The sequence below is a fragment of the Arachis hypogaea genome, chromosome 5 (genome assembly GCF_003086295.3).
Source record: "Arachis hypogaea cultivar Tifrunner chromosome 5, arahy.Tifrunner.gnm2.J5K5, whole genome shotgun sequence".
Classification (NCBI taxonomy): domain Eukaryota; kingdom Viridiplantae; phylum Streptophyta; class Magnoliopsida; order Fabales; family Fabaceae; genus Arachis; species Arachis hypogaea.
Genome location: NC_092040.1, coordinates 113,453,332 through 113,525,420, shown reverse-complemented (window position 1 = coordinate 113,525,420; position 72,089 = coordinate 113,453,332). Strand labels below are relative to the sequence as shown.

At 31.8% G+C, this 72,089-nt stretch overlaps 5 protein-coding genes and 1 long non-coding RNA gene across 7 annotated transcripts; 2 read left to right on the top strand and 4 right to left on the bottom strand.

The window, feature by feature from the left end:
• The first annotated feature begins 5,958 nt into the window (after nt 1-5,958).
• On the top strand, nt 5,959-10,275 carry LOC112802902 (uncharacterized). Its single transcript, XM_025846293.2, has 5 exons — nt 5,959-8,139; nt 8,875-8,947; nt 9,408-9,481; nt 9,580-9,706; nt 9,782-10,275. Exons 2-5 carry the CDS (start codon nt 8,945-8,947, stop codon nt 10,046-10,048), a joined length of 471 nt encoding a protein of 156 aa, XP_025702078.1. The 5' UTR covers nt 5,959-8,139; nt 8,875-8,944; the 3' UTR covers nt 10,049-10,275.
• A 2,207-nt stretch (nt 10,276-12,482) lies between these two features.
• LOC112802901 (uncharacterized) lies at nt 12,483-13,519 on the bottom strand. The gene is made up of 3 exons (XR_011882444.1): nt 13,329-13,519; nt 13,193-13,247; nt 12,483-12,856 (listed from the first exon to the last, which is right to left on the bottom strand). It is a non-coding gene; the product is annotated as an uncharacterized lncRNA (long non-coding RNA).
• Nucleotides 13,520-36,691: 23,172 nt separating this feature from the next.
• On the bottom strand, nt 36,692-38,317 carry LOC112802900 (large ribosomal subunit protein eL34). Its single transcript, XM_025846292.2, has 3 exons — nt 37,990-38,317; nt 37,044-37,153; nt 36,692-36,962 (listed from the first exon to the last, which is right to left on the bottom strand). Exons 1-3 carry the CDS (start codon nt 38,146-38,148, stop codon nt 36,869-36,871), a joined length of 363 nt encoding a protein of 120 aa, XP_025702077.1. The 5' UTR covers nt 38,149-38,317; the 3' UTR covers nt 36,692-36,868.
• A 7,601-nt stretch (nt 38,318-45,918) lies between these two features.
• On the top strand, nt 45,919-52,525 carry LOC112802899 (uncharacterized). Of its 2 annotated transcripts, none has more exons than XM_025846289.2 (6): nt 45,919-46,298; nt 46,711-46,937; nt 47,033-47,143; nt 47,368-47,526; nt 47,634-47,875; nt 51,866-52,525. In XM_025846289.2, exons 1-6 carry the CDS (start codon nt 46,024-46,026, stop codon nt 52,187-52,189), a joined length of 1,338 nt encoding a protein of 445 aa, XP_025702074.1. In that variant the 5' UTR covers nt 45,919-46,023; the 3' UTR covers nt 52,190-52,525. The 2 variants fall into 2 exon arrangements, with proteins under 2 accessions (XP_025702074.1, XP_025702075.1); XM_025846290.3 differs by having other exon boundaries at nt 45,944-46,298; nt 46,716-46,937.
• On the bottom strand, nt 47,588-51,173 carry LOC140184541 (F-box protein At2g17036-like). The gene is made up of 2 exons (XM_072236391.1): nt 50,188-51,173; nt 47,588-49,890 (listed from the first exon to the last, which is right to left on the bottom strand). The coding sequence occupies exon 2, from the start codon at nt 49,814-49,816 to the stop codon at nt 48,983-48,985; it is 834 nt and encodes a 277-aa protein (XP_072092492.1). The 5' UTR covers nt 49,817-49,890; nt 50,188-51,173; the 3' UTR covers nt 47,588-48,982.
• A 4,301-nt stretch (nt 52,526-56,826) lies between the features above and the next one.
• Nucleotides 56,827-59,457, bottom strand: LOC112802898 (scarecrow-like protein 8). The gene has a single exon (XM_025846288.3). The coding sequence runs from the start codon at nt 59,075-59,077 to the stop codon at nt 57,053-57,055; it is 2,025 nt and encodes a 674-aa protein (XP_025702073.1). The 5' UTR covers nt 59,078-59,457; the 3' UTR covers nt 56,827-57,052.
• Nucleotides 59,458-72,089: the final 12,632 nt, after the last annotated feature.

Below are 72,089 nucleotides of genomic sequence, written 5' to 3'. Positions count from 1 at the left end.
AACCTTTAAAATACTAAAATATTTTTTTATAATTAATTTTAAGAGATTAAAACATCTTTTTATAATAATGGATATTTAGCTACGTTAGAAATTATAATTTTTAAGTTTTAAAATGAGTAAAATACCTATGTAATTATTTTCACTCATATTTTTTTTATTGAATTATTGAAAGAACATTAGACCATAATAAGATTGTTTTAAAAAAGACAAAGATGGTTGAGACTCGATAATTCATACAAGTAAAAATTATTTGATGATTTTAAACTTTTACTACATAAAAGTTTTCATATAAAGTTACAGGCTTGATTTAGTAATTTTTTTAAAAAAGTATTTGTATTTTTAAAAAATATAAATGTTTTATTTTATATTTAATAAATATAAAAGATTATATACTTGTATTTGTAATTTTTATAAGATAAAATATTTAAATATAAATTATGTGTCACTACCTAAAAAGTGTTATTTAAATTATAAAGTTGTGCGCTATTAATAAATACATAAAAAGGACTATTTTAATTATAATTTACTTGTATAATGTACTTTTAATTTGCAATTGAATATACTTAAAAAAATTGAAAAAATGAAAGAAAATAGAAAATAAATTAGATATAATAAAAATTTATTATTTCTGTTAAAGCTGAAATGATCAATTTTACCCTAAAAAAAATCAAATAATGTAATTTGGTCACATGTGCAAATGAGCAAAAGAGCTTTTCCTCTGATGCAAAACATGGATTAACCGAGTATAATAGGGTGGAGCATAGAAACCTTCCATTTAAGTGATCTTCCTGGGGCAATAAGTTTGAGGTGTTTTTCTGAAATAAATAAAAAATAATTATTCCTAAAAACACGTTATTTTCAACTCTTCACGCACAACTAAGTATGATTTTTTTAAAATATTAACAGCATCAATAATAATCATTATTAACATTTTTAGAAATAATAAATCATATTTAATCAGATTTTTTTATTATAAATTATAAAAAATTATTATTTTTTAAAAAAATACGACTTATTTTAATAAATTTTTATGTACTCCTATGTACTCTAAAAACAATAATAATAATTATTATGGTTAACTTTTTAACTTTTTCTTTTCCATACTTAATTAAAAAATTACGAGTTCGAGTCTCTTATCTTTAGTAAAAAAAAATTTAATATTTATAAAGGTACCTAATAAAATTTGTCGAAAAATAAAACAAACTCTATACAAATACAAAAATTCAACGGTCAAGTGAACTTATCATAAAATAAAAACATATCTAAAAAATTAAAGTTTAAATAACGTATTTTTTAAATTTATTCAAAAAAATTCCATAAGTTTAAACTTTAAAGACGTAGTTTCTTTAATAGAACAAAGCGAAAGATCAATTAATATCTCTCCTTGGTAATTTCTTTGGTTTTTGGCGCGACCATAATTAATCTTTTTCTACGGTGTTTGGAAAGTCATCTCCCCAATGTCAATCAAAAGAAAATAAAATAATATCATACGCAGCCTGAACCTTCGATGACGCTAAACTAACACTGCAGCAATTAGTGGCGGCGATTAAGAATGCTTGCAGAAATTTGTATGTTTTTTTTAGTTATGTTCTTTTGGATCTTTAGAAAAGGGTATGCTACAGTTTTATTTTTTTTAAAAGAGAATCTAACACAACAAGTAAAGTGTAGAAAACAATACCATAAAAATACAATTAACTAAAGAAAAACAAATAAAACAAAAAAAAAAGTAACTATAATTTTTTTTATTATTTCTAATATTGTTATCAACAAGAGAAAAAATCTGCATTATTTTCTTCTTTATTATGGAATCTATACATTCTATCATTCTATATTTGTTTCTTAGAGGAGCAAAGTAAAGGAGTAGATAATGCAGATTTTTTCTGTACTCTATCTGTACTCTATCGGTTATATTCTGTACTCTATCTGTTAGTTGGACCCTTAAAATGTTAATGCTCACATAGCTTGACTTCAAGCATGTGAATTATACATAGATGGATATATTATACATACATACACACCTTCCATTATTTATCTTCCTAATTAGGGCTTCAATAATATTATATATTGACTATGAAAAAATAGTAAAACTATAAAAAAAATTAAATTATATAAATATATGTGATCATTATTTTAAATTGGATCAACTTGATATTTCTGTTCATGGCTTATTATTATTATTAATTAATTAAAAAACAAAAAATTTAAAATTAAATACTAAAAAATAATATCACCAAAAGAGAATAAAATAAGAAATACCAAAAGAGAGTAATGCTATATATGAAAAAAACAATAATAGTATCTATTAAAGGGAAATTTTACGTGTGAATTCCGTAAAATATCTACACATATAGATCTTGGGTGGTGTATTCCATTTTAAAATGTGTGGTAAGCAACAGATTATGATAGCTTTTGTTCGTAAACTCAAGAAGCTGACACCATTAATTATCTTGAAAAACTTAATTATACGTGACTAATGAAATGTTCTCTTTAATTTTTTTTGCTGTTGAGCCTTTACCAAAGTTTCTCTCCAAACATTTTATATTGAGCCATGATAATTTGTAAACCAATCTTCTATTTAGACATTTTGTCACTATTAACAAAATTTTCTTTAAAAAAATAATTAAAATTTATTTATAAAAGCTATATTTTTTATATTCTCGGCAGGAAAAATCAGTCAGATATCTTAAGGTCTAATAGAATATATCTTTGCAAAATAGACAAGAAAAAAAAAAGCCTTGGCCATTTGACGTAGAACAAAATCCTGTGCCCTTATAACTATTTAACATGGGTCTACTCTATTTCTTTTTTTATTAAAAAATAATAAATTAGTAATGATGGTTATTTGCTTATTTTACATATGTAATTTTTTATTTTAAATATTCATATTTTTATTTTTATTTACTATCTTTTTTTTGTAATAACAAATTTAAAATTAAATATTTTATTTCTACAAGATCAATAAAAAATAACAACGTTGCAATTTTTAAGTACCCATAATAGTGACTAATATTAATGTAATTTTAGAAAAAATAGAGTGATATTCTTTAGACAATAATTAGAATACAACAATTAGAAAATAAATATCATCATTTTTATTTTGATAAAGTAACTCATTTTTATAAATTAATGTAAATATATAATATAAAATATATATATATAAAGTGATATTGTCAAAAATAATAGTGACAATATCATTACTCTATTAGTTATTTTAAACGGAAAATTAAGAGTATTTTAAAAAATATATACTTCAAATTAATATTTAAACTCTATATCATGTTATACCATGATAAATTAGACAACTAATAAATCAGGTTCCTTTTTAGATATATCTTCTCTTTTGTGTTCAACAAATCATTTAGCCATCAATCCTCTTCTCCATCCCTGTATTTGAATTTCAGAGCTTAGAGCTTGAGCTTCAATGGCGCCAAAAAAGCAGAACGATTATAACACCAAGAAGGTGGGCTGTGCTCACTAGTGACCCCCGGTCCCCAACCTTCGTTCTCATTGTTGAAGAAGCCGTACGCTCGCCATTGTTCCCGCCCCTGGTCGTCTCAACGTCGCTTTCACCGTTCCATTAACAACATTTCAATGGTGGAATCATTTTAGAAGAACAAAATATTGAAGTAAGCCAATTCTCCTTTTAATTTCATGATTTTTGTAATGGTTTTCATATTGCATCGATGCACGCAATGATGATTATGAATTTCCGAAGTCGCTAAGCATTCTGATTCTGAAGGAACCAAATAAAGTTGTTACCAAATTCACTAGCTCTTAGGTTTAGGGTTTTTTCATTTTTGTTGAATGTTTCATACGAATTATGTCTTTGGAATGCAAACTAAAGTAACTGTACTAGATTCAGATTGGTTTTATTTTTCTGTTTCTTAGATCTTGTAGGTCCTTACTGAAGTATTAGAATATAAAAAAGGTTTATATTTTCCTATAGTTTATTTGTTAATGAATATCTATCATCTACTTGGTGCAATTTTTTATTCAGTTATAGTGATCATTCGAAAAAAAAAAGAATATAGATAGATAATAAAAATGTTAAATACTGTGAACAATGAAAATATTAAAAATAGTTTAATATTATTAAGAAATTGTTTTACATCTTTTCTAATTATAGATCTAATTTATTTTTATTATTTATAAGTATCGTTTGACTTTTCTTTGAATGATATATTTTTTTCTGTCAAAAAAAATTTGTTTCATATCAACTACGCGTAAATTATCTTTTTATAAATGTAAGAATCCAACACAATTATTAGCTGTTATCAAATAAACAAAAGTGGTGCATGTGAAAATTATTTATGGGATAAATTATTTTTTTCTAAAATTTGTTAAAAATTTTAAAAATATTTTTAAATTTTATTTTATTTTAATTTTGTCTTAAAATTTTTTTATTTGTATTAAATATATTTTTGATGGCTAATATTTTAAAAATTATTTAAAAATAATACAAAAAAATATTATTTGATGCAAATAACACAATTATTAATACAAAAAAACTAAAAATAGTTGTCATACGCTATTTTAATATTACTTTTAAATTTTTTAAAATATAACTGTCAAAAAATATATTTAATCATAAATTAAAAATTTTAAGAACAAAATTAAAATAAAATAAAATTTAAAATTATTTTAAAATTTTTAATAAATTTTAAAAATAAAAAATATACTTTACACGCCAAATGCTAGCTTGCTATTAATGGATAATGTTGCGTGATACTAAGTACTTGTATAAAGCACCTTCAAGGGAATATAATAAAATTTTTAAACATTTAAAACAATTTAATGCCAAAATTGTGTGTCTAGGTATTCAAAATTTCAATTATTGCTGTAATTTAGTTTCAAAGTTGAGAGTGAATAAGAAAGGTCAACAATGTATAGAATTAGTGCATTGCATTGTAACATGGATGATAGGATCACATACTGGTCTATATACATGAATGAACATATTTATTAATTAATAAATTCATGTTATAGTCTTATATAAATATAGTAGTATATAATGACTATTAAGTAGTGGAAGACTGGAAGTGGTGGAGATTTAGGTTTGAGTCTAGTTAGCAATCATAGTTTGGCTGGTTGCTTCTCTATGAAGTGGTTGTAATCACAGTTTTTAGAAATTTTGATTATTAACCATAATTGGTTGTATTCCATTATATGGTATTCTAGCTTATCACAATTTAAGTTCTACAATTTATTATTATTATTATTATTATTATTATTATTATTATTATTATTTTATTGGTCTTTATAAACTATAATTTTATTAAATTTTTAATTAGGTCTATATTCTTTTTTTTTAATTAAGTCTCTACACTGCTTTTAATTTTGTAATTAAGTTATTTTTATATAAAAAATATTAAAATTAACATAATATTTTTTTAAAAAAATATATGATCAAACATCTAATTAGATTCTTAGTTATTGGTATTTTTAATTGGTAGAAAAATATTTAGTAAACTAACAATTTTTACACTATGAATGACTTAATTATAAAATTAAAAATAGGAACATAATTGAAAGAAAAAAAATATAGACTTAATTATAAATTTGGTGAAACTATACAAAACAACCGAATATATATTATCTAAAAGAAAGAAAATTATCTAAAATGAATTTAAAAGAAAGAAAATTGTGTATATATTGTTTAATATTAAAGACTAAGAAGAGTAGATAAGAAATAACAATCCTAAAGAGAAACACATATTCTAGTGTTGTATTGAATCTAAAATACTGTAAAAATTTTCAGAGCTGTATGGCTATTTTATCAATAAAAAATGTAGATTGCTAACTCAATGAAGTTTTATGTCAATATAATTCAATTCACCACCTTTAGATTTTCTCTTTCAATTTCACCATACATATTATTGTCGAGTTTAAGAATAATGTTTTAGTATGCAACTCTTCAATTTTGTAGATTCACATCTCAACTATCGTACAACTCTAGCCTTTTTTTTTTTCTCCTGCAAATTTATATAAGATCTAATTTATATGTTTTATTAGTGTGAAAGTACATCATTTGAAGCATTAAATTTCTAAGCTAACACAGAAATCTGTTTTGCGCTTTACCCCCCTTAGATCACCAAAAAAAAACACAGAAATCTGTTTTACTTTTAATTTTATCTCTATTATTAGTTTTCGTGTATTAGAAACTGTAGGCACAATTTTAATTACTATTGATATCATGGTGTGTGACTAGATATGTTAATCGGTTAATCCTACTTGTTTGTGGTAAGAAAGTGAATAGAAGATTGTGCGTAAGAAAGTGAAAAAGAAGTTTTTTTTATATTTATTTTGGGTATGAAATAAAAATAATGTGTCTTCTTTAGCTGGTTCCCTTTTATCTTTATAGTTATTTTATTGTATTATAAATTAAAATTTTATTTTATTTTTAAAATACTAAAACCTCCAGGGTTATTTGAAAAATTAAAATATTTTTTAACACTAAACTTAAAAATACCAAAATATCTTTTATATAATAATTTTAAAATTATTAAAATATCCTTATATAAATAATTAATATTAGTTGATTTATTAGCAATTATGAATTTTAATTCAATATTAAAAAGATTTAAACACCCTATAGCTAATTTTTTAAAATACAAAAATAATTTTTTAATATTAATCTTAAAAAGTCTAAAATACCTATTTTTTTAAAAAAAAAATACTACACGTTCAAGTCTTTTTTTAACGTTTTAACAAAGTCCAATCAAATTGATCTAACTCACTGAAAATTATTTTCGTCACTCTCACTCACCCTCTCATCGTCACTCACCCAAATATTATTGTTTAATTTAGTTAAACTTAGTTAACAGACAAATTTAAATATGTAGCATTCTTTTATTTAGAATAAATCTTAATTAATTGTATTAAAAATTAAAAATTTTAAAACAACTAAAATATCTTTATACTTAATTTTTAAAATATCAAAACAATGTTTTAAGTTTAATTTTAAAAATACTAAAATACCATTATAGAATTATTCATATGGTTTACTCATATTAGAAATTCAAATTTGATTTTAATAACAATAAAATATCCTTTTAGTTTAATTTTGAAAAAAGCTAAAATATCTTTCATATTTAAATATGTTTAATTGTATTAGAAATTAATATTTAAATTTTATTATAACAAGTTTGAAGTTTTTCTAGAATTCGTTTTAAAAGACTACAAAACTTTTTTTAACATTTATTTTTAAAGGCAAAATTACCCTTGTATAATTAATTAAGATTGTATGATTGTATTAAAAATTAAAAATTTTAAATATAAAAAGATTAAAATATCCTTATATTTAACTTTTAAAAGTCTAAAATAAATTTTTAGAATTAATCTCAATTTTTAAAAAGACTAAAATACTTTTATAATTGATGTTCAAAAAACAAAATAGCCTTTGAAGGTTAACTAAAAAAACTAAAATACCATTGTACTATCGTAGGAGTAATTCATATTATTTGATTATATTAAAAACTAAAAATTTGAATATGATATAAAAAAAATAAAAATACTCTTGTAGTTCATCATATTTAGAGTACTAAAATACTCTTTTAATAAAAAAGATTAAACTTTTTCTTATAAAATTAATTAAAATTGTTTGATTATATTAAAATTAAAAATTTAATATACTATTAAAGAAACAAAAATACTCTTGTATTTAACCTTTAAAATACTAAAATAATTTTTTATAATTAATATTAAGAGACTAAAACCTTTTTTATAATAATGGCTATTTAGTTATACTCTATCTAAAAACTAAAATGTTAAAGATAAAAGTGAAAATATATAAGAGTACCTTTGACATAAATTTAAAAATATTAAAAATAAAATTGAATAAATTTAAAATATTTAAGATAAAATTAAATATTAAAATTATTTTTGAGAAAACATTAAAAATAAATGTTAAGAAAAAAATATTTTATCCAAAATTTTATGTTGTAAATGGATTAAAATTAAACTGCAAATTTCCTTGCCAAAGAAATAAAAAACTAAGGAAATTTTACATTGGGCCGGTCCATTAAGCCAAGCCCACTGTGAAGCAACTCTACCGTGTGGAGTTCATCTTCTTCTTCATCATCATCTTTCAGTAACAGAATCCCTAACTAGTTGCAGTCGAAGGCATCGTTTTTCTTCACGGTAACCGTCTATTCATCAAATTTTCCAAGTTTTTACTCTAATTTATTAACCATCAGAAAATCAATCAATTTATTGATTAGGTAGGTACTTTCGCAATATTTTCTGTTGTTCTGTAAATTGTGGGCAGCAATAAAAAACCTCTCGAATTTAATTTGTATAGCCATTTGGAAGCTCTAGTTAACTCTAATTTATATTCTAAGTTCGAGTGCTTTTCAGCGTTTTTAATTGACTTTTAATTTTTTTTCTCAAAATTGTTTTGTTCTTCGATTTTTTTTCCCCCGAGAGAAGGAAGGAACCCATTTTGCAAAATTGAAAATTTGACTATATAAAAAAAATTTCATTTAATTATATTTGGATTTCTCTTTGTAGCATGGATCATTAAGCTTATTATTATTATTGTTATTATTGTTATTCTTTTCTGTTAAAATGAGTGTTCCATTCAAAAGAGTAAGAAATAAATTCTTATCTGAAACAGAAGAAAAAGAGTTTGTTGATCTTTGGCTTCTTAATTACAGTAAAATCAATCATACATAGGATTCTGTTCTCTAAGAATTGCTATTGCAAATTTGCACTTGCACTGTAGAACGATGACTCTTTTGCTGGCAATAGACTAACTTTGAATGAACCGCATTCAAGTTGATTCTATCAAAGAATTTGTTAATATGTCAACCTTCAAGTTTTTGCTAAGACCTGTAGAATGAAGAGTTACATTTATATTGTATTGTTTATTTGCAGAGTGAAGGAGATTTGATGCTTTGGGGTTTTAGTTGATTAGAAGACGTTTCACTTGCACACTTTTGCAATCATGGTATGGTTTTAGCCTGAAATCTTAACTATCTCATGTTTCCTTGTTATTGAAATTAATTTTGTTTACCTAAAAGTTTTGTAATGCTGCTCTACATGTTCCACATTGTTCTTTGCTTTTTGATAGGATTATCCTTATCTAAGAAGCATTATGTTCACATGATTTGTATGTCAAAATGGAACTTCTATCAGATGTATATATGTAGATACTAAGAAGAAATTCTTTTAGAACGAAAATTGTATTACAAAGAGGAACAACAGTACCTCCGATTTTAAATGCCATAGGAAAAGAGCACATCATCTCATAAATACACTTTTGGACTAAATTCAAGTTTTGGAGTTCTTAGAGTTTACTTAACTAATACAATAGAAACTAAAATTTTTCGGATAATTTTCTGATTTTTTGTTTTTTAAATGATTGTGTTCTCATGTTCTGCACTTATTTTATGTATTGCTGATTGCAGGATCCAACTGGTTGCATTGATGATAAGTGTGAAAGTAGACTCTATATTGGTAACCTTGATCTTAGAATTACAGAGTAAGACTTATAATAACTCCTAGAAAGGCTTAATTGTGTTGTGCTACATTGAATCATGCGTATTCTAATACCATCTTTTTCTCTTTGATATTTACCAGAGCTGCTCTGCTCAGAATGTTTTCTCCCTTTGGAAAGATTGTTTCTGAGGACTTCTTGTGGCACACTCGTGGCCCGAAACGTGGGGAGCCACGGGGTTTCGCCTTTATCCAGTATAGCACAAATGAGGTACGTTGATTGCATACTTTAGTTACTTGCTTCTCAAGCAAGTCCCTGATTTCCATTGTTAAAGTGAGTATGCAGGAAGCGAAATTGGCCAAGGAGAAAATGCATGGGAGGTTAGCTTGTGGCCGGCCGTTGGTTGTTCGCCTTGCGGGTGAGAAGTACATGTTGGAAACAGCTGATAACCCTACGAAAGCAACTGGTGAAGGACACAAGTTGCATCTTACCAGAAGCGGCATGGGACAGACAAGTCGTAGTGCAAAAATAGCCGCAATAAAGAACAAATTGAAATCCTTAGAGGAGGGTTCTAGGACCAAGAAGCAAAAGCAAAATGATGATATCTCTTGAACCAACCAAGTATGGACTGTAGAATTTGATGGCATAAAATTGAAAGAGACGCACGTATTTGTGGCACCCATAAATTAGAATGTCATATATTTGACTTAGCTTTTTTTTTATTTATTTTTTTAATTTTAAAGACTGAGGTCTGAGGCAATTTGCTTTATCATATGACATTATATTAAGGAGGAACCTTCAAATTTAAAAGATGTACAAATATTAGTTTTACACTGCAATCATTGATTTTTTTAGTATCCACCTATGTATTACAATATAAAAAAATTACATGAAAATGAATTATAAAGTTGATAGAGTCTTCATAATTTACATGAAAATTAAACCCTACGTGACCTCACCAGGAATGGGAATATAATCTTGTTCTTTTGGTTTCTTTTGAGCAAAGTGCAGTAGGGTTTGGGTAAACTCTGAATCTCTGATGTTTATTTGAGTTAGGTTGGTGTGTGTGAGTGAAGCCATGGAAGTTTTGGACATTTTTACAAAGGCACCTGGGCTTAAAAATATTTCTTAAAAATATTTCTTAGAGAAGGAATGATATTTTATCTAGTGTTTCTAGCATTCATTTCACTCAACATTTCTTAAGATATTTAGGGGTGAATATTGACCATGATAAATTGGTTAGTTAGAAAGGATGCATGCTAAACAAAGTTAGGAGATTGTGTTTGGTAAAATCAGTTCTATCTTCAATTCCGATCTATCAAATGCAAACTTCCCTTCCTATGCTCATGACAAGGTTGACTCCATGATGCGTCAATTCTTGTGGAAAGGTAATGTGGATGGCAGAGGTCTTCCTTTAGTTAAGTTGAAGAAAATTGTGGCTCCCAAAAATCTAGGAGGACTTGCAGTTAGAGACTCGTAGTGTGTTAATATGACACTTATTGGCAAATTGGTTTAGCAAATGTTGAAGGATAATGAGCGGTTGTGGGTGAAACTTCTTTCTCATAAATATTTGAAGCAAAATAGGGATTGAGAATTGGCTAAACATGGTTCTTTTGTGTAGAAAAGTATCTCCAAAGTCTATATGTCCATCAAAGAGGGTCTTAGGTGGCATACAGGGAGTTTGCTTCGGTCCTTGTGGTATGATACTTGTAGTCCTTTAAGTATTCTTGTATATTTTCTCCCGTTTGTTCATGTCTCTAATTTATTGCTTAAGTTGGATGATGTTTACTATGATGGGACTTGAAATTTTAAAAATTTGTCCACCCTAATTTCTGAGGATATTAAATCCTTTTTTTGGAGGGAGGGGGGAGGGGGCTATTCCTCTTCTTGGAAGGAGTGTGAATAAATCGGATTGGATTTCAAAACCAACTGTTTGGAAGGGTTATACTACCAAAAACGGATACAATTGGCTTGCGTATATGAAATTTCAATGGAGAGGTGACGAGAATCGGAAGTGGCTATGGGAGCTTTTCATTCCGAAAAATGTCATATTTCTCTTTTGACTTGCATTGCATGATGCCATTCCCACTAATGTCTTTTGTCATAAAAGAGACTTAGAGGTGAATGACCTTTGTAACAAATGTGGTAATGAGCTGGAATCTGTGTTGCATTGTCTTCGGGATTGTTCAATTGTTCGTGATGTATGGAATTCTTTAGATCCTTCTATTGTTGAACTTGCTAATGTTTCTGACTTTCGATCCTGAATTACTAGTGTTATTAATGGTAAAGAAGAAGTAGTGGCTGCTGATATTTGGTGGATTTGGCGGAATAGATGTAATAATTTCTTCAACCCAAATGAACCATAGCCTAGGAAGAAAATCTCTTGCCTTGCGAGAGCCTTGGTGAATGAGTTGAAAAAGGGTGAAGAAAGATAGAAACTTTTGAAATTATGCAGTCCAGAATTTTTGGTGGCAGTCATCTCCCAGAATGTTCTTAAGATCAAATGTGATGCTAGTGTTTTCCGGGACTCTCTTGTAGTAGGCTTTGGATGTGTTATCCATGATCATTATAGCACTTGGGTGCTAGGTAACTCGGGGCATATGTCCTTTGATTTAGTTTTCAAGAATGAGTTATTGACAGTCTAGAATGGTCTTATAATTACGTGGGAAATTAATTGTGATTCTCTGATTTGTGAAACTGATTTTATGGAAATATATCTTTTGCTGAATAATATTATCAACTATGTTGCAAGTGATAATATGGATATTATAGAAAAGATTATGGAGTTGTTAAGTAAAAATTGAGAGGTGTCATTCACTTGAGTTAGAAAAGAAGTTAATGTTACTATAGATTCTTTGACTAAGATAGGGGTTAAAAGTGTTTATTCTCAATTGTTATGGATTCAGTCAAATGATGACCTCAATGTGGAAAGATTCTGCTGTGTAGTTTTTCAGGATTGTGTTCTGCTTTGTTTTAGTTTTTGTTAGAGACACAACAAAAAAAATTCCCGTTTTTGTTTTCCCTTGTGAATACAGCAAGTTTTGAGTTATATTAACAAAGTTTGATAGATCTTGTGTATTCATCTCGTCCTCTACACACGGAAACATTATACACACTGTAATCATTTGATATGTATTGATTTATTGTATACACTATACACACTGTAATCATTATACAAAGGTGCTGCACGCATTACACATATGAGGCCAATGCTTCCATTCCATCCCAACTAGTTATGCATCCCCATGCTCCTTGCAAGGAACATTAGTGCAGCAGAAGCTTCCCAACCATTGAAGCCGCGTTCCAAGACCATGATGTTGTTTATCCCGACATCTTCCTTACTCTCCTCAAGATAATTGACAAGCTTTCGAGCACAAGTTGGTCCCCGAACCTACAATACAGTATAGTTCATACCACTTTCTGGTATGGTATTATATAAAATGGGTATAGGAATTAGGAAGACAGAAATCTTATCCTCTGATATGGCAATTTAAGATATAACTAAGCATAGATAAAACTATGATCAATCTTTATAAAGCAAGTTATGCATATAAGAAAGCTGATCAATAAATCGCATTTGAAATTCTACAACAAGAAGACTAGAAGATCATCCTAATAAAGGAGAATCACAAATTCAGATGTGCTTTAACATCAGTCTTCTCTATAGTCTAATCTATCATCTCAGAACGACTTTTCCAGCATAACAGGGTTCTACAAGTGTATTATTATTGTAAATGAATAGTTTGATATCTGTACCGTGCAGTGTGGCACATAAGCGATTCTTCTAAGTACTCTGTACCTATCCCTGAAACTGGAATTGAAGTCTAAAATGTGAAGTAGTTAGGCGTAGATGAGGGTTGAAGAGAAGAGAAGAGAAGTCTTTGCCCTTAACCTGGTGGAGAAGAGGAAGAGATGTGGCCATCGCAGATCCTCTCCTCCTCCCTCACATCAACCAAGAGCAAGAAGCTGCGATCCAGTTATGTACGTTATGCTGCGTGCCATCTTCCCCTCTTTCTCTTGCTCTCCTATTCTCTTCTTTTCTCCCAAAAAAAGCTCAATAAGGGGTGAAATACAAAATAAGAGAGTTGATTGGCCTGAAAACATAATTACAAATAGATTTAATTATTTATTTTATTCGTCCATATCATTTTACTAAATTTTTAATTAGATTTTTATATTTTTTTTAATTAGATTCTTACACAATTTTTAATTTTATAATTAAGTCCTTCCTAACATAACAAATATTAGAATTAATTGAATATTTTTTCGCAAATTAAAAATATTGATAATTAAAAACTTAACTAGATCTTTGATCGCATGTATTTTGAAAAAAAAAATATTCTGTTAATTTTAACGTTTTTAATAAAAAAAGACCTAATTATAAAATTAAAAATAATATAGAAACTCAATTAAAAAATATATATAAGAATCTAATTAAAAATTTGATAAAACTATAAAGACAAAATAATTAAATCTTATAAATATCATTGTGGCTCAAACTGAAAAGCAGAATAAAATTTATAAAGCCAATTTTATGTTATTTTTTGTTTGATGTCTAACTTTTATCTAAATTACTTTTTATAATAATTTTAAAATATTTAAATTTTTTAAACTTTATACTTTTAAATTTAAAATTGATTATTTAACCTATTTTAACAATTAGGCAACATTTCTTAGATAACATAGCAAACACGGAGTTATAAACCGTGTCAAAATATGTCATACCGTACCAGGTTCATCGAAAACCTGACCGCTTTTCCGTCTCTAAGCCCCTCTCTAACAAAAAAAAATATATTTTTGTTCTAGAATATGTTGATGCCTGACCGAAAAAAAAAAAAAGAATATGTTGATGAGGTTTGGAGTCATGCCCCCAAACTCTTGCCAGAGGATCCTTATGAGAGGGCAGGGTTCGTGCTATAATGATCGAAAGGTACATAATTCTTATTATTGGTTTGCTCTCTCATATAAATATTATTTATGTATTTATGAGTAAGTTACATTTGTATCTATAAAAATTGAAAACGCTGATACATCTATCCACAAAAAAAAATTATCATTTGTATCTATAAAACATAAATTTTATATAACAAAATTATCCAAACACTACAAAATCACATAAAAATTCTAAATTACTCTTATTTTCATCTGCATCATCTTTTCTAATCCAAACACTAACTCCATCTTCTCTCTCCTTCCATTTTCTGAGCTCGTCACCGCCGGAGTCCGTCAACTCTGTCAACTCCTTTCTCTCTCTTTTTCTCTCTCTTTCTTTTTGTGTTTTGCTTCTCTCTTCCTTCTACTTCTTCGAATGGTTGCATCATGTAGGTTCAATGGTCTCTAAATTTGCAGATTGAAAAAGAGCGGGTGAAACTGCAGACTAGACAGGAGCTAGATCAGAGTTCTGTGTCAGCGTGAGATGGAGGGCTAGGTGAAACGGGTTGGGACAGCGGTAGCGATCAGGCAGCGGCGGCGGCTCTAGGGTTGCGAAAAGCGGCAAAAACAGAAGGCGACGGTGGTCCTAGGCTCACAGAGGTAGGTGAGGGGAAGAAGAAGAAAGAGAGAGGGAAAAGGTGGAGGATGAAAGAAAGGGAAAAAGGACGCGACGACAGCAAATGGAGGTTGGGTGGGACTTGACGATGCCAGCAACTGTTGAGTGCCGCGGCGGTGGTTACGCAAAGGAGCAGAGAAGGGAACACGGGTGAGAATTGAAGGGGCGAGAAAGAAGAAAAAGAGAGGAAATCGGGTGAGGGGCAACAATTTGGTGGTCGCCGGTGGTGGTGCGGTGGTCTGAGACAATTTGTTTTTTCTATTGTTGTTGTTGTTGCTTTATGTGAAGAAGATGATAATGGAGGTATAATGGTGGTAGTGGTGGTGATGGTAATGATGAAGAAAATGAGGTGGTGGTGCCTTTAAACTCAAAGTTTGGCTCAAGCGAGGACCAACAGAAAAAAAGAGAAGGAGGGGTGAACCATGCAGATGATGATAAGGGTAATTTGAGATTTTTAATAGATAATAAGTTAGAACCCAGGTGGCGGTTGCCCACCATGGATGGAGCTTCGCCTTCCCTTACCTCTGCGGGTTAGGTTTACGGTGATACTGTAAGTAAAAATAGAAATATCAGAATCCAAAAAGTATAATCAAGAGTAAATTGTCGTTCAAAGTAATTCTATTCAGGAATTGGAATTTGTTTTCATGATAATTACGTCGGAAGTAGTAGTAGAATTGATTAACTCAAAAAAGACATGATAGCACAAATTAAGAGTACGTGAATTATAAGCATTAGATTAGTTATATTATTGTCAAGAGTTGTTAGGATTAGCTGGGCACTCTTAACACTAAGTATAAATATTAGAATAATAATTCAGTTGTAACAAACCTTTTTTTATATTTTTTTATTGAGCTAAAAAAAATCGGTCAACACAACAAAAAAACGTCTCTTTCATTTTATTATTTTTGTTATGATAATTAGATGTACTCAATTGCATTTATGCATTTTATTATTTAATTTTTTATTATTTTATTATTTATTTTATAAAAAAATTATCCAAAATAGTTAAGTTCTTTTTTTAACTCTTTAATAAACAATTTATGACCTGAACATGATTTATCTTTAAGATGGCATTCTGAAATTATATTAAAAGCAAATAAACTAAAAAAACCTTTAATATTAAGCTAAATGTAAAACCTTTGCATCCGTAGCTTCCAATCCCCTGTTGAGTACTTAACAAGAATGTGACTGTTAATATATGAATATATAATCAAAATCAATATAGTCATATATGATTGTATTAATTTTGATTTTAAATATCTTTATTTTTCATTTAGATTTTGTATATTGTAATTTAGTTTTCATTAATGTAATTAAACATTGTTCTTGTTCAAAACATTACCGACAAAATGTGTTTAAATTAAATAAATAAGTATAAATAATTAGAATTTATTTTTATTTAATTAATATTAATTAATTTTTTATTATAAATTTGTTTAATCTTTATCTTTTTGAGGAATTAAGATTTAAATTATATTATAATTTAAAATTAAAAAATATAATTTAATATTTAAAATAAAACAATAATTTCAAAAGATTTGTTCTCTAATATAATTAAACTTTTCATAATAACATGTAGCCACGTATGTGTGGACTACAAGGTCAAAGAATTGCAACATCTTTTGATATTGGTTTGGTGTCATGATTCTGAAATATTTGTAGAGATGTCCAAATTCTAAGATTCAAATAATGAGAAAGTACGTCATCAAAATTTGAAGTTAGTTGCTTCTTAAATCCGTTATAACTTTGTTAGTTAATTCTTCATCTGGTGTTAGATTTTATTTTTATAATGTCAATCAAGTTTGCATATTATAATTTATTTATTTTAAAACGTCACCTCCAAAATTTCGTCTTACTTGAACCTATATCTAAAATCCATCATCTTAGTGACATAAAGTCCCCACTTCATTTCCTATTAGGATTCATTACAGTGATTCAGAAGAATCGGAGTCTCCAAGTAGTAGTAATGATGCTTTACAGGATATGGCATTAAAATCTATAGAGCTCAAACAAACACAAGATTCTTAAGTCAGGAATTTGAAAGAAAATAATAGAAGTATCACCATGCTGACTTATTTTATCATGATTGATGTTCATTTTTATTCATGGACCAAAAATTTAGTTAGATATACACATTGTACTTCCTAACAGTATCCAATTTTTTTATTATGAAATTATCTTTTTTAATACTATTTTTTAAGAAGAGTTTATAATTTAAGGTTACAATTTTATAATTTATAATTTAAAAATTATAATTTAAATTTTAAATAAAATAACTTTAAAACATTAATTGATATTAACTCAAAAAAAATTAGTTATGTAATTGAATTCTAATTAAAATATCATTAATATTTTTAACATATAAAGGAGTTTGCTATTAAGCATACTCCTTATATATTTTTATTAAAATTATTTTTATAAAATTTTAACTTTTTATGTATTTGTTATCATTAGAAAATATTTAAAAATATTATTTTTATTCAATTATTAGTGACAAAAATATTTTAGTATAAAACATTCATAAAATGTACTTTGTAAAACAAGTGAAAAATAAATACGTTTATATGTAATATTGTAAACTCTGTGGTCATATCTAAATATTATATAAAAATAAAGACAATATTGATACTCCATATTATCATATTATCTTTATAAAAAAAATTAGACAAAAATATATTCGGATTTGCATATATAGTACAAATGTACTCTTAAGTTTTTTAGTGAATTATTTGTATATACTAAAATAAAATTCTGTTATTAATTCTATTTTTTGTGTGGTATGAATAATTTTTTTAGCGATAACAGAAATTTGAGTGAAAATTTGGGTATACTTTTATCTATTTTTCTATCTTTATATAATAAATTAAGTTTTACTTTTAATATCAAATTGTTTTATGTTAATATAATATTATTTGTAAGTAAAAATTATATTTACTTTTAAACATAGACAGTTTAACAAAAGTATATTTTCACTAATATTGTGCAAATAAAAATGTGTCAGTATAATACATATTAGAAAAAATATTTACTATAATATATACAAATGAGAAAAAAGACAAAAAATACAATGGGATAGACTCAAGGACAATAACAAGAAAAAAAATTAACATTATTTAAATGTATTTAACAAGTATTCTAAAAATACCTACAATTAACTATTATGAGAAATTTATTTTTGAATTATACTTTGTAGATTTACTAAATATAAACACTAATTCAATAAAACAAAAAAAAATATTCAATGTCAATTTTAACAAAAGTAAATTAATAAAAATGTTTTAATAATAAACTAATATTCTACTTTGACATAGTTAAGATAGGACAAAAATATACCAAATTATAGTGATAATGGTCAAATAAGTTAAAATTAAAAAAAAGTCATATCAAAAAGTAAGTAAAATAGAGTTGTAGTCTAAGTAAAAGTTATTTTTGAAGTAGTATTATTTTTTCTTTTTACAAAAAGTCAGACAAATGTTAATTTTGATCCAGGGATAAAAGAGTTGTTTAACAATGTTTTGGGTAAAAAGTTTTAAATTATGAGATAAAAGATTAACATTTAACGAGTAAATTAAAATTAATTTGATAAATTTAACTAAATTATCATTTAACGATTAATAATGATCAGTTTTATATAAATAAATTTAGATATAGTATATATTATTATTTATTAAAATAAAAAATTATTTTAAATATTTAATATAATTAAAATAAAAAATTAAAAATAATTAAAAAATTAAATTATATTTTAATATTAATAAAATATTAAAATATTATTACAATTTATCTAAAAAATATTCAGTGTCTTATTACATATCTCATGTTGTATCTGTTCCAACTTACATATTCATATCAATATCTGTACATCATCATAGATAAAAAATAGTTTCCTTTATATATTCATTAACTAAGAGGCTTTAAAATAGTAAATAACTCAATAGAGGAGCGCGCACATTACATTAAAAAAACTCGCGCACATTACATTAAGAAAACTTGCTGGAGCCACTTGATGAGAAATCAATGGACACGGAAAATGCTGATAATGTTCAGATATCTCACTGCTTCTTAGCCATCAAATAAGCAAATTGTAAGATGAGGTTGGTCACGGCCAGGTTAGGAATAGAGCGGGATATTTGTCTTCACTGGATAATGAAAAATTAATAATAATTATATATAAATGAATATATTTTTATCATCCTTTTCTCATCTGAGTACAGAGTACGTTAAATCAATTGTGAATGATACAATTTAATAGTATTTCGACCTTGCTTTTAATAAATTGACTTTAATTAATTTGATTTATTATGTTTTTAATTAAATTGAATTTGACTAATCCGATTTATATATATAAATACTGTTACGTTGGGTAACCAGAGATTAATGGGCTGGACTCGATAGGTTAGCCTAATCGTCTGAGGAAGGAAGCCTTCGAGCGGATTCGCGCCTTTGTGGCCTCCGTCCGACTCGCAAGTGTGAGAGAATGGGGGGTGGTACTGCAAAGACACTCCAATGCCTAAGTCAGCAAGGGTGTGAGCAGGTCTAGAGAGTATTGAGACTTAGAGATACCTGAGGGGTGTCAATGTATTTATAGTGGTGAACCAATAACTACTGTTGGAGTAGTTCCACCTTTTAGGGTGGATAACCGTCCCTTTATCTTAGGGAGGTTACGATATAGCTCCTGGAAGTGGATTGAGAGATTTTAGGGGCAGTTATTATCTGCCAGCTAATCTCTGCTTCCGACTTCGTTAGAGCAAGTCGTGGGGAGCACCAACTTCTTAGAGGAAGGTCGGTATACTGTGAGGCTCAACCTTGTAGGTTGGGCCTGTCGTTTGGACCTGGACCTTAGCGTTGGGCCAATGTATGAACAGTGCCCTTACTCGAGCCCAATTTCTCTTAAGAGTTGGGGTCGAGTATTATAACACAGGACCGTAGTCGACCTGATGGGGAACCGACGTGATTTTTCAAAATCGACGTGTTTTTGAAAGCTTTCAACAGTCGCGTTTAATCAAACGTCGTGTCTCTTAGAGGTTTGAGTATTCATACGCGGGGGCGGTTACCTTGGTAACAGTGCAACTTCTTAAATGGTTGCGTCGTTTTACCTTTATGCTCCTAACGTGCTTATAAATACTTTTCCCTCTCTTTCCTTGTTTCGTTTCTAAAAACTTTCTCACTTACACACTCTGTTTCTAAAGGAAAGCTTTCTTTTTCTTCGATCAACTGCTGTAGCACCTTCGACCCTTCGAAAGTAAAGGTCAATTTTTCTTTCTTCTTCTTCTCTTTTATGACTGCTTTTATTTGCATGTTTTTTATTTGAGAGGAGTGTTGGTCGTAAACTTTAGTGATTCTGTTTTGTCAAGGATCTAACCCCAGGCCCCTTAGAGACCCTATTTTTTATCATTTTTTCTTTTTCTCATTGTAGGTTTCGGGATCCTTTTCTTTTTTAGAAAAAAGATGTCTTCTGTAGAATCTCTCGCTCGATGGGTAGATATTACTATTCTTGGGGAAGAACCCCTTGTGGATACTGACTATGTTACCGATCTTCGTACGCACCATAGGATTTGTGCTTCTGATGGGGATGAGTCGCGATATGAACTGATAGCCCTGGGTCCGGAAGACCGGGTTTATTTTGGAAGAGCTTCTGAGGAAGACCCTCATTTTATTTTTATGTATGAGAGTTTTTTCACCCGTTTGGGTGTTCTTCTTCCTTTTTCTGATTTTGAGATAGCCGTTTTATCTCATTGCCGGATAGCCCCTACCCAGCTTCACCCCAACTCTTGGGATTTTTTTAAAATTTATCAATTTATTAGCCATGCCCTGGATTTTTCGACTTCTTTGAGGATTTTATTTTTTCTTTTTCACATGACCAAGCCCTTTAGTGGGCAAAATAACAAACAGCAATGGGTTTCTTTCCGGGCCATACAAGGCTGAAGGGTTTTTACCCTTTTTGATGAATCATTTCATGACTTTAAAAACTTCTTTTTCAAAGTGCAAGCTGTAGAGGGTCACCACCCCTTTTTCTTGGATCAAAATTCTTCTCCTCACTTTTCCCTGTACTAGTTAGAGGCCTCTCCTTGTGAGAAATATAGTTTGGATGATTTGGATGAGGTGGAGGCGGCCATCGTTGGATTCCTCCGAGAAGTTTGGGGGAGAGCCCCTTATCTGGATACCAAGAAGTTCCTCCAAGGATCTCCGACCTTTGTGCAGGCCCAATTAGGTAGTGTCATATTGATTTGTTGGGTTTTCTGACTTTTCGAGTTGTTTTCTCCGATTTGTTTTATTGACTTTTTTACCTAATGGTTTTTGCAGAGATGGTGAAGAAGAATTCGAGGAAGTCTTACCAGAGGGTTCAGGAGGCCAAAGCGAGATCCCACGCCAGAGTCGATGGTGCCAGGGCAGCTGGTCCTTCCCCTCCCCCTTCTTCTCACAACTTGGGGACCCCTGCTCGACCTATTGTTATTTCTTCCTCGACTTCTTCTCTGCCGCCCCCTTCTTTCCGACCTTCTCCTAAGCCAGAAAAGAAGAAGCGCAAGGCTTTAGAGTCTGGCTCTCCTTTTGAAGGTGAGGCCAAGGTGGATGCGCCTCAATTTATCCGGGAGCATATCTATCCTTATACTCGTATAAGTATGGATGATGCTTCCCTTCGAAACCACCTTACTATTCTGGCTCAGGAGAGTATCAGGGCGGCGGGGGTGTGCACCAAGTTTCTTGATATTTTTGAGAAGACTCCTCTCAGCTCTTTGGGTTCATCCCTAAGGGTTGAAGAGCTAGAAGGGAGGATTCTTTTGTATCAGAAGGCTGAGAAGAGCCTGAAGGAGGAGGTCGCCAAGCTGAGGGAGGAGAGGGATAATCTTCGGAAGGAGGGAGAGAAGTTGATGGGCCGGTGCTCTATGGCGGAAGGTCTGCGGAAGAAGGTGGAGCAAAGCTATTCGAGCTTGTTCCAGGACCTTGTGGAGGTCAAAAAAGATCTGGTAAGAGCTCGGGACGCTTATGCTGAGCTGGAGTACTCCATTGCCGAGGGATCCGAGGAGGCGTGGAGGGTTTTTAGGGAGCAGGTCGGGGTTATTGCTCCCGACCTGTATCTCTCCCCTTTGGATCCTGATAAGGTTGTAATTGATGGGGCCATTGTATCTCCTCCCCGACCTATGTCTGAATCCGAGTTGAAGACTCGGGGCCAGAGAATCATAGAGTCCCCTCCCCGACCAGATGATGCTCTGAGTTCTTCCAAGGCTCCTGAGACTTTCCCTCCATCTCCTATGGATGTTTCTCTCCCTAACTCTGGTGGTGCTCCGACTACTCTTCCGGGTTCTGGTGATGACGCCCTTCCAATTTGAATAAATTATCTTTGGCTATATGGGGTCCGGCCTGTGGGTCCCTCTTTTTTAAACTATTTATTTTCATGTTGTGGTGGTATGTTGCTGACACTTTCTTGGCCTTTTATGGCTGTAAACAAAATATTTAAAAATACCCTTTTTTGGACAAGGGTTTAAGTTATTTTTGTTGGTTGTGTGCATGCTTTTTCTGCTTTAGGTTTCGAAAAACCCCCTTTTTTATCTTTTATTTTGTAAAACCTTTTCTTGGCTGGTTGTCCCTTCTTCTAAGTTTTTCTCGAATTTTCCTTGAAAGCTTGGGACAATCTTTAGTGCTTTCTATAGGTTTTTTGATCTCTTTTCGGTATTCCTTATACTCAATTTTTTGATATATTGAGTTTTTATAACTTAGGTTATTTTTGCGATGCGTTTCTTTGTTTCTCGGAATTTCCGACTTGTTAGTCAGTTAATTTTCGAGTTTATTCACGGTCAACTTTTATAACCTCTTTACGCCGACTTGTACCTCGTCGTTTTATCCTGACGACCATCTAGGTCGGTTCATGGGATTTTCACGCTCTGTCGAGCTTAAGTCGGCGCGTTTCGTAGAAAGAAAGAAATGCGAGAAGGAATTTATAACAGCTATTTGTAAAAGATCTTTATTTATTTGCAAAGGTACTTTATCGCTACTGAGGGTTTTGGGCTATCTATGACCCCCTTAGTCTCTACTGTGATGCCTCGTTAAAAACCCTTCTTCAGAAAAAACCCTTTTATTTTGGAAAAAATCATGAAGTTGGGAAAAGAGTACATCAGGGAGTAGAGTTCGCTTTTAACTGTAGACCTTTTCATATTACATGCATGCCACGACCTAGGTAGGTCAGTGCCGTTTAAGTCAGTCACCTTTTAATAACATTTTCCTAAGACCTCATTAATCTTGTAGGGTCCCTTCCAATTAGCAGCGAGTTTTCCTTCCCCAGACCTGTTGATTCCTATGTCGTTCCTGATTAAAACTAAGTCGTCTGGGGCAAAACTCTTTCGAATGACTTTTTGGTTGTATCTGTTCGTCATCCTTTGTTTCAATGCTGCTTCTCTAATATGGGCTCGTTCTCGGACTTCAGGGAGTAGTTCAAGTTCTTCTTTGTGTTCCTTTATGTTTTCAACCTCGTCGTAGAAGTACACCCTCGGGCTTTGCTCGTTGATTTCAACCGGTATCATGGCTTCTATGCCATAAGCAAGTTGGAAGGGTGTTTCTCCTGTGGCAGACTGAGGTGTGGTTCGATAAGTCCAAAGTACTTGTGGGAGTTCCTCGACCCAGGCTCCTTTTGTGTTCTGTAACCTTTTCTTCAACCCTGCCAGTATGACCTTGTTTGCTGCCTCGGCTTGTCCATTTGCTTGTGGATGTTCCATCGATGTAAACTGATGTTGGATTTTCATGCTGGCTACTAGGTTTTTGAAGGTTGAGTCGGTGAACTGAGTGCCATTATCAGTGATGATGGAGTGGGGTACCCCATACCTGGTGATAATGTTCTTGTAGAGAAACATCCGACTTCTCTGAGCGGTGATGGTGGCCAATGGTTCTGCTTCTATCCACTTTGTGAATAATCCACTCCCACTATTAGATATTTTACTTGCCCCGGCGCTTGTGGGAATGGTCCTAGCAAGTCAAATCCCCACTTTGCGAAAGGCCATGGTAAAGTTATACTAATGAGTTCCTGGGGGGGGGGGGCTACATGGAAGTTTGCATGCATTTGGCATGGTTGGAACTTTTTCACAAATTCCGTGGAATCTTTTTGTAAGGTCGGCCAGTAGAATCCAGCTCGGATTACCTTTCTAGCTAACGACCTTGCTCCAAGATGGTTTCCGCAGATTCCATTGTGCACCTCCTCTAGCACCTCAGTTGTCTTTGAGGTCGGGACGCACTTTAGTAGTGGCGTTGATATCCCTCTTTTATAGAGGATATTTTTCACCAGCATGTAGTTTTGTGCTTCCCTCCAGATTTTCTTGGTCTCTTTTTCTTCTTTAGAGAGGATGTCAAATTTCAGGTATTCGATTAAGGGCTTCATCCACCCGAGGTCTAACCCGGTGACTTCAAAGATGTTTTGAACAACCTCCGTTTTGGCCACAAAGGGTTCAGGGAGAGTTTCTTGGATCAGGCTTCTGTTGTTCCCTCCTGGTTTGGTACTTGCTAGCTTGGAGAGGGCATCTACCCTGCTGTTGAGGTCTCGAGTTATATGCTTTACCTCGGTCTCCTTAAAGCGTCTAAGGTGCTCCAAGGTTTTGCCCAAGTACTTTTTCATGTTGGGATCTTTGGCCTGATATTCTCCATTTATTTGGGAGGTCACCACCTGAGAGTCGCTGAATATCATTACTTTGGTTGCACTGACTTCTTCCGCCAGCTTTAACCCTGCAATCAAAGCTTCATATTCTGCCTGATTGTTGGAAGCTGGGAACTTGAACTTGAGGGAAACTTCAATTTGTGTTTCCCCTTCGCTGACCAATATTATGCCTGCCCCACTTCCAACTTTATTGGAGGACCCGTCTACATATAACTCCCATGTAATGGATTTCTCCTCTTGATCTCCCGCGTATTCCCCTAGGAAGTTGGTGAGGCATTGAGTTTTTATTGCCGTTCGGACTTCATATTTCAAGTTAAACTCAGAGAGTTCTATTGCCCATTGAACCTTGCTGGCCGCAATGTCCGTCTTCTGGAGGACCTGCTTCATGGGCTGGTTCATTCGGACTTTTATTGTGTGTACTTGGAAATACGGCCGTAACCGGCGTGAGGCTACTACTAAGGAGTATGCAAATTTTTCAAGTTTTTGATACTTTAGTTCTGGGCCTTGTAGAACTTTGCTGGTGAAGTACACAGGATGCTGCCCGAACACATCTTCCCGTATTAGGGCTGATGCTATAGCTCTGTCTGCTACTAACAGCTATAGGACAAGCTCTTCCTCAACCACGGGTCGGGTCAGGATTAGGAGCTAGCTCAAGAACTTTTTGAACTCCCAGAAAGTTTCTTCGCATTTCGGAATCCATTCAAACTGGCATCCTTTTCTTAGTAGGGAGAATAGTGGAAGGGATCTTAGTGCCGATCCCGCCAGAAATCTGGAAAGGGCGGCAAGCCTTCCATTTAATTGTTGGACCTCCTTTAGACAAGTCAAACTTTTCTTTTCCAGGATAGCTTTGCACTTATCGGGGTTTGCTTCGATTTCCCTTTATGTTAGCATGAACCCTAGAAACTTTTCCGCCTCTACCGCGAAGGTACATTTCGTGGGATTTAGTCTCATCCCATGTAAACTTACGGTGTTGAAAACTTACGGGAGATCTGCCAAGAGGTCGGTTTCCTCCTTAGTTTTCACCAGCATGTCATCTACGTAGACCTCCATTAAGTTCCCAAGGTGGGAAGCGAACACTTTATTCATCAACCTTTGATATGTGGCCCCCGGAATTTTTTAATCCAAATGGCATCACCACATAGCAGTAGTTTGCTCTAGGTGTGATGAATGAAGATTTTTCCTCATCCGGCTTGTACATCGGGATTTGGTTGTATCCCGAGTAAGCATCCATAAACGACAAGTACTGATACCCAGAGCTTGCATCTACTAGGGTGTCAATACTGGGAAGTGGATATGGGTCTTTGGGGCATGCTTTGTTCAGGTCGGTGTAGTCGACGCACATCTTCCACTTGCCGTTTTGCTTTTTGACTAGAACTACATTTGCTAGCCATGCCGGGTACTTGACTTCTCGGATGAAGTCGGCCTCCAAGAGGGCTTGCACTTGCTCCTCCACCACCTGAGCTCGTTTTGTTCCGAGCTTGCGCCTGCGCTGCTGTACGGGTCGTGATTCGGGGTGTACTGAAAGCTTGTGGGACATGAGCTGAGGGTCTATCCCTGGCATGTCGAAGGCTTTCCAAGCAAAGAGGTCGAAATTATCTCGCATGAGCTTTATCAGCCTTTGTTTCAAATCTCCGTCTAGGCTGGCCCCTATGTTGGTATTTTTTCCTTCCTCTTTTCCGATTTGAACCTCTTCAGTTCTTCCACCCAGTTGCGGCCACAGCTCTTCCTTAGCTTTTATTCCCCCGAGCTCTATGGTGTGAACTTCCTTGCTCTTTCCTCGGAGGTTTAAGCTTTCATTGTAGCATTTTCTTGCCAATTTCTAGTCTCCTCGTACCGTCGCTATTTTCCTAGGTGTTGGGAATTTCATGCAAAGGTGAGGGGTTGACACCACCACTCCGAGCCGATTAAGGCGTTATACGCCGACCCGACATCGATGCTCAGAGTTTTGGAATTTTTCCCCTTTCCGAAGGTCGTGTGGAGGGGGATGTATCCCAGTGGCTTAATTGAAATGTCTCCTAGCCCATACAGGGTGTCCGGGTAAACTTTTAGCTCCCTTTCATCCAACCCTAATTTGTCGAATGCGAGTTTAAAGAGGATGTCCACCGAACTCCCTTGGTCTACCAAGGTTCTGTGGAGGTTGGCATTCGCCAAGATCATGGTTATCACCACTGGATCATCATGCCCGGGCATGATCCCCTGTCCATCCTCTTTGGTGAACGAGATGGTCGGGAGGTCGGGAGACTCGTTTCTGACTTGATGAACTCGCTTTAGGTGTCTTTTGCGAGATGACTTAGTGAGCCCCCTCCCGCGAATCCTCCAGAGATCGTATGTATGTGTCTCTCGGGGGTTCGTGGTAGTGGGTCTCTTCTGTCCTCATCATCTCTCTTCCTTTTTCCATGATTGTCTGACCTTTCCATGAGATGCCTATCAAGTCGGCCTTCCCTGGCCAACCTTTCTATCACATTTTTAAGGTCGTAGCAATCGTTTGTTGAGTGGCCATACATCTTATGGTACTCACAGTAGTCGCCGCAGCTTCCTCCCTTTTTGTTTTTGATGGGTCTAGGGGGCGGCAATCTCTCGGTATTACAGATTTCTCTGTATATGTCTACTAGGGAGACTTTTAGAGTAGTATAGGAGTGGTATCTCCTCAGCCTGTCGGGACCGACCTCCTCTTTTTTCTTGGGCTCCCTTTCTTAATCTTTTGCTGAGTGAGGGGGCCCCTGTCGCCAGCTTGGCTCCCGTAATCTGGCATTTTCCTCCATATTGATGTACTTTTCTGCTCTCTCTTGTACATCACTCAAAGAGGTAGGGTGCCTTTTTGATATGGACTGAGAGAAGGGTCCTTCTCTAAGTCCATTTACTAGCCCCATGATAACTGCCTTGGTGGGCAGGTCTTGAATCTCTAAGCACGCTTTGTTGAACCTTTCCATATAGTCTCGTAGAGGTTCTCCGACCTCCTGTTTGACTCCTAGAAGACTCGGTGCGTTCTTTACTTTATCCTTCTGGATGGAGAACCTCATTAAGAACTTTCTCGAGAGGTCCTCAAAGCTGGTAACCGACCTTGGGGGAGGCTATCGAACCATTTCATCGCTGCTTTCAACAGGGTGGTCAGGAAAGCTTTGCAGCGAGTCACATCAGAAACATCAGCCAGATACATCCGACTTTTCAAATTGCTTAAATGATGCTTTGGATCTGTGGTTCCGTCATAAAGATTCATATCAGGGCTTTTAAAGTTCCTTGGAACTTTTGCTCTCATTATATCCTCACTGAACGGGTCTTCTCCCTCCAGGGGTGACTCTTCTCTGTCGCCACGGGAGTTCCGACTTCTAAGGAAATATTCGAGCTTCAAGAGTTTTTCTTCCAACTCTTTTCGTCGCTCTATCTCTTCCCTGAGATTTTGCTCTACCTATCGTTGTCGTTCTAATTCTTGTTCCAGTTGTTCCAAACGACCTTGGTGGTCGTGGACCAGCCCCATTAACTCGGTTGCATGGGGCGGCCCTTCCTTTTCAGACTCTCGTCCTTCCAAGGAATTTACCTTTGGGTTCTTAAGCCCAGAGGTGCCTTCTCTGTGCTGATCGTTGATTCCTTGGTGAAGGGTCAGGTCCACATCATTGTTTCCGGTATCTGAATTTTCTTGTTCGGAATCAGACGCCGTATGACCATCTTCCGGTGAGTTGTCCGCTATTACTGGTTGATCTCTCGGGTCCCCGGCAACGGCGCCAATGTTACGTTGGGTAACCAGAGATTAATGGGCTGGACTCGGTAGGTTGGCCCAATCGTCTGAGGAAGGAAGCCTTCGAGCGGGTTCGCGCCTTTGTGGCCTCCGTCTGACTCGTGAGTGTGAGAGAATGGGGGGTGGTACCTGCAAAGACACTCCGATGCCTAAGTCAGCAAGGGTGTGAGCTGGTCTAAAGAGTATTGGGACTTAGAGATACCTGAGGGGTGTCAGTGTATTTATAGTGGTGAACTAATAACCACCGTTGGAGTAGTTCCACCTTTTAGGGTGGATAATCGTCCCTTTATTTTAGGAAGGTTACGATATAGCTCCTGGAAGTGGATTGAGAGATTTTAGGGGCAGTTATTATCTGTCAGCTAATCTCTGCTTCCGACTTTGTTGGGGCATGTCGTGGGGAGCACCGACTTCTTAGAAGAAGGTCGGTATACTGTGAGGCTCAACCTTGTGGGTTGGGCCTGTCGTTTGGACTTGGGCCTTAGCGTTGGGCCAATGTATGAACAAATACCATAATTTAAAACACGTTGATTTGATTTATATAATATATGTTTAGAACATAACGAATAATTTATTTATGTTTAAAATATTTATGTAATTTTTAATTTCACATGTAAATTATTTTAGAAAGACGAAACACAAAATGTCATATGAGCTCCAATTTGTTAGAGCAAACTTGGCAAATAACGTTACACCAACCAAACATATAAGCATAAGGTGGACTTGATCATTCACTTGACCTAATCCCTAAATGCTAGATAGCACTAGTTTGCTATATCTAATATGATAATTGACAAATATAATTTCCTATCTTAGTCTTATCAAACTTTCAATTAAAAAGACCAGGGAGAAGAGAAGAAAGAAGTTTAAAATGTATTTCATTCCATCATTATATTGGTGCAAGACAGCATTTTGAGAACCGAACTGAAAATCACAAACTAATCCGGCTAACTAAAAATTGATCATAAATTAATTCGGTTTAAGATAAAAATTAATTAATAATAAATTGATAAAAAAATTAAAAAAAAGTTTCAAATAATCAATTAAGGGCTTGTTTGGGTGAGCTTTTAAGAAAAGATCTTTTTTCGAGTTATCTTTTTTTAAAAGATCTTATAGAGAAGTAAAAGTAATTTTATGTTTGGATATCTCATGTAAAAAGGTCTTTTTATCTATCAATTATGTTTGGGTATAATAATATAAAAGTACTTTTTTGGTTTATATAAGTAATATTACTTTTAAGTTCACACTTAAATAGTTAAATATAAGTTATAATTTTAAAATATGTTATTCTAATATCAAACATCTACTTTAATAGATACTTTAATAGATGTTTGACATTTTTATAATTTATTTATTTTATATATTTTTTTCTTTATCTTTGTACTCTTAAAAAGTACCAACTTCTTATATAACAAAAAATTGTTGTGGGAATTTCAAATTCCTCATCTAAGTGCTCTGCTAGGGTTTAGCTACTCTGTTAGGGTGTTAGGCTGCCAACTGAGGTTCTTGTGAGAATTTTAAAATTCTCATCTCAGTGGAAATCTCTTGGATCGTAATTATAGTTGAGAAGGGAAGTGATTGAGATGGCTAATGAGGAGGAGAATGATAGGCTACGGAGGAAGGGAGTAATCCTATTTGACTCAATCGATGTTGAAAGAGGATTGGAGGAATGTAGGAGAAGCCTAGTGGAAAGATTGCTTGCGGATCGTTTGTTCACTATTGGTAAATAGATCCTGCCATGACAGCTATATGGAGACAGCCGGAGGGAATGAGAGTGATAGATCATGGTGAAAATGTTTTCCAGTTCTTTTTTGAGAAGGAAGTTCCTTGGTTGTTCAAGAATTATATATTCAATATCAAACGGTGGGTTCCGAATATGGATGTAGCAACAGAAGATTTTTCAACTGTCCCAATTTGGATCTAACTATGGGGACTACCAGAATATTGCAAAACGAAAGAATTGGGAAAGAATATTGGTGACTCGATGGGAGAGGTGCTAGAGGTGGGGCTATTTCTGATGAGAGGAAGGGAGACTAGAATTGTTAAAGTCAGAGTTGATCTAGACGTTACAAAGAAGCTACAACAGGTGATAAAAATCGTAGGGCCAAATAAGAAGATTATAGAGATTCGATTAAAATATGAAAGAATTGGAAGTTTCTGTTTTCTTTGCGTCCATCTAGGTCATGAACTCAGGAACTGTTCCAGTAACCTAAGTATGGAGAACCATGAGGGGGATAAGGAGGAGCAGTGGGGGGAATGGCTAAGGGCGGACCAGGTGGGAAGAAAGATAGAGGAAATGAAGGAGAATCCCAATTTTAATCAACAAAAGGCGGGCTGGCAGAGTAACGATCAGCGCAAAAAACCAACCCCAGTTAGTCTGCTGAGAAGTCTTGCTGGTCTCTCAATAGAAGAAAAGGAGAACTCTAGTCAATTGAATCAAGGAGAAACATTGGGTGTGATATTAATGCAGAGCGAGAAAGAAGTTACTTCAGATTCAACTACGGCTATTGAGAATGCTATAATAACGAAAGACACGACAACAATTCCAGTTGCAGAAATGAGAGTTACCCAAGATGATGAGGCGTTTAATATCAACAAAATTGGTAACAAAAAACAAAAGTTGAAACACTTAGCTAGGAAAGTGGAGTCGGGGAAGTGTTCTGTCGTTGGAATTAAAAGGAGAAGTAGCGAGATTGAAACGGAGGCAGAGCATGAGGATATCAAGGTAGCTGAAACGGGAGAGGGTGCTAGCCCACAATTGGCACCCAAGGATCAATGAAGATGTTGATGTGGAATTGTAGGGGTTTGGGGAAGACCCTTACAATTCACAACATACAAGGGATCAACGGATCTCATTCCCCCGAAGTGATGTTCTTATGTGAAACAAAGAACAACTCTTCGTTTGTTATAAGGCAGTGTGAGAGGTTGGGGTTTCCAAACAGTTTTTGTGTGAATCCTATAGGAGTTGCTGGAGGTTTGGTACTAGCATGGCGGACTGAGGTGCAGATTAATGTTATGGAATCAGCAAGCTTCTTTATCCATTTCAAAGTTCTGGATATTAGCATAAACAAATTTTGGAATGTGATTGCAGTGCACCTGCATAGTGAAAAAAATCAACGGAGTGGGCAGTTTGATAAGCTACTCCAAATTCTCAACTCAGGAGAGGAATTATTCTTAGTTCTGGGAGACTTTAATGCTATCCTAGCTCATCATGAGAAGGAGGGAGGGAGGCCTAAAGCAACTAGTTCTGTTGAAAAGTTTCAGAACTTTCTTGATGGTGGCAATTTAAGTGACTTGGGGTATGAAGGAATTAAATACACGTGGAACAACAGACAGTTTGGAGACTCTTTTATCAGAGAGAGATTAGATCGTTGTCTGGTTTCGAACCATTGGCGGCAGGATTACCCAACAGCAAAAATTTTGCATTTGGAGGATCAGGGGTCAGATCATCGACCTATTCTTTTGGAATCAGAACTGCAGGGTCGGAGGCCAAAACAACGTTTCCGCTTTCAAGAAAGGTGGTGTGGGGATGAAGAGATGACTACTATGGTAACAGATGCATGGAAGACAGAATACTCAGGTTCTCCTATGTTTAGGCTATTCAATAAACTCAAACAATGTCGGCATAACATTGTTGAGTGGCTAAAACTGAAGCCAGGCAACTCGGCTAAGATAATAGAAGAGACCAAGCAGAAGTTAGAAATCGAGAAACTGAAGGGGGCTGGAGCTAACAAGCAGCAGATTCTCATCCTTGAGGCAACTCTAGAAAATGCTTATGAGAAAGAAGAGAGGTATTGGAAGGAGAAATCTAGAGTCAACTGGTTACAATGGGGAGATCAAAACACAAAATTTTTTCATTCTAAATTTTGTTCAAGGAATAAACACAACAAGATTGAAAAGCTCCAAGATGAAAGCGGTCAGTACCAATCAGAGACGGAAGAAATTGGTAGAATAGCCCAAGAATTCTTTGAAAATTTATTCACGACTTCAAATCCAATTGACCCGAAGGAGACTCTGGAAGGTATAGAGATTAAAGTGGATAGAAGGGAGAACAAAATTCTCACAAGGCCGATCTGTGATAAGGAAGTCAAGAGTGCAGTCTTCTCTATTAACCCATTCTCAGCACCAGGAGAGGATGGGTTCATGGCGAAGTTTTATCAATTTTGCTGGAGTATTTTTAAAGAAGATGTAACTATGGCTGTCAAAAGTTTTTTTTCAGGGGGAAAGATGCTGCGTTCCCTCAACCACACCCAAATATGTTTGATTCCAAAGGTTCCAGGAGCAGATACTATGGGGCAGATCAGACCAATCAGTTTGAGCACGGTATTCTACAAGATAATAGCCAAAATTTTGGTACATAGGATGCAAGGAGTGATGGATAAAGTAATTAGTGAGAACCAAAGTGCATTTATCAAAGGGCGGTTAATTAGTGATAACATATTAATAGCCCACGAATACATGCATTACCTGAAGAATAAGAAGTACGGCGAGTACGACTTAGCTCTTAAACTTGACATGAGCAAAGCCTATGACCGGGTTGAATGGAGTTTTGTGTGGGAGGTTATGAAGAGGCTTGGTTTTTGCAAAAAATGGATAGGCTGGATGAAGGAATGTGTTACGACGGTTTCTTACTCTGTTACTGTGGAAGGACACTCTCACGGCTTGTTTAAGCCAACAAGGGGACTCCGACAAGGAGATCCTCTTTTCCCCTATCTATTCCTAGTCTGTGTAGAGGGTTTATCTTATCTGCTCCACAGAGGAGAACAGAGACAGCAATTTTCTGGACTTAAATTAAACCGGAGGTGCCCTACAATCAGTCATCTCTTTTTCGTAGACGACTCCATCCTCTTTAGTAAAGCAAATGTTCAAACATGCCAAAGATTAATGCAAATACTACAAGACTACTCTAGAGTTATCGGCCAGATTGTTAACCTGAATAAATCATCAGTCTTTTTCAGTCAAAATACTCCTCAGCAGATTCGGGCAGAGCTAGCACAACTCCTTCAGGTTCCACACGTTGGAGCCCAAGATAAATATCTGGGTCTACCTGCAATTATGTCACGATCAAAACGGGAAACATTTAAATACATAGAAGATAAGACTGCGAAGAAACTGAGCTTGTGAAAAAGATCGCTATTATCAGTGAGTAGGAGGGAAGTGCTGATTAAGACAGTGGGGACTGCAATTCCTATTTACACATTAAGCTGCTTTAAGATGCCAGAATCTCTCTTAGAGAATATTCAAAGAAAGATGATGCTGTTTTGGTGGGGCCAAAGAGGTGATGAAAGAAAGATGCAATGGCTGAGCTGGGACACTGTATGTCGAGACAAAAGTCATGGGGGACTAGGATTCAAAGATCTCAAAGCTTTCAATCTAGCTATGCTAGGAAAACAAGGCTGGCGGTTACTCTCTAAGACAAACTCTCTAGTTTACAAGGTATTTAAAAGTAGATATTTTCCTTTCTCCAATTTCTTAAAAGCCCTACCAGGTAACAACCCTTCTTGGGCCTGGAGAAGTATGCTAGAAGGCAGGAAAGTTATTGAAAAGGGTGTTAAATGGCAAGTGGGGAGTGGCAATATGATTCCTATCTTTGAAGAGCCTTGGGGTGATAACAAAGAAAAAATTCAGAGATCCCAATTAATTAATCCCAACCACAACCTACACTGGTTGAACCAATTGCTGCTTTCAGACGGAAATTGGAATACACAGCTCATCAACGATACTTTTCCCCCCACTATAGCTCAGCAGATAATCCAGACCCAAAGAACAGAGCAACAAGATAAACTGATTTGGACAAAAGACAGAAGTGATACTTACAAAGTGAACTCAGGATACCGAATTGCATTCCAATTTTTTCATTCGCCAATAGAGTTCCTCTCGGAAGTCTTCAAGCAAAAAGATGTGTGGCAATCGATCTGGTCCTTACATTCTCCAGCAAAGGTGAAGGTATTTCTGTGGAAAGCTATTCATGGAGGACTCCCAATTAAACTCAAGCTGCAGTCCAGGTTTTCGAATGTGAATCCCCAGTGTCCTAGATGCATAAATGAACCAGAATCGATTATTCATTGTTTAATTCATTGCCCTCAGGCTGAGCAAGTATGGAGGAAAAATGATAATTTTGGCTTACCTGAAAAATACTACAGTGTTATGGAAATGGTGGAGGGAGATAGTAATGCGAAGCGGTGGTGGAACCCAAGGAAAACAAAGACGGAGCCTTGCTGCAATCACCTTATGGAAGATCTGATTGGCGCGTAACTTGCAAGTCTTCGAACAGAGAACGATTCCATGTGTTGAAGTTGTCGAAGGGGCGAGGAAGCTCATGGAGGATTTCTTCTCCAGCAGGAACCCTCGTTGCTGAGTCCTTCTTCCCTATTGTCATTGTCTAATTGTTTATTTCTATCTCAAAGTTATCTTTATCTCATGTTAATCAATGTAATTGGTGGAACCATCTTCTTCTAGTGTTGTCCTATTTTGGACCGTCTATTTTCACAAATCAATAAAATCCTTCTTCTGATAAAAAAAAAAAAAGTACCAACTTCTTCTACTTTTGTATTCTAAAATTTGAGAGTTTTCATTTTTTTTCATGTCTTAAATTTCAAATTTCATATTTTCTTTCTAATGAAATGAAATATTTTCTTTATCTTAAAAAAAAAGTGTGTGAGTTCCTTATTAAATTTTATTCATAAAAATTAGTCAAGAGTAATTTAAGATTGTTAATAATAAATTTTTAATTGCTTTTAAAGTCAGTTACTTGTATAAACTAAATAACAGCCTGTGCTTGTTATTAGTATTACATGTTTGTAATCAATTTACATTTTTTGTTATTAATATATCAACATTTATTTTTTTTATCAGTTCCTTACATCTCAAACCAGTAAAATTGGAAAAATATATATCTTTTGGAATTAAATCTTAATAAAACTGATTATGTAAATAAGTTTTATATACGTGATCAATTACGTATATTACTTGAACAATTTGGTGCACTTGCCGGTATCTGTTAGCTTCAAATTTCGCCCATCAAAAAATTATGCGAGTTAATTTGAATTGTAAAAGATTTAACATTTTAATTTAATCTACAGATCAATTTGACTTGCATTTGTATTTTTCATACACCAAATTGAAACGTTTAATATTTCAATAGCCAAAGTGATTCATCCGTATAACTGATATTATTTGTCACTTACGACATAGCTTAAAAACATAAATATAAAAAGTATTGTAAAGAACAATGGTGAAAATTATATATAATCCAGCACAAAATTCACCGAGAATCCAGACTCCTATTAACATCATTATTTTCCGGTACAAATTTGTGATTTTGATATTACTAACTTTGATTTTGCTAGCTTTGTTCAGACAATGCCAGCCAGCTATCCCATCCTCATATCGAAAGGAGAAGAGAAGCAAGCAAGATTTTCTTGAGCAATCCAGCTTCTTCAACGGCTCCCACACCTGATGTCTCTGAGCTTTGGAACTTTAGTAGTTGACTAGTTGGATTGGAAGCACCTGGAAATGAGTAGTCTTCATATGCTACTAAATTAAGTGCAGTTGTTTTAATGTGACATGTTGCCTTATGTAGGGTAAAGGAACAACCTCCTCATCCTGGTTTACAAATAAAAAGTTCTGTTTCTGTTTCAATTCCATATAAATAGTCAAATAGATAATTATAAATAAGGAAATAATATTGTCATTCTTATTTTAATGTCACTTTTTTTTTGGTAAATTCATACAAATAAACAATGCAAAAATATTATGTAAGTTGAATTATAAAAAGGAAGAGTGACATTATTTTTTCCTATATACTTACTCCACAATTGCTATTCCCAACTCTATCTAATTATCTATCACTATCAAAATAAGACGCTCAACACGGTATCAAACCTTATTCTTAATTTATCTTCTTAAAATGAATTATGAAATAATATATCTTGTTATTTATTAAAACAAAAATTTTTCTTAAACATTTTCTACAATTAATAAAACATTAAAACCACTTAAAAATATTTATTTGTACTTTATTATTAATAAAATATCAATATACTTTTAAAATTTATTTGAAAAAACACTTCATATATATATATATATATATATACCATGTTCTGATATTTCACAAAAAAAATAATTAAAAATAGTGTATGTAGTTTGTACGTCCAATATGTATATACCATGTCCTTTCTTCATAACTCAACACTATGTATGTTGCTTAGGAATTTATGTACATTCATAACTCAATACACGCATTGAATTACAAATTTATTGTTTTATGTTTATGGCCACATTTCTGAAGTGTAAGAGTCGAGTAATATTTAGAAATCAAGATGAAAATAACATAGAATCTTGAGATAAACAAAACTGTATAGAAATGAATTTGTTAACAACCGTATTGGAATGTGTTCAGCCAAGCCAACAAGAACAATGAACACCACAATAACACTAATAAAATTTGTGATTTACTATAATCACTCAAACCTAAGAGTCCTCCAAAAAGATATGATTCCATTCTATTTTCCAAACTTAACCCTTCAAGGATTGCTTTTCCTTAGCTTTTTGGATCTTCAACACCTTCTTCACAATCTTTTGCTCTTCAACCAAAAAAGCGCGAATAATCCTACAGAATCATGGAGCACATAAGCAAGAAACACCAAAAAATATATATTATAGAAGATATATCACTACGTTGAAAACAAACCTTTCCCTAACAGCGCTTCCAGACAAAACCCCTCCATATGCACGGTTCACAGTCCTGCGATTTCTAGGCAACCTTGATCTCTTGTATTCCGCCGGCCTCAAGTGTGGAATCTGCAATTATCAACCATAAATCACAATATAACAAAATAACCTTAGTTGTAGACACCATTGTACAAACTTAAAAAAACAAAAGTTATATGCCTCAAATGTAAAATTACTCTTGTACAAACAAATCCCTTGCAGTAAAATACACTTGACAAAGCACGGTAAAACATGTATGATGCATAAACATCTGCATATTCACTATGCTCTGGATAATTAAGCTTAGAGCCTTATCCCAATGATGGGCCAGTTGCATAGACCAAACAATGCCACTGCACCAATATCATGTTTGCACAAAACTCATATCTTAAATATCAAGAATGTGAAATTCCACTCAAGGAAAAGTATCAAAAAGCTAAAGTACTAAACAAGAATCAAACTTTCACAACAAGCTAAACTACTAAACAGGAATCTCATAAAATTAATTTGTCCCCTCAACAAGCACAAATCGATTCAGTCTCATATCAGACAAGTAACCTAAAGCTGCAAATGCCAGTTATATTTGTACATCGACACAATATGCTGCAAACCCATGGAGAGTTGCAGACTCCCAGTTTTATCCTAAATGCAAAATAGCTCCATTTTAATTACTCTTCTCAGTGATCGTACTACTCAGCTACCCGAACCCTAATGTAAACTCCTACAGTTCCCAGATTCTTCTAAAATGCATCAGTGCTCTCCACCCATGCATCTCCAACTACACAAACACTAGCAATTGAAAAATACAATTGAAATGCAAGAAAAAAACAAACAATTTCTACAGGGAACAACAAAGCACATCAAATTTATACGAAAGGAGAAAAGGAAATGAAAATGGAAACAGAAAAAAAGAAAGAGGGACATACACCCTGAATCCTCTTGCCAGTGACGGGGCACTTAGGGCCGCTGGCTCTCTTCTTGGTGGTCTGGTAAACGAGCTTGCCACCAGGAGTCTTCACCACTCTGTGTTGATTCGATTTCGTAGCATAGCTGTGGCGCTTCCGATAGGTAAGACGCTGCACCATCTTCTTTGATCTGCTCCCTCTGCTGCGTTAGGGTTTTTAGAAGAGAGGAGAAAAGGCGCCGCAGAGACAGATTATATGGTAGGGTACTTGATGAATGGATGAATTGAAATTGGCAATGACCTAGATCGGACGGTCATCATTTCATTTTGGACATTATACTTGCCTTTTTTGTTTTTGTTCATCACATGGGCCATAAACAAGACCCACACCCACAGAAAGAACCGGTTACGACCTAACTCAGTGGGGTGTTCTTGGATCGGATTCGATCCGCATATTCGCGATATTTCTCTGAATCTGATCAGAAATTTGTGGATATAGATTCGATTCACAAAATTTTTGGATCAGATCCACACACTAATCAGATTGGATTGTTAGTATCTATATATCCGCGTATCTGCAAAAATAAAAAAATAAATAAGTAAATATTCTTTTTATGTTTTATTTCAACTAATAATTATCATATATGTTGTATTATTTTAATCTATTATTTAAGAAAAATATGTTTAATATTATTTTAAGAATAAATATATTTAAAAGAATAGAAAAAATGAATTTTATTGATATTTTTTAATAAAAATAAGTTTTTAAAAGTATTTTTGCGTTTTGCGAATATATCCGATATCCAATCCGATCTGCAAATGTGCGGGTCGGATTGGATCAAATCCAAGCTTAAAAACTGCGGATACTGGATCCGATCCGATCCGATGATTTTAATGCGGATCGGATCGAAATTTTGGCCATATCCGATTCGATCTGATCCGCATACACCCCTAATAACTCACTACACCATTAATAATACAACCACCCCAACAAATGTTAATATTAATAATGGTGAAAATTCAGGTGCGATGGACTTCACGTGAAGTTGATAGTTAAGAACAGTTACATAATTTGACCGTGAATCTTTAAATTTAAGAGGTGTACAAGTATTAGTTTATATCTTAGAAATAGACAACATTAATAATATATAATAAAAAGAATTAGGACAATTTACCTAAATAAAACATTTGGAATTTATATTTACCCAAATAGGGTTGATTGCATACTTTAGTTACTTGGCTCTCAAGCAAGTCCCTGATTTCCATTGTTAAAGTGAGTATGCAGGAAGCAAAATTGGCCAAGGAGAAAATGCATGGGAAGTTAGCTTGTGGCCGGCCGTTGGTTATTCGCCTTGCGGGTGAGAAGTACATGTTGGAAACAGCCGATAACCCTACGAAAGCAACTGGTGAAGGACACAAGTTGCATCTTACCAGAAGCAGAAGCAAAATGATGATATTTCTTGAACCAACCAAGTATGGACTATAAAATTGAAGGAGGCGCACGTATTGGTGGCACCTATAAACTAGAATGTCATATATTTGACTTAGCTTTTTTTTTTTTTTTAAGCCTGAAGCAATTTGCTTTATCATGACATTATATTAAGGAGGAATCTTCAAATTTAAAAGATGTATAAATATTAGTTTTGCACTACAATCTTTGATTATTATTGTATCCACTTATTTGTATTACAAAGTAAGTTATATCTTGAGATAGGCAACTTTGATGATACATAAACCAAAAGATTTACACCCAATTGATCCCAAAAGAATTTGAGATCTTCATTACGCAATAACAGCACACTACGCAATAACCACAACAAGCCAAACAGTAACTACCCTGAAACTAATTCCTGAACCTGTGCTTCTGTTTCTTGCATTTCCTCTGTTTTTTTTTTTTTTAACAAGGTTTGCATACAATGGGGAATTCTGATGTTTAGTATCCGAATGGATTTTCGTGGCCCCTTTGTTCGTAAAGACAGCATTGAGACACATTAAACACTTGTGCTGATGCACTTATTTGACTTAGCTATTTTTTTTATTATTTTATTTTAAAGCTTGAGACAATTTACTTTATGACATGACATTATATCAAATTTTAGATAAGTACAAATATTAGTTTATAACTTAGAAATAGATAACATTAATGATGCATAAACTAAAAAATTAGAACAATTTACTTGAATAAAATATTTGAGATTCATATTTACGCAAATACAATAATTCTCGTGGTATATGAAGAGACCTAATTCTAAATTTGTTTTTAAATTGTCAAAACAAATTTAAACCATATAAATAAGTCTAGATAATGAATAAATAACAAAAAAGTATTTATTGAGATAAACTAATTTGTGTAGACAGTGTTTATTAAGATCAAGTAAGGGTGTGTAAAAAAATATAGATTTTTGGGTTTTAAACCAAACTCAAAATAAACTATTAAAAAAACAAATTTTAAATAAAAAAAATTAAACCGAATTAAATTTATTTTATAATTTAATTTTTAATCTAAATTATTTAATTAATTTTAAATGTAGTTACAGATTATGATCTAAATTAAGATCCAAATTTAAAAATAATTTTAACTCTGATTCAAGAACCAGTTTACACTTAATCACGCATAAATCCAGTCCTCTTCGTTCTTCTTCTTCTTCTACTGTTGAACGCCTCACCTCTTCTCATTTCTCTACTAGTGCTTCTTTCTTATTTAAATTAGTTAATTTAATTTTCAGTTTATATTAATTTTAATTTTATCCATATTATATACATTCTGTAACTGTTATTGTTCTAAATCAAATTAATTTAATTATCAGCTCATTTTAATTATTTTACTTCTATTATATACATTATACTTTAAATTTATTGTCTCCTTATACTTTTTCTTTAAATTTTTTCATCAATTGATAATTACTGTTGATAATTGTTGTTTCTCCTGATTTGAGTCTACTGAACTTTTTGATGCTGTTGTTATTCTTCATTCTTCTAACCGGAGCTTTAGTTTCTTTTTAATTTTTTTCATTTTTTTAATCTTTGTTTGACTGTGTTTTTTATTCTCCGATTTTGTTAATAAAGGGAAGAGAGAACTATAATTTTGAACTTTAAACTTGTTCAAAACAAGAATTCATCTTATTTTGTTGAATGAATTTTAAATAATGTAAAATCAACCGTCTGTGACATTACTCCAAGAGGATTTTTCATGAATTTGACTTTTATTGGTAACTCAACTTTGGAGATGTTTAGAAGATGGGTGAACAATTCACTAGGCTTGTATGGTTTTTTACTCTAGTCTTGGAATATTGAAGTTAAGTGGTAGTGCGAGTTTAGACACATGCGGCATTTATCTATTTACTTTATATTCGGAGTTTGTTTCTAAAGTTATTCTCTAGTTTTAATTTTTTTTTAAACTATATATATAGGTTCTTTTTTATAAAGAACGAAATTTAAGTTGCAATGAATCTATATAGTTAAAAAAAGATTTTAATATTAATTTTATTTTTAAAAAAATTTATAGTTTAAAAATTAAATTTCTCAAAAATTGATTTTAAAATTAGGTTTTTGGTTAAAAAATTTAGTTTGAAAATTGAATTTTTAAAAATTGATTTTAAAATTAATTTTTTTGTTAAAAAAATTTGGTTTTTGAAATTAAAAATCTAATTTCAAAACTAGATATTAAAAAAATAATTTAAATTTAAATATTAAAATTGGTTTAAAATCGGTTTTTATTTTTTTAACCTATTTAGAACCAGTTTTTTTAATTCGATTCTAGTTTAATTTCATGAATGATAAAATTAATACAATTTGAGTGTTTAAAAGTCCAAACTATACCCACTCCTAAACAAACCAATAAAAAATATAAGTGAGAACCATTTTACTAAACTATAATTAGTTATAGTCACCAAAAAACTATAATTAGTTATTCTAAGGTAAAAATGAAATACTATGAACCATGTTAAAGTGATAGTAGTGGGGATTTTAGAATTTAGGTGAGTGATTATATACTAGTAAATCATGAATATTAGGTTGTATAGGTTCATTTGATTTTCATGATTTCAATTAGGAAATGATCTTCTTGTGAATAAAGATATATATATATTCCATTGTTTCTCATTGTTTGGACGGCTGGAATTTAGATACTTAGGGTTATTTTAAGGAAATTTTTTGATAAAAAATAAAATTGAATGAAAAACAAAAAATTATATATATACATATACTTAATTTTAAAAAACATGTGTATTGTATATGATAATTTCTTTTTTTTTAGTTTTTCTTATATTCTAAAAAAAATCATCTTTATCTTTTCCCATTTTTTTTTACCGTAACATTATCTTTATATTAAAAAAATAATAATTTTCTTCATCAAAATAATTTTTTTCAATTAATATACATAGGCTGCGTTTGTTTCTGAAAATAGGATAAGACAAAACATTGAGAATAAGACATAAAGGACAGAGATACAAAATTTTGTGTTCTTATATTTTGTTTGGTGATAAACTAGAATAAATTATGAAAATCTAATTTATTCTCATTTTTTTCCATTAAAAAAATTTGAAACGAAAAATATAATAATAAAAAAGATAATTATGAAAAATTAACAAGAATAATGAAAGAAAAAATAAAAAATAAGCTGTGTTTTTTGTTAGTGTCTCCGTGTCCTTCCTGTCAGGATTGACACAAAATACACTAATTCAATATCTCTGACACATTGTTTCTGTCCATGTCTTCTCTGTCAAACACGATTTTTATGTCTCAATATCCTTGTCTCAATGTCCTGTCTCTGTAAACAAATACAGCCATAGAGACGTAGCTTTTCATAAATCGTAATAGGATTAAGGCAGTTTATGGTTAAATATTTTTTTTTATATAAATCGTAATAAAAGTTTTACGTTTATATGTAAATCCGCCTCTTAATAAATTGAACTTTATGTTTGTGGGTTTTAAGATTTTTTTGTTTTAACCTACTAAGAGGTTATAAATACCTCTTTAACTATTGTAGTCGTAGATTGAGTGATTAGAAGTGCCAAAACACTTTTTTGGTTTCAAGATGAAACCATGATATAGACAATTGAGGTTGAGTGAGTCCCTTTCTTATTGTATGGTAAATTGGATATAAGGTCTTTTCGATTCAATTCCCAACTTGTGACATGAACAAATTAAGTTGAGGAGTTCTTTTGTTGCTATATCAAGAAATTGGATAAAAGTAAGTGATATCCAATTTTAATCTATCTCTTTTATTTTCTATTTTAATTTTAATGTATCTTTCTTATTTAATTTCAATTCATGTTATTTTGTTTTTATCTTTTTTTCATATCATTTGGTATTTGGTGCGAAATTTACAACCACAAACTAATCGGTAAGTGCATTGGGTCGTACCAAGTAGTACCTCAAGTGAATGAGGGTCGATCCCACAAGGATTGATGGACTAAGCAACAATGATTGATTAATTTACTTAGTTAGGCAAGCAAAAAATGGTGTTGAGAGAGTTCAAACGCATTAACAGTAAATTCAGAATATCAAAAAGCAAGTAGTAAACAAGTTGTGAATAATACATGGAGAAACAGTTAAGGTTTCAGAGATATCTATTTTCTGGATTGACTTTTATTACTAACTATTTTAATCATGCAAGATTCAAATCATGAAAACTCTATGTGACTAAACTCTAATTCCTTAGACCTTTTTAGTCTCCTCTAAAATTCATCAACCACCAATTCTTTGGTCACTTAATTCCAATTAGATGGTGAAGTTTAATTCTAGTTTATATGCCATAAAAATCCTAATTACCTAAATATAAGAGGATTATATGTCACGTATCCCGTTAAGTCCAGATAATTAGAAGTTTAGGAGAATATATTTTCAGACTGTTATTCAAGTAAAGAGCTTTTCCAAGTTATACAAGAACTCAATTAGAACAAGGGTCATACTTCCGTTCCACCCAAATTCATAAGATAAAGAACGAAAATAATTCTTGAATATAAATCAGTACATGAATTAAAATAGAAAAATAATAATATCAATTCATACAATAGACAGAACTCCTAACCTTAACAGTAAAGGTTTGATTGCTCATGGTTCAGAGAAAAAAACTAAGATTCAAGTAAATTGCGGAATGAGGTAAAAGAGAATAGATGAGCCTGAAGGGCTGATTCTTTTCCCTTTTATATCTAATCCTAATTAATGTAAAATATATTTTCTAAAAATTAAATAATATCTTTTCCTATTTATAAAAGAAATAAAGTTTAATCAAAATTGATTAATTACTTCTCGTGCAGCCTCTGGACGTATTTGGGACCACTTGATTCATTAAGGTTCACACTGAACTTAGAAGGAGCCAAGTTCAACGTGAAGGAGGCAGATGCTTCTTTATTGGTTTCCTTTGAGTCCACGCTGAACTTGGATTAACCCAAGTTCAGCGTGGGGTGATGCCTGATTCTTTCCTTGGAGTGTTGGGCTGGTGCTGAACTTGGAAAGAGCCAAGTTCAGCGTAGAAAAGGCCGTGCGAAATGGAAGAAAAGGGTATACTATTATATATCGTTGGAAAGCTCTGGACATTATCTTTCCAATGTCGCTAAAATCACGTCAATTGAAACTCTATAGCTCAAGTTATTTTTGTTTGATTGCAATGAGGTCGGGGTTGACAGCATCATTCGCTTTCTTCCTTTTCTGCTACAAAACTCCGTCAAATCCATCCGAATGCTACCTGAAATAAACGAAAATGCACACAACTCAAAGTAGCATCCATAGTGGTTAAAAGATATTTAAATCTTGATTAAACTCAACAATTTGAATGTAAATTCATTGGGAAAAGATAGAGAAGATGATCACGCATCAGTATTAGAACTCAAGTATTAGATTAATCCTTATTAAACTATGTCTGTTCTTCCTATATCCAAACAAAAAAGAGTCGAATATATTTCTCCTTCTTTATGTTCTTGTCATTCTTATTTGTATTTCACTATTATCTAGTGGTTCTTGTTGATTTTATATTTAAAAAAATAAAAGTATACAGTGCAAAAAATATAAAAAAGAGAAGAATATAGAAAAAAGAAATTATCTTTTTTATATTTGTCCTTTTTCCTATACTATTTTTTCCGCTACAAGATTCGATGACGAATCTTGTTTTGAAGAGGAGAAGAATGATACGTGTTTCAAATACTCGTGATATGAAGAGATCAAATATTATTTAAAAGTAATTAGTTTATTTTTATGTATTTTGATTTTTGTTTATTTAGTTACTAAATTGGACTTTATGTTCGTGGACTTTAGGATTTTCTTTATTTTAACTTATTAAGAGGTTATAAATACTTTCATAGCTATTGTAGTTGTAGATTGAGTGATCAAAAGTGTCAAAGCACTTTTTTTGTTTTGAGATGACACATAGTGTGAACAAATGAAGTTGAGTAAGTTCATCTCTTGTTGCACGGAAAATTGATAGAAGGTTGAGAAGTCCCTTTAATTCAATTTACAAACTATGGTGTGAACAAATTAAGTTGAAGAGTCACTTTCTTGTTGTATCAAAAAAAAAAAACATAAAATGATTTTTTTATATCGAATTTTAATCTGTTCCTTTTATTTTCTATTTCAATTTTAAATGTATGTTTTTTATTAATTTCAATTTATGTCATTTTATTGTATTTATATAAATATAAGAGAAGTACTAAGAGATCTGCTTATGATTTTTAGCCATTAATTAGCTATTAATAATTTTTTAATAATATAAAATTAAATCTAATAGTATAAAATTAATTAATTTTTTACTGATTAAGTTCGGACCAAATTTTAATAAAAATGTTGTCCTAAACTTTCTATAAATGTAAACTCCAAATTGTTTTATTTGAGTGAATTGTCGAAAAAATTTATACCCTCCTTATCCCAAAAGAATTTGAGATCACAATCTAGTGATTAACAATGTTACTATCAAGGTTTCTAAGAGTGAAACATTCACCAAGTCACTGTGCAATGCACGTGTTAAACCATGTCCTTTTGCCAGGTGAAATGCAACGAGATAGATAGATAGATAGATAGATAAGCCATTCTCCAATCTCAGCTCAGCTCAGCCCTTGCCAACATGGCTTCCATCCCGATACGGTGGTCACCGCCGCTCACCGTCTTTTCTGCATCACCCCCAATCCTCCCGTGCCACGTGTCACTCCTTCCTTCTTTCAACCCGTTTGTAGCTCCACTGCGAAGAAGGACCACAACCTCGTTTTTGTGGAAGAAACCTCGTTCACGTCCAAGTGTTTCGGTAGTAGTGAAGTCACAGTTGAGTCAACCCATCATATCCCCTAATGACCACTGGGCAACTTGGTCAACTCTCTTCTCCATTGGTGCCTTTGGTCTCTGGTCAGTATTCATTCATCTCTCTCATCTATCTCACCACTTTATCCCAACTTGGTATCTGTTTTCGATGCCCCTTTTGTTTGGTTCATCTGAAAACCACAGAAAGTTTATAAATTTCCCCTTCTTTTTCTTCTTCTTCATGTTTCGGTTTTACTTGTAGTAAAAGCTTTACTTAATTGTACATATGAACATGTTCCTCGTGAGAATCCTGAGTTCCAAGTTTCTTGAAAGCTGGAAACTCAAGTAAGTAATATAAGATTACATTCAGAATTTCAGATTTTGGGTTTATAGGAGATTAGTACTTGAGTTAAGCAAAATGTGACTGTTAAGTATATGGAATTTCCTGTCATATATATTCTGAGTAACATAGACTATTCTATTAAGTATATATGAACATGTTTGTGTGGAATGCAAGGTCAGAGAAAACCAAGATTGGGAGCATGGTAAGTGCTGCTCTGGTGAGCACTTTAGTTGGGCTTGCAGCAAGCAATTTAGGAATACTTCCATATGAAGCACCAGCATATTCTCTTGTCTTGGAGTTTCTCCTACCCTTAACCATTCCATTGCTATTGTTTAGAGCAAACTTGCATCAAGTGGTGCGTTCCACCGGGACGCTGCTCTTAGCTTTCTTACTTGGTTCAGGTGATACTGATAACAACTTAATGCATTCCCTAAACATTTTTTCTTAGCTGATATTTATAAAGTAATTTGATTTTTAATCATGTGGTGGATGGCAGTGGCTACAATTGTTGGTACTCTAGTAGCGTTTCTAATAGTGCCTATGCGATCTCTCGGCGCTGATAACTGGAAAATAGCTGCTGCTCTCATGGGTAGTTATATTGGTGGATGTAAGTGCTCAAACAATTTGCCTCTGAATTTAAATGCATGGATGTAGATTAAAATTTCAATATGTTGAAGTTTTTGTGATAGGATATCCTTTAAAACATTAGCATTCTACTAACCAGCCTTAACTAGTGAACTTATTTTGAATGTGAACATTCATTTTAACAGTTATAAAAACATGATAACTGAATGAATTTCCTTTGTCCTGTTTTCTTGTTGATTACTGTAGCTGTTAATTATGTTGCCATTTCAGAGGCGCTTGGCATGTCCGCGTCGGTTCTAGCTGCAGGAGTGGCCGCGGATAATGTTATATGCGCTTTATATTTCTTGGTATTGTTTGCATTGGCTTCTAAAATTCCTCCTGAGGCTGCACCTCCAACAACCACAGGTACAAATCCTAAAACAGTATCCTAACATAAGAGCAAGAATTTGGATATCAAAGTCACATTATCAAATGAGAACTCTTAGATTGATTTTGGTGAGTAATCTTGGCAGATAATGCAACTGATTTGGAATTGGATTATCAGGGCAACATCCCTGTGTTGCAGAGCTCTACAGCTCTTGCTACATCTTTTGTAATATGTAAAGTTGCTGCATACCTAACAAAATTATCTGGAATTCAAGGAGGAACGCTCCCGGCGGCGACGGCTATCATAGTCATTTTAGCCACTCTTCTCCCTAAGCAGATTGGTTCCCTCGGACCTGCCGGTCACACTCTTGCGCTGGTCTTGATGCAGGTAACAAGAACAAAGTCTTAAATTTTGCCAGTTTAAGTTAAGACACTAGTAGTTGCATAAAATAGCCACATAATTATCAGTTCATAAAAATTTAAGAGAATTGATGTGGAATGGAGATTGGGAAGGATAAGAAAAAAGGGTAAATTACTCTGACCTTCCTTGATGTTTCTGAATTTGTCAAATTCACATTGATCTTCTCCTCTTTTACAAATTTCAAGAGAGTTAGGTGTAGTGCCACCTAAATTATAAGGGGAGGACAATGTCACATTTTACAAAAACACTCATGTTACGGACATACAAAAAAACAGACACCAAATCAACCACCTAGATAAAATACATATTAAAATATAAATTTTAGTGTCACAATAATATTCTTCCTTATATATATTGGAATCTACCTACCTCTTGGTATTTTTTCGTCACGTCATATCACATATTTTTAACACTTTACAAGTAAAATAATCATATTAGGTATACATTAAAATTAACTACTAAAATTAATCATTAAGATAACATACATATTAGAAAATAAAATACACATTAAAAATAAATTAATTATATACTAATAACTAGATGATTGATTTGTGTGTAAATAACATTTTTCCTAGTAAAAATATATAAACACAAAACTACTATTATAACCACTTATTAATCAATTAAAAAACCTAAACAACATTGTTCCGAAAAACTGAATAACAAGAGTAACTACATCAGAGAAGAGTGGCAATGAAAAATCTAGAGATGTTGATTGGGATAACACCAAACAGGACGACAGAAAAACTTGACATCCCGTAATATTCTTCGGAAACTTTTATCCTTCAAGTCGAAGATGCCAGTGTCACATGTGGAAGCAAAGTCTTGTGATTTCAGCTCTATTAAGTTATCCGTGTAGTAAATTTGATTTCCTTTGCCTAGAAAATTGGCAGGTAACATCTGAACACTGGAATTGAATCCAATCAAGACTACGTAATTCCCATGTTTTGGAACCTTTTCTCAGTTCATAGATGTCAAATTTCTTGGTCTCCAATTCCTTCTCTATGCCCCTCAACCGAGCAAAAAGTCTTACCAACATCAATATGTTTCCATTGGCACATCCAACCAGATACTTCAACTTAGAAGTGGATGCGGTAAACCCAATTGGAGGTGGGGCATGGATTCCTCCCACAACATCCCAGATTCTGTGTTTGCATCAAATTCGTATATCTGGCCACCATAGTTTACAGCATATATCTTCTCCTTAAAAAATATGACATCTTCGAAATTTGTGTTTCTTGTGAAGCCAGACCATGACCATCTCTTATTGTTAGGTTTGTAAAAGGTTAATCTTCTGCGATGTCCATATATAGCCACCGCCATAAAATCTTTGTTATCATTGTTAGGAGGTGAATTTATGACAACCTTCCAAACTTGGATCTTGTGCATATAATCGCGCTCTAGGTTAGAGAGTTCGTCGAAAAAATCCCAAATAGTATATTCATCATCTCCAGGATTATACTCGATTATATTGGGAAAAGTTGACAGTGGAGGAAGATCGAAATGCATCTTTGTAAATGGATTTAACATTTGCATCTTACCTTCGGATATTGTTAGGGTGATCAACCATCCATAACAGGAACCACGAATGAGGATGTCCAGCATCTGCATACCTGGCAGCATGGCATGGTAGACTCCCTTCTCTTCAAGAACCTTAGTCTCAAGTGTGTCTTCATCGGCAACAGGTAAATGCATCAGACTGTAGATCTCCTCCTCCTCTTTATCAAAACTAGCCTTGAAAGTTTCTTCAGGTAATAGCAACCACGGAATTTCGTTGCTTCCAAGTTTGAGGTTCCATTCCTTGCAAACCAGTCGAAGTGGGATGCGGTTGTAGTAGGAATGGAGTCGCTTTGTAATTTCGTTCAACATATCTGGATGAATGGCTGCCCATCGATCAGTCTCACCCATGTTTCAGAATTAGGGTATGTCAAGGTACATGTTCGCTATTTAATCTCAAATCTCAGAAGAGACGAACAAAAAGCCTGTTCAACGCGTGCATGCAGAATCCACAAATTCAGGGAACAAACAACAGTGTAAAAAACAATTTAAATCATCGACTTTTTGAATCGAAAAGAACAAAAATTTCTTCTTAAAAAAAGCTATACAATCTATAATAACAGTAACATCCAATCTATAATTGCATCCAATTCAGCATTATTAAACACAAATCAAATGAAAAAGAAAAAAAACCCCAATGATTTCTTCCCTCCATTATAGGGTTTGAAAAAAAGAAACAGATACATATTCAAACGCGCTAAAAACAGGGACAGGGGACTGACGGTGGGAGGGTGGCGCCGCAGCGGCGGGTAGCGCGGCAAGGAGGAAGGTCGGCGACGACGGTGGACACGGACGTCGCTCAGAACGCGCGTGGAGGCCCCGGCAAAGACGATGCCTGGAATTGGGTGGAGGCGGCGGGTTGGTCAACTCGGCGGCAGCGACTGGCAGCGGAAGACTCGGCACTGGCGGCCGTTCCACGTTGGCGGTGACTTCATCGGCGGATGACGGCGGCGCAGCAGGGATGGCGAGTGAGGGAAGAAGAGGAAGGATTGTGCAGTGAATTTTTAAATTTTTACCGAGTGTGAAAAGGTAACTAGTGGCCTAGTGGATGAGTTTTTGGGGTGTTTTTTCAATTGTTTGGGCTTTTTGTTACGGAGCCCATCTAAGTTGATTGGTAGTTAGCAGATATTGAGTTAGTTACCTAGCGGAGATATAAAACGTATTAGTACGATTTACCGAAAAAAAAAAAACGAATTAGTACGAATAACTTGTAGATTCTAGATAGAACTGATTAACTGGATTATGGGCGTCGTTGGTGCACTTAAAAAAAATCTTTTTAATTTTTTTTAAAAAGTAAGAATAATTTAATAATAGAAATTTCAACTGAAAATATTTTTAAATATCAATTAAATACAATAATATATTATTTATTTATTATGTTAAAATATTTTTTTCAATATCTATAAAAAATGAGAATTATAATTTTTTTTAAAAAATATATTTTCTTAATTTTTTAATATTTTTATTTTTACTTAAAAAAATTTGCAAAAATACTAAAATTAGAAAAGAAATATTTTTTACTGAAAAAAAGTGTGTAATATGTAAAGTTGCTGCATACATAATAAAATTAAGAAAGTATATGGAGCCAATGGCTTAAGCGTACAATGGAGGTTTAGGAAGTATTAGAAATATAATCATTAGTGTTACATTGTCCTATTAGGTTACGTTTTTGGGATGAGTGGTTTTATGACATGAGATGTTTATTTATCCTCGTATCCGGATGATTATTTTGGATAGTATGGGTGATGTTCATTTTATTTATGGACAAAAAATTTAGCCCATTGTACATTCAGGTCATTGACTCCTTAATACTACTCAATAAAATTATCTGGAATTCAAGGAGGAACGCTCCCGGCCACCACGGCTATTGTAGTCATAAAATTATCTGGAACTCTTGCACTGGTGTTGATGCAGGTAGCAAGAACTGCATAGCTATCAAGAACAAAGTCTTAAATTTTGCCAATTTAAGTTAAGACACTAGTAGTTGCCTAAAATAGGCCACATAATTATCAGTTCATAAAAATTTAAGAGAATTGATGTGGAATGGAGATTCAGAAAAAGGGTAAATTACTCTTATCTTTCTTGAGATTAAATGATATTACATAAGATGTTTCTGAATTTGTCATATTGACATTGATCTTCTCCTTTAGTCCTCTTTTACAAATTTTAAGGGAGTAAGCTGTAGTGTCACCAGAATTATAAGTGGAGGACAATGTCATATTTTATAAAACAATTATGTTACATACATACAAAAAAAAAATAGACACTAAATCAGTCATCTATACAAAATATATATTAAAATATAAATTTTAGTGTCACATTTTACAAATCAAGGGTACCAATATATATTGAAAATGTGCAATCAATTTGGTAAATGTGACATGAGGTGTGATTTGCCAGGTATTTTTCGCGGTGGTGGGAGCGAGTGGAAGTATATGGAATGTGATAAAGACTGCTCCAAGCATCTTCTTGTTTGCATTAGTTCAAGTTAGTATCCATCTTCTTGTGGTTCTAGGATTGGGGAAACTGTTTAAGTTGGATCTGAAACTGTTGTTGTTAGCATCAAATGCCAACATTGGAGGACCTACAACAGCCTGTGGCATGGCCAAGGCAAAACGCTGGGAATCTTTGGTGGTTCCTGGAATTCTTGCAGGCATTTTTGGAGTCGCAATTGCAACATTCCTTGGTATTGCTTTTGGTGTCATGGTTCTCAAACACTTGTAGAGATTACCAATTTCTAAAATTCAGATATCATCATCAAATTTCAAGTTAGGATGCTTAAACCAGTTTCAAAGTTCCACTTGACAGTGTTATGCTTCATGTATACTTTTAAATTTAGATTACACTTTTATAGTGTCATTGAAGTTTGCAAATTGAATTTATAGCTTAAATTAAGCCTAGTGAGAAGAATAGTTAGTTAAATTTTATAAATATGAATTGGTCAAGGCTGAAACATAAAATTTTATGGCTATTTTAGGTTATCATGTGATTGTTAATTAATATACTTAATTTTGACTATTCATTTGTATAAGTTAATTACTAAGATTTGCTCCTCTCCCACATGCATGTTACATCAATTTTTTTTCTTTTTCCTTTTTTTTTTACTTGACCTACCCCTTAGTTTAAGATACAAAATATGCTGAAACACAAACTTACTAAATATGTTTATGAATAAATTTTAATATGAAAGACCATAAATTAAATCAACTATCTAAACTACAAAAGGTTAAAACAGGCTATAAACTTTGATTCCTTTTTTTTTTTGGGGAAAAATTGTATTTGCCCCATGATGTGAACGAAGACTTTGTTTTCCTAAGAGACAACTTTGTAAATGTTTGAAAATGCTTCCACTATAATAGATCATAATAAACAACATTCGGATTCAGACTTTGAAAGAAGAATATTAAAAATCTCTTAAGTATTTAATTATCATAAGTGATTCAATATACATATGTCTAGCTTCTAGAATGTAGGTGATGATATATTTTTTATAAATAATAAATGTAATTAAACATAATTTTTTTCTGGTTTTTTAGGGTAGCTCTAGGCTAAGAATTAATCTGTTGCTATCAGAATTCTATTTAAAAATTTGCAGCATGCACAAGGTAGTATTTGAACATTTAACATTTGTTTAAAATTTGGTTATGTAATTAAACATAATTTAATATCATAAAATCCTCTCAAATCCTATATATTAGGTTATCATTTTCTATTTTCAAAATAAAGTAAAGACATATGCGCGTCTGAATGAGTTCAAGTATTGGAAACTTTATGTTGATTAAAGAAGTTGAAAGGTGAATTGAATGAGATGAGAGTTTATGTTTCTCAAAAGGTTTGACTTTAGTTCATTACTAATTCAAGCACCCTTTCCCGTGACAAATGTAGAATTCTTATCCACCTTTTGGGTGACATGTTGGTGATTATCATTTCATTTCATCTCATCAAATCCAACATTCTCTATTCACCATTGGTGCTCCTCTTTTTCTTTTCTTTTCTTCTTAGCTTCTCCTATTATGTATCCCTACCTTTAGTAGTTAGGACTATATATATCCTCATTTCAATTAATTTGAGATTACCTTAATCAAATTAGATCTTACTCAACAATCACCATCTTAATGATCCTTTTTTATATACTAAAACAAATAAATTTCCTTTTTTTTCCTCCATATTATATTGTTATGAAATCATTTATTTTAAAAATTTAAACTAATGAAACTATACATACATACATACATACATACATACATACATACATACATACATACATACATACATATATATATATATATATATATATATATATATATATATATATATATATTAAATTGCATTTAAATTTTGTTAGTAATGTCATAATGTAACTCAGGGCTGTAGCCACTAGCCACTCCTTTGCCTTTCTTTCTTACATGATATTTGTTTACCTTTCTAATTATAGGTTATTCACCTTCAGTTGTTTTATTTATTTATTTATTTATTTATTTATTTATTTATTTATTATTATTATTATTATTATTTTGATACACTATTAGTGTAAAGTAATTTACACATGAATTCAATTATATAACGTCATATTAGTAAAAAAAACTACTTTTTACATCGACCAAAATATTCATTCAAAAGAATGAATATGATTGCATGACAGTGTAAAACGCTTTACACTATTAGTGCATCAAAATTAAACTCTATTATTATTGTTGTTATTTTGTCCATAATAATATTCTTCCTTATATATATTGGAATCTACCTCTTGGTATTTTTCCCTACATCTATTTTTTAAGAAATTGTCTATATATAGTCTTTGTTGTAAAAACTGAGCTTTCAAACACTTTATTATTACAACTATGATAATCTCAATAATTGCCTAATTAAGATTTATTAATTATGTTAAGTTCTTAACATTATTGTACTAATTTGCTAGCTCCTGTTCCACTAACTTAACCATTATTATTAGCCTGTCATCTTAGTTTCACAAATGACATATTTCCATTTTTTTGGATATTTTGGATGTTAGTATATTGCTATATTAATTATAATACTGTTCCACTGATTATTTTACTAATTAACTCAATAGCCCATGGAAGAAGAAAGATGATATTCCTGGGTTTTCTTTTTTCTTTTTTCTTTTTTCCTTTTTTTTATGAATTGATGATATTCCTGTATCAAACAATGTATGATGGTTCTTTTAAATAAAAAGGTTGGGCCCATATGAAGCAGAAATATGTTTTAAAATTGTAATAAAGTTTATACTACAGAATTCAGACCCACATTAAATAATTTAATATTGAAAATGCTTTATAAAGATGCATCCAATCAGAAAAAATTGAGAACCCATGCGTTTTTTTTTTTTTTTTAGTTTCAGTGAAAGCCTTTTAAATTTATTTTAAGTTTTCCACTTGGGTGTGTCATCTTTATCTTTATACAGTAATCATTACATAATAGGTAGAATCTTTCATCCAAAAGGAAAAAAATCTCTATATTTGTATCAAATAAATAATCAGTAGAAAAATTATAGAAAAACAATAAATTGTAGCAAATGCAGTGCAAAGATAAAAACGTCAAATAATTGTTTCTCACTGCATGATGAGCTTTTATGATGCAAACTCATCTTAGCATAAGGTAAATTAAAATGGACCCCAAATTTTATATGATAAAAAAATAAAACAACTAGTATTATTATTATATATATAGTAACATGTTGTGATTAATTAAAAATGGTGTAGGTTGTTATTTTCTATGTGCCCATCGTTCATATTATTTTTTGGTACATCCATAATAAAAGGGGGGACCATCGTCCTTTTCAAGGATTAAAAAAAAAACGTTACATGATGTTGTGGTTTATTTCTCTTAGAAGAGTGCCAAAAAGTCATTTATTAGCAAATTTAAAAGAAATAAATCGGGCATTGATCATGCATTGACAATTTGTGATAAGAAACCATGGCATTGGAAACTCTCTTATGAATTATGATTGCTAATAATCCAAGTTTAAAGCAACAAATTTTAGCGTTGCAATAATAAATGGTATATCAAGTTATCTACTAACATAACATGTGCTCGTGGCACTCTCTATCTATTACAGCGTATTAAGTTCCTTTCTTATCTTTCTTTCTTTCTTGCGGTTCCTTTGTTCTTTGGCTTTCATTTTCTTTTATACACATTTCCCTTTTCAATAAGCAATTATATTTATACAATTCTCGCATTATTTAACATAATTGTCCATTATTCGTATAGTAATTTTTGTGAATGTTAGGTGATGAGAGAAAAAAATTTAGCACAATCTAAATTCAGAGAGATTATTTATATACAAATAGTTACTCAACTTTTTGTATTTTACTAGCCACTCTTTAAAATTTAAGCCAATTTATTTTAAAATAAGAAACTAACAAGTTTTACGCTATTCATAAAAATATATTTTATCTATACAATTTTTTTTTTTTTTAAAGAAATAGCTCAACACTCTAGTAAAGCAAGTATAGATAGACAAGACTCATAAATTACAACAATTTTTTTCCTCATAGTATTTTATAACTCAACTCAAATATTAATCCGTCATACATTAAAATTTTATTTAAGAATTTACTATTTAACAATTTAAACCTATGATAGGAGGGCCTTTTTCATTATTTTGTTTCTTTTTCTTTTTCATGTGAATAATTAAGAGCGTTTCTTGTACTAGCCAAAAGGGGAACAATTGGTCAAATGGTTTCGGTACAATTAACCAATGAACAAAATTCACAGGCTAAAGCTGACTTGTAAATTGTAATCTATCTTCTTTTTTTTTATTAATCATTCTTGGTTTTTCGTAACAAGCATATACATAGAGCCATAGAAACATTGGTACAACGTTGAAACAGAGGCTTTAATATTTGGTACAATGAGTTCTCTTATGGGGAATTCAATTTCCCCCCATAATATTTCCTTTCTAGGAGAAATATTAGTTTCTCTTATGGAAACGAGAAAGTGCATAAAAAGAGCAATATGGCCACTGAAAATAACTCACAAACTATACAAAAAGATTACGTGCAGATATCAATCAATGTCATTATTTCTACAACACAACACAAGAAAACAAATTCCGAATTAGAAATCAAACACAAAGAGCCCTCAAAACGCATCGTTTTAGGTTGTGGAGCCCTCATAACGCATCCAAGTAAGTCAGCTACCAAACAGCAACCAACTCCTCTTTCACACACCCAAGTGATGATATAATAAAATAAAATAAAAATAATAAAAAGAAAACTATCAACTGGAATACATTAACGAATCATAAATGCAACTTCGCAACATAAATTTTCTCGGAATCCAAACACTACTTTATTTGTTTCTTATGTCTGGTGGGTACCTTGGGTACCAAAGTTAAAGGATTGAGCCAACCATTTTCAATTTTTTTTTATGCCTTCATAACAATAATAATACAAAATAACTAACATATATTTATAATTTTCCAAATCTATTCTATTTGCCTTTCCATTATCTCTAGATAACGTTAAGATATATAGTAACAATGTGAGAGAGAGATATATATATATATTTATAATATTCAGAAGAAAATAAAGAGAATAAAATATAATAATAAGAGAGAGAAGGAAGTTAGAGCCAAGCAGAAGCGACGGTGAGAGTTTTCCCCATCCATCCAAAGCAAATCCCACCGTTCTCTTCTTTAACGGTGAGGCCCGAGTTGACTCGGCTGTTACAATTGTTGCTCTGGGCGAGTCGTGACTTGATCGACTCGGCCACGTTCTGACTCAGTGGCTTCGACTTGAACCCCGCCATTCCCATGCGTGCCCGCCATTTTCCGAAAACTTCGTAACGCTCCACGCGGTCTCTGCCTTCACACGCCAACGAGTTGCAAACCCTTCGACTCAGTCCTTCCTCCACCTTGACTCGCTCGGAGTTACTATTGTTGTCCTTGCCGAGTGAGGACTCGACTGAGTCGAAGAGCGCGCCGTAATACGAACACGAATCGGCCACGCGCGCCAGAAACGGCGCCGTGTTGGCGTTTATTTCCTGTTCGATGATTGTAACCACGCGCGGCGAGAGTGACTTCACGCGCCTCAAGAGCTCGTCGCGTGGATTCTCCGTGGACACGCTCTCGTCCGGGATTCGGTTCAATTTGAAAGCGAAGTTCACAGCTAGAAACTCATCCGCGTCGCATCCAAGCGACTCGCGGGTCAACTCGGAGAATCGCTGAGTGACCTGAACGATTTTGAACTCGAATCCGATCCTAAACCTCTCTGCCTGTCTTGCTAGCATTTCGCCCACAGATTTTAATCTCTCTTCTTGGCCGCCGGTGTCCGCCACCGCCACGATCCTTACCATAGCCGGTGGGGTTCTCCCACGCGCGGAGAGCGCGAGTAGAAGGCTCACGTACTGTTTCCCGTGGCCTATATCGAAATCAACCACGCAGAACCTCTTCAGCTCCGTTTTGTTCTCAAATGCAGCTTCGAGGATTGCGAAGTTGGCTGCCATGAACCCTACCATGAAACAGAGCGAGTTTTCAAACATCAACTGAGTCGACTCGGCGTGTTCGTTGCTGAACAACTCGGCCACGGGAGGAGGATTCTCCAGCGGGTTTACCCTCGATTTGAGCGCCGAAACCATGCAATCCATCAACCTTTGATCCGAATTTCCATTCGGGTTGGAAACTTGACTCAACCTGGCCAGGATCTCAGTGGCAGAATCTTGTTTACCTTCGGCTATGGCAGATGCGGCCTCCATTAGCGTCTGCTTCCAGCACCCTATGGCAGGAGAAGCCACGGAGGAAGAAGACGAAGTTGAAGATGTTGTTGAGGATGTAGGGGACGAAGAAGCTGGTTTGGGTGTGGACCCGTTTCCCATGAGATTCTGAATGGTCTCTGACCACGCGCTTGTTGTGATCACAGAAGCCGCATCGGCTTCAGCTTCTTCTTCTTCGTCTTCTAGAAGCTGCTTCTCCAATTCCAGAAGCCTGTGGTCCATCGTATTAATCTTGTTCTCCGGTTCGGCCGGGAGCGGGAGCTGGACCCGGTTGGAAACGGAACCACTCAAATTGGAGCATCGGTAGGGGAAATGATTATTGGAGTTAGGAGGAGGCAAGGGGAGGCTGTTGGAGTGAATGGGGTTAGGGCGAAGCTGGTTGAAGAGAGGCATGCCAAAACGCTGCGTTTGGAAGGCATGAGTTGAGGAAGGGATTTGCAATTCAGGGATTGAGAAGTCTATGGGCGATAAAGGGGACAAAGGGGAACCTGTGTGAAACGACGCCGTCCTTGGCTTAACGGAGCGGAGTAGGAGGTTAGAGAGGACATGGTTGTTATTGCTGTTGTGGTTGTGGTTGTTAAGGAGGTGGTTATGTTGTTGTTGGGTTTGAAATTCGGCGAGGGTGCGTTTACCGATGAGGGTTGTTGGTGGTGGTTGTGTTGTTGGTGTTTGGTGCCGAGGCGTGATCTGTGAGGAAGGATCTAGAAACAGTGCGGGCAGCTGCTGTTGGGTTCGGTACAGGGGGTGGGAAGGGTGGAGGTGCCGGTGGTTGTTGGCTGCCACGGCGGAGGCGCCGGGGTTCGTGTTCATGGTGCTGGATCGGGCTGCTCCGGTGAAGAAATCTGATGCCCCGCCGCCGGTGAAGCCCGGCGATGACATTGTTTTGTGTGTATTAGCTGCGAAGAAAATAAGGAAAAAACAAGACAGTTAGGAAAAGGTGGTGGTGTTTTTGGAGAAGAGCATGAGACACAACGAGAGAGAAAGAGAGAGATTGAAGCAAAGTGAAGAGAGAGAAAGAGAATAAAAGTGAGAGAGAGGATGCTGTGTTGTATTGTGGAGTTTTTTATGAGGTTGAAATGATTCTAGTGGATATAACGGAGAAGTGAAGGGTTTTAAACTTTTCTTTTTCTTCCCTCTCCTAACTTCTTATTTTTTTTATTTCTTCAATAATATATACTAGACAACGAATTAATTACTAATTTTAGTCATTTTATTAGAATCATACTATGGTCTCAAAACAATAGAATTTTTTCTTTTGAAATCACGCTATTATTCTAATTTGTTGGTATCTATCTTATGTAAATTTAAATTATTTGAAGGCCAAATATAGTTTTTAACTAATGAGTATGTTTCGATGATAAATTTGATATCAAATATTTAAGTTCAATCTTGAATGTGTCAATACCAAATTTATTATTCTCATAAATATATTATGGCAAACCAAATTCTTATTTGAAAAATGTCAAATTTAACAAAAAAGCTATTTACATATTAAAATCAGTAATTATATATTTATATATAAATATAATTTATAAATAAATATATTTTATTTTTAATATAAATGTTATATTTTTATATGTATTTTCAAAAATATATATATCAATAATATGATATTTATTTTTTATTTAAAAAATCCAAACAAAATTATTAATATTATCTCATTTTCATAAATAAATAAGTATTGACATGGAAAAGAATACTATAATTTTGATCATATGATATTAAAACTTATAGTATTTATCTATTTTGGTCTCCAAACATTTTGGGCCAAATATTTTAGTTCTCAATTAAATTTAAGAGTAAAGTATGTCTTTTTGTTTCTAATGTTTATAATTTTTTTAAAAAATATTCATAACGTTTAATTGTATTTAATTTTTTTATAACGTTTTTTGTTTGTACCAAAATTACCACTAAATGTTAATTTTATATGGAATATCAGGACAAAATTGAAAACGTCTAAGGATAATTTTGAAATAAATCAAAAACATTATAGATAAAATTAAATATATAAATAAAAAATATTAGAGATAAAATTGAATAAAATTAAACGGTAAGAATATTTTTGAAAAAATTGTAAATCTTAGGAATAAAAAGTATACTTTACCCTAAAATTAATTAGCTCGTTAGTCCCTATCATTTGATTTTTTAAGTCGTATTAGCCTCTAGCCCATTTTGCTCTGTCAACTTCTAATAGAATTATTCTACATGTTACATTAAGTTATCACATCAAACGGTACGAAAGAGATAAATTAATCTCTGGACAAATTACAATCAATTTGGTCCAAAATATTCATAATTGAACAAACTAATCCCTAAAATTATTCATCATAAGGAAAATCAATCCTCAGAAATATTCATTATCAACAAAATTAGACTATCACAAACATAAAAAATATTTCAAGTTATAATATCTACATTTTACTAATCAAATATGAAATTTCACCTTTCAATAGCACAGTCACTCAAATTATATTACAATAGTTCTAGAAATCACTTCTATCTCTCCTTGGCCTTATTATTGATCATAATATAGGCAATCACATGGAAGTGGTTAAAACGAAATACAAAATTAACAGAGAGAACGAAATTATTACCAAAGAGACTAGAAAAGATAATGCTAATAGAGATCCACCAAAAATAGATGATAAAATATAGAAAGTAACCATTAAAACTGAAGCATATAGAAAAATAATTGAGACTCGAACACAAGGAAGCTCATCACAATAATTAATTACAAGAAATATAAAGGATGTTGGTGCTAGAATTTGAGAACCTCAACCACAAACTCTCTTAACAACCAACAATACAAAAAATTCACAAAATGAATATTCATGACTTATTTATTGTGCTTACAATAATGTAAGAGACTACTTCCAAATCAAATTTTATAATCCAAATCACACTTGTCAAGAGAGTTTGAATCAAGTCTGATCGAAAAACATTGAGTGACAACCATATTAGAGACGAAGTTCTTTACTTAACATCATTTAACACATAGAGAGACATTTGATTACATAAAAATTGAATTCAATATGATCTACAAAAATAATCTAGTTTATAAAATTCTTAAACTAGCAAGGAAAAGATATATCCGCAACGAGAAAGTTCAGTATGGCAATGATAACTACAATTTTGTGATCATGAATATTTTTGAAAATTGATTTGCCTTGGGAATAATTTTGAGAAGGGTTAAGTACAATTTTGGTCTTTAACGTAGAGGTCGAAAATTTATTTCATCATTGACCTTTTTTTCGCTATAAAATGGTCTCGAAAGTTTTAGTTTGTTTTAAAATCGTCCTTCAGACGAAAATACCCTTCCCCTTCTCCTCCAAAATCAACCAAAAGCAAAGGTGCAGAGGCACAAGCAAATACCCTTTTCCTTCTCCCCCTCTTCATCTATGTGTGTGGCGGTTTTTCCTTCCGTTCTCTCCATCACAGACAGCGGCGCTACCTTTTCTTCCCTCTTCTTCCCTTCCCTTCCCTTCCCCCCTCCCAAATTATCTTTTTCCCCCTCGTCGTTCCCTTTCTTTCTTTTTTTAATTTTATTTTATAATTTTTTTAAGTTAGAGTTAATTTGTTAAAAATAACGATTTTAAAATAAATTGAAACTTTTGAGACTATTTTGTAACGAAAAAAAACTGAAGACGAAATAAATTTTCAGCCTCTACGTTAAAGACCAAAATCGTACTTAACCTTTTTGAAAACTAATTTATGTGATAATAAATATTTTGAAAAACCAAAATAACAATAATTTATTCAAAATCAATTTGTCTTTTTTATACATGTGACACTTAACATGAGAATATTGACGTGATAACTTAGCGTGACACATAGAATAATTTTGTTAAGGGTTAATAAAATAAAATATATAAAAATTAATACAATTTACAGAATTAAATGTTAAAAACGAACGAACTAATTTATTTTAATTAAAAACTGAAATATTTGGTCTAAAATTTATTCGAAACTAAAATAGATAAATGCTCTAAAACTTAAAAATTGAAAACAAAACGATTAAATTGTGATAATTGAGAGGAGGAAAATATCTAAAAGAAATAGGAGGGGTTAGGGAGGAATAAAATAAAAGTGCGGAATGTTTTGGCATCAGAGTTTGTAAGCATTGAGATCAGGGCCGTTGGTAGGAATAAGATTCGAGATATGAAGGGGAGATTCAGGGAGAATGGACGGTGATTAGAGGATGACAGCCGAAAACGCACTCGTCCTTTTTGTGTTGGTGTTATTGGTTATTTAATAACGAACCTGAATTGTTGGCAATCCAAGGACTCTGGTGAGGTAAGCCATGCGCTCACGCTCCCTCCACACGCGCCTTCAGCGTGCGCATTGCATTTGCCTTTTCAAATTACATTTTTTTTAATTAATTATTTATTGTCAAAATATTAAAAATAATTACTTTTTAATTAATTTTATAAAATATAATTTTATATTATATATATATTTTTTTTGTTTCTTATCTCACTTAATTAGGAGAATCTATTCTCTTTGTCTTTTTTCTTGTAAAACTTACCAATATTAATATGTGACTTGGATTGAAATTAGCTCTAGAGTGTTGCTTAAGACAAATATTGCTTTAATCTCTGTTTTCATTCTATTTTAAGTTGGTAATGCAAAATTTCCTTTTTAATATAAACTTTAAGAAATTTATGTCATTTATTCTTATTAGAAATTTTAGAAAAACTTATTTTTCTATGAAATTATTATTTTATATTATTTTAATTAATATTAATTAATTCTCTATTTTTCTAAATTGAAAGTATTAACTCCTTCACATTTTCATTTTATAATAGTAAGTAACTAAGTGAAGTATCTTATTATTGTGACAATACTAGCTTGATTGAACTTTTTTGGGTCAAACAAACTTTAATCAAAGTTCGAAAAAAAGAAGTTCAAATTAAATCCTTTTGTACACTCCTTGACGTAAGACATTAATTATTCTTTTCAGTTCTGCTATCAAGAAGAGAGGGAATTTCATATTTTATCAAGGTAGTACCAATTAGTTTCTTAAAACTATTATTTAAGAACACAAAAAATTAATTCTTTTAAATTTTTATGTTATTAAAATTTTAAATAATAATAAATATTTGTAAAACTCCTATATCAACAAATATTTCTAAAATTTAAGAAATAAAAAAAGTTTTATTCAAAAATACGTAATAGCCATTTAACTAGGGACGAAAAAAAAGTCAATCGACATGTCAAGAGTTTGTAGATTTGTCTGACAAAAAATAAGTTTAAGTTCAAACTATTTTAAAAGACTACATTTTTTAATAGTTCATATTTAAATTTATGAAATAATTTGTTAGACTTGTTAAGATATATAAATACATAATTTTATTATATTAAAAAATATAATTGTAAAAGCTTAAATTTATAGTATTTATTTTATTTAAAGACTTTTATCTATTTTCTTTAATTACATATATATTTTTAAATATATTTAATATTTTTTATTTTATTTGATTATTTATTATTTTACTATTTTTTAATTTTTTAAAATTATCAAATCTTTTAACAAATTTTAGATCAAATTTATCGCAATACTTAATAAATAGTCTATAACAAATTACAGGCCAAATTTATACTAATAAACTTTATTATATACTTAGCTTATTAAAGGTGAAGTCTAACTTAACCTGTTTTTCTTCTTACATTTAACATAAGCATAATTTTATCACTTAAAAGCGTGTTTTGAAATGCTTAAAATTAAATTTATTTTAATAATTTTTATATGTATAATCATTATAATCATTTTTAAAATCATTGATTATGTTATGATAATTAATTTATGTTTGGCTCATAAACTATTTTTTAACTGAAAATTTTAGTTTCAATTATATTCCATTTCAATTTTTTTATCCACACATAACTATTATTTTGAAAAGAAAAACACTTGTTTTTTTTCCCAATGATTCCTAAACATGCTTTGATAGTTTCTTAAAGTGTGATGTGTGTAATGTTGTTTTGGTAAATATATGGTGGAGAGCATATGGTAACATTTAAGAGAATTGTCCTTTTGGACCCACGTCTGTAGAAATGGTCTGACTTGGGAATAACACAATTTGTCGGAACAATATTATTACTTGTAGTAATTGATCGATTCAATTTTTCTATGTGTAAAGTGTAATGAAACCAGAGAAGTCATAACTTTACCAAGGAGTGACAGAAGTAAATTTAGATATGGAGTAAATGATCAAATTTATTCGTTAAAGATCACTCTTTTTTATATTATATTAATTTTTAAAATAATTTTTTAATTAAATTTAGTTTTTAAGAATTTTAAGTTAATCATATTATTTTTTTGTCACTTTTATTATTTATTATATCAAAATTTTTACGTTAAATAACACTATATTACATACTTGATAATTCTAATTGATCATTAATATAATAAGTTTTTAAAATTAGATGAAATTAATTTTAAATTGAAAAAATTTAATGCCTCAATATTTTTTTTAATGTAAGATTAATTTAATTTGATTGTATAAATTTTTCATGTTAGCAACCAATTAGGACGCTCAAGTGTGTTACCGTACCACGTCAATAAATTTTGATATTAATAATAAAAGTGTCGAAAGAATTAATATGACTTAGACCCGTTTGAAAATTTTAAAAAGTAATTTTTTGAGATTTTGACTTAGAAAAAGTAGTAATATTAATGTTTGGTACAATTTTTAAAATCAAATTACAATTTTTTTAAAAGCTATTTTTTTTTGACAGAAGAAAACATATCATTCAAAGGAAAGCCAAACGGCACTTACAGATGAGAGAGATAAATTAGATCTAAAATTAGAGAAGATGATTAGATAAATTCTATGCTGAACTATAAATTGAAAGTAAGTCCAACATTCGATTACAAAGAATCTTAACCAGTAGAAACATAGACAGATCTGAATCTCTATGATTTCTAAATCAACACTAAAAGTGATGCAACATGTTGAAAAATCTGTTTTTCTTCTCTGCTTAAAGCCGAATCCTCCTCTAGTCTAAAGATATTTCCATGAACAACAAGTGAACTTCAGTGTATACTCTAATATCTGATAGATCTGTACCAACGTACTCACACTACCCATAAAGGGAGGACAATAAATCACCACAAAAGGGGAGAAAATACACCACATAGGGATATTAGAAAACAGAAATTAAACAAAGAAAACTGAAAGAAACCAAAAGAAGAAAAAAGAGAGAGAATAGAGTAAAGAAAAAGGAGAAGAGAGGGGAAAGGGGGGGAGGGAGGCCACCACCTTACCAAGATAGCGGTGGCGGCGGCAGCCTCCCTCTTGGAGGCCACAAGGGTAAAAAGGCTTCAACCCTAGCAGAGAGAAGAGAGTGCTTTTTTTGTTGGCGTCTTTTTAATTTTTTTTAAAAGTTATTTAAAAGTTTATAGAGAAGTTAAAAAAATGAATTCTCTCGTAAAACTATTTCTTTTTATAACATTTCTTTTAAAATAAATACTTTTAAAACTAAAAACTCAAATATAAAATAACTTATTTATAAACTACTTTTAATATAACCATTTATTGTTTAAACTATTTTTTAAAATAAACTTAATTAAACTGTTTATCTAAACTAAACCTTAATACATAGCTTATTATTCCAATTCCTCTATATAAAATATTGTATTCTCTAGATTGATTTAAAAACAAAATTAATAGCCGTATTAATTCTTAAAAAATACAACTGTAAGTTAAATTAGTTTTTTTTATAAATTAAATAATGATAGGAATATATCTTTATATACATAAAGATAGGATGAACGGTTGAATGGATGCGAGAACTATAACCGTTGTTAAATTGCATCAAATATATGATATATTACTTGCATCAAGTATTCATGAAGTTTAATTTTGGCCACTGAAAAATAATAAGTGGTAAAATTTGGTTTGAGTTTGTCCAACTATATAGTAGTGATTTAGTGATAACTCCATAATGTGATATGTCTCCAATAAGTAGCGGGAATTTAGGCGAAGGGATCATCATATATATTTTCCAAAAATATAAATATAAACAAACAAAAAATGAAGAAGAAAACTATTATTAATCTTGTCATTAGTCTAAAGCTTAAAGAAATTGTAAATCATAAAATTAAAAAGACCCATATGCATGTCCCATAGGGGACTTACAAATGTTTATAAAGTATAAACTAATTCTATATTATTAGAGTTTTCTACAAACTCATCAATGAGTTTTAGAATATTATTGTACATATAAAAACGATAAAGATATAAACAAAATGTTTGAATTAAGAATGAAATGAATAAATATAGAGAATTATTTAATTATTTTTAATATTAGTTAATTTTTATTATAAAATTATTTTCTAAACTGTTATTTTTTTTTAGAATTTAAGGTATAGGATTAAAATTTAGGATATTTAAAATTTAGAATATTTTTTTTTAAATTAACTAATATTAACTACAAATTTGAATTATTAAAAAAATACATTGATTTTGATAAGCAAAATAGCAAATTGAATTACGATTGATTTTATATTTAGTATTTATTGAGTGAAGTTTAAGTTTCACATTCCTTAAACAAAACTCTTCGTGTGCCTTGTAATAATAAGGTTATAAAATACTCGTTTTGATATATAGTTAGCAAGTAATAAGCATATATCTTTTCTGATCTCTCGATTAAATTATATTTGGTATTTGGTGTATTTATTTCTTTTTTTCTTATTTATTTATTATTGTTTTCGTTGTAGAAATCTATGGCATCTTATTCTCTATATGACTTGTGTACACACCTTAGAGTTTAAAGTGGATTCATGAACTACAACACAAAATCAATCTATCACGATTTGTTTTCTCAATATTGGTCTATAAAGTGTTTTTTTTTTTTATTGAACTAACACCCAATCAAAGAAAAACCAAAAAATTAAGTATGTACACAAAAATTATACGATCAAATTAATTGGTACATATGTATGTAACATAGTTGTCATGATAAATAGGGGTGAGCACGGGTAGCGAGTATTCCATTACCCGTCTAAACTCGAACCGAATCAATTAAATTAGTTCTGGAATTAACAGGTAATCGGGTTCAACTCGAACCAAATCGATGACCTTTATTAATAATTGGTTCGGATATCGGTTATAGGGGTGTGGACCCGAACTCACGAATCCGATCATATATTAATTAAATAAAAAAAATTAAAAATATATATAACTTTTCTATTAGACAATAATTATTCACTATTAATATGTTTGGATTTTAATGAGTTTAGTCTTTAATGTATTTGGTGTTTAACATATTTGGATTATTTCTATTGATCTTACATGTTTATTGTACTTGTTGAATTTTAAGATAAAAATTTATTTTTTTTTTATGAATTTCAAAGTCATCGGGTACTTAATTACCCGAACCGAACCAATCCGTTCTTAATCGGTTTGGTTTGGTTTGGTTCGGGTACATGTACAAAAAATCGTAAATCCAAACCAAACCGAACCAATTACATTTTGATAAGTTCGATTCTAATTTTACTATAAACTCAAACCAAACTGAGCTGTGCTCACCTCTAATGATAAATAGCATTTTAATTTTTTTTCTTTTGAATGTAGCATTTTAATTTTTTTCTTAGTTATTGCTCTATTAGAATATACTTAATTAAAATGTTATAAATTAATTAATATAATATCTAAATATATATCTGATTAATTTTATATTAATTTAGTTTAATACTACATTAATTTTGTCATATATATAACTAAATTGTATTCTTGATTTATAAATAAACATGTTTCTTTATACAACAAACTGAATTTATATCTTGCTTTAAATCCCTTCTATCCTATATTGGAGTTGGCCCCACTTGAAGTCGTCCTTATTCAGAATATACTAATTAATTAATTCTTGCATATTTTTTGGTTTCCATATTTGTTGGTTATAATAATGTACCATATGAGAACAATGCTTTTAGGTTAGAGTATAATTCGGCATCGTCCTTCAAGCAATTTTAATGACTTAATGAGATGGGAGGGATATAGTTTTTTTTTCTCATTTTCTGTGGTTAGAACGGGTTGATTAAGGTTAGAAAAATATATTTTTAAATATTATATTTGAAAATATTATGCCTTGTAGATAATTATTGTAAGGTGAAAACTCAGTTTCAGTCGATTTTACGTGAAATTGATAACGGATAGCCGTTAGATAATTTGACTGATTTGATTAAATTTTCATTTAACGACTCTCAACTATTAACTCCACGTGAAGTCGACTGCATTTGAATTTTCAACTTATTATAAAAAGTTTAATTTGTTTAATTAAAATTCAAAACTGATGGGAATTGATTATAATATTCTCAAAAAGAAAATAAAAATGTATCCGATATATTTTTTTTTAAAATAACCAAACAGAAACGTTCAAGAGAAAAAACAAATCATACAATTACTACTTTAAAAAATATGATTTCAACTGAATTTGCAAAGAAATTAAGAAAAATATATTCGATATTATAAGACATAAAATTAAAATATAAATTAATAAAAATTCTCATCCGCCTATATATGACATGTATGCCCAACATTTGAAAAATATCTGTAAAGGTTTTGCATATATGGTGCAACTCCGTTGGTGAATTCATGTGCTCACACAATCAAATTATTCCTGTATTTTGGGTTTCATTTAAGAATATTCTCATTTTATATATAACTGGAACTTCTAATTAATTATATATATCACTGTATTCTTTTAGTTATTCCCTCAAATACTAACTTGACATTGAAGTGTCAGTTATTCCCTCAAATACTGATTACCAAATTAAGATCTACCAACCCAATAATACTAATATAACTATATAAGAATAATCTATCATCTACTTAGCTTGTTGAATTGAGCAATTTTAAATTGAGGTTATTTGGGTTGGTTTAGTGGTTAGCTCACTAGTCCGTTTAAATAAGTGTCGGAGGTTCGAATCCCGCCTTGTGTATGTAGCAATCCATTGGCCAGCGACAAACCCTTAAATGAAACTCAGTACCGCGACGAATTAGTTCTTAATCTGTCGAGCTGGAAAATACCGTGAAAAAAAAAAATCAGCTGATTCATAACTGAAAAAATAAAATTCGATTCTAATTATTATTGAATTTATAATTTTTATTAGAAATAATTATCATTATTTTATTTTAATGATGATTATTTAGAGTAATATTATTTTTTGTTTTATCAACTTATTTATTCTCACTTTAAAATAGTTTAATCCGTATTTTTAAAACACTATATAAATTTTTAGTTAAATTTTATATTTAAATATCCAATCTTAAATGTAAAAAGTGCATTAGAATTAGAATTAGAATTCTCATACCGCTTAATATATTATAGAATTTTAGTTCAGATTTCTTAAACTAACTTTTAGAAAACATGTTTTAATTCGAAGAAATTGAAACCCACCATCAAAGAAAACATACACTACAATAGTCTGGAATAAAAATTTGTTTAATTTTAATATCCAATAATGCCAAATTCTTTTCACTTGTATATGTATGTGAACCGTTCCTTTTTCTTTTTTTTTTTTCTGAGAGGATTGGTGGTTTGTTTATTGAGAATGACTTCTCCATTTATTGTATGGTCATTTTGAGAAAAGAATGAGATCTTTTCCAATCTCCTTTAAGGCCTTAACACATTTACACTTTCAAATTTATAATCTAAGCAATATATTTGTGACATGGGAGAATCCGCAGGCTTTGTCAGTACTACATACACCACGCATTATTTGGCTTTCAGACTAAGTTATTCCCTTAAGTTACATTTTATGTATTTAATTTTTATGTATTATCAGTATAAAGTAATTTTTTATATATATTTAATTATATAATATTGTATCAGTAAAAATAATTACTTTTTATATTGATTGTGTGAATGATTATTTAAAAAAAAATAGATATGATTGCACGATTATATAAAACGTTTTACATTGTCAATACATTAAAATTAAATTCAAATTCTATTATTATTATTATTATTATTATTATTATTATTATTATTATTATTTATGCATAGCATATTTAAATAAAAAAAATTGAACAGTTCTATTGTTTAATTTAATAATCTATTTTTTTCTTATGCGGTTCAATTTAAATTTAATTTCTTCCTTTCAAAAAACGTCTCTCCAGTCTAAGTATTTGACCATGTATACAAACGTCAAATACCATTTCAAACACCTTACCTTCTAGATACATATAACTGAAAATTCTAATTGTTTTTTTTTTTTGAGAAAAAAATTGTGTGGAGAAAAAGAAATAAAAAGAATGGTACCAAGCTATGTGGAAGAGTTGGATTGGGTCAATGACTTCCCTCAACAAATTATTACCTACAAATTCAATTGGTCACACAGATTCACAAAACTAAAAAATAACAAGGGTGATCATGTAAAAAAAAAAAAAGAAGAAAAAAAAAACTTTCTTTAAATATTAGGTTGGAAATTGGAAATTAACATAAAGTATAATATTAGGTTAGGGATGAATAAATTAAAAGAAATCATTATCTTATGAATATTTAAATTAATATTCATGGTTCGTTCTTCTTAAACCTAAGGTATAAAGAAACCAAATATAATTAAGGACAAAATAAATAAATAAAAACTACAGGTGTTTAATACCATAAAAAATAATGAAAATGTGAAGCATCATAGTATCTTACTGCCTTTATATAATGGCTGTGCAATGAATCTGAAAAAAAAAAAAAAACACGGGCAGAGATTGCGTGTGGGCAAATATTTATTAAGGAACTGGTTTGGTTGCCAACTTAACCATCCAAACTATTTTTTTATAATACACTCAAATCAACCATTAATATAAAATACACATTAAAATATAAAATATATATTAAAAATAAATTAAATAAACAAAAATATATAATAATTAATTTTAATAATTAATTTTAGTATATAAATAATATTTTTATTTTTACTATTATTTAATCCACAGGTGTCTTTAACTCTTTATATACTTTTCCACTATTATTATACCCGTTTAATATCGCATATATGATATAAATATCAGCTTGTAAATTTTAAATGCATGCTACTTTTTTTCTTGTTGAAGCTAAGATTATGCATTTTATGTAAGTTATAACCTAATTGTATTTTACTTTTTAACATTAAAGAAAAGAATGCATCACCTTCATCAAATAGAAGATAAGAAGAAATTTCTTGTACCAAAAAGAGAGAGATTGCTTCTTTTATAAACTCATTTTTTTTACAAGTATATAAATCTCAGCCATTGAAATTGCGACGTGGCAGACGAAGAAGAGATTCGCCACTTGAATATTTGCCTAACCAACTCAACCACCTCCATTCATTATTATCATTCCAATTATTAACTGTTATATATTTTATTCCCAAAATGGACAATTCAAGTTCCAAATTTACCTAACCCCTTCTGCATGGTATTGAGCTATATATAAATTGAAAACTCCCCTTATAAGAGTTAATAAGATCCACCATTAAACTTAATTACTTATTGAGTAGCCATGTAATTTATTTTATGGTAAAATACTGCTGTAATATGAACAATTTTCAATGCAGTTTGGATAATAACTTAATTAAATTCTTAAAAAAATTAAAACATAAAGATATATATTAAAAATAATTTATAAATAAATTATTTTGTATTTAATTTATTAATTACAAAAATATTTATTTAAAAAAATAAAAAGATTATTGTAAAAAAATCTTTTTTTTAATTTTTCTATAAATACTTTAAATTATTTTTTAAAAAATTATAAATTAATTTTAAAAATTATACCAAATATTAATACTATAATTTTTTATAAGTTAAAAATTAAAAAAAAATATTTATAAACTTATCCAAATTGATCTTTTTTTTTTACCAAAGATAGGAGACTCGAACTCGCAACCTATTATATAAGTATGGAAAGACTA

Excerpts from the sequence above, each read along its gene's own strand:
- LOC112802902 (XM_025846293.2), top strand. Across the intron at positions 9,482-9,579 it reads CTTGATCTTAGAATTACAGA|AGCTGCTCTGCTCAGAATGT; the intron begins GTAAGACTTATA and ends GATATTTACCAG. Across the intron at positions 9,707-9,781 it reads TCCAGTATAGCACAAATGAG|GAAGCGAAATTGGCCAAGGA; the intron begins GTACGTTGATTG and ends GTGAGTATGCAG.
- LOC112802900 (XM_025846292.2), bottom strand. The coding sequence starts at position 38,148 with ATGGTGCAGCGTCTTACCTATCGGAAGCGCCACAGCTATGCTACGAAA. Across the intron at positions 37,154-37,989 it reads CTGGCAAGAGGATTCAGGGT|ATTCCACACTTGAGGCCGGC; the intron begins GTATGTCCCTCT and ends TGATAATTGCAG. Across the intron at positions 36,963-37,043 it reads GGAAGCGCTGTTAGGGAAAG|GATTATTCGCGCTTTTTTGG; the intron begins GTTTGTTTTCAA and ends ATGATTCTGTAG.
- LOC112802899 (XM_025846289.2), top strand. The coding sequence starts at position 46,024 with ATGGCTTCCATCCCGATACGGTGGTCACCGCCGCTCACCGTCTTTTCT. Across the intron at positions 46,299-46,710 it reads ATTGGTGCCTTTGGTCTCTG|GTCAGAGAAAACCAAGATTG; the intron begins GTCAGTATTCAT and ends GTGGAATGCAAG. Across the intron at positions 47,527-47,633 it reads TGCACCTCCAACAACCACAG|ATAATGCAACTGATTTGGAA; the intron begins GTACAAATCCTA and ends TAATCTTGGCAG.
- LOC140184541 (XM_072236391.1), bottom strand. The coding sequence starts at position 49,816 with ATGGGTGAGACTGATCGATGGGCAGCCATTCATCCAGATATGTTGAAC.
- LOC112802898 (XM_025846288.3), bottom strand. The coding sequence starts at position 59,077 with ATGTCATCGCCGGGCTTCACCGGCGGCGGGGCATCAGATTTCTTCACC.